Source organism: Lithobates pipiens, unplaced genomic scaffold (assembly GCF_037356315.1).
Source record: "Lithobates pipiens isolate NorthernLeopardFrog02 unplaced genomic scaffold, aLitPip1_a1.2 Scaffold_8, whole genome shotgun sequence".
Taxonomy (NCBI): domain Eukaryota; kingdom Metazoa; phylum Chordata; class Amphibia; order Anura; family Ranidae; genus Lithobates; species Lithobates pipiens.
In genome coordinates, this window is record NW_027507903.1 from 49388378 (window position 1) to 49460466 (window position 72089).

General features: G+C 44.3%; 1 long non-coding RNA gene across 1 annotated transcript; it reads right to left on the bottom strand.

The window, feature by feature from the left end:
- Positions 1–9948: 9948 nt before the first annotated feature.
- On the bottom strand, positions 9949–46856 carry LOC143963697 (uncharacterized). The gene is made up of 2 exons (XR_013271025.1): positions 46716–46856; positions 9949–10285 (listed from the first exon to the last, which is right to left on the bottom strand). It is a non-coding gene; the product is annotated as an uncharacterized LOC143963697 (long non-coding RNA).
- Positions 46857–72089: the final 25233 nt, after the last annotated feature.

The following is a 72089-nucleotide window of genomic DNA, read 5'->3' on the forward strand; positions in this document are numbered from 1 at the left end:
TCGGACGAATGCATTTTTTAACGAAACAAAATAAATTAAAAAACTAAATAAATGTATTTTTCTGACGAAAAGGAAATTCCGAAACAAAATATTTCAGTGTGCACATGTCTAGTGGGCATACCAGGGGTGAGTGTGAGCTAAGGTAAGCTCAGTTGACTGTAATTTAATTGCAACTGCTCCCTGTCCAGCACCATAGCACTAGAGGAAAGGGACTGGAGCAGGCTGGAATTGAGGAAGGGGTAGCATTGCCATGTCCACCAATGCAGGTGGGGGAAGGGGTGGGTTAGTGGCAATGAAAGTTACCCCCCCCCCACATGCATTGGTCTTAATGGCAGTAAATGTTACCCCCCTCATTCCTCATCTTCGCCTTGCATTGGTTCTTATGGTAGTGAAATTTTAACCCACCACACCCCTTCAGTATTTGTGGTAATGTCAGTGAAAGTTAACCCAATTCCCCACATTGGGGGGTCATGGAAGGGGTTACATTTCAATGCCACTGACCACCAATGTGGGGGACAGGGGTTAATAACACTGACACCTGTGCTAGAGATTATTAATGTGTCCACTGACATCAATACTGGGAATTACTAACGCGTCCTCTGACACCAGTGTTGGGGGTTATTAATGCATACACTTATATCAATAAAGGGGGTTATTAATGTATCCTCTGATACTTGTGTTAGGGGTTATTACAGCGTCTGGCATCAATGCTTGGGTTATTAACACATCCACTGAGACCTGTGTGGGAGGTTATTATGGCATCCACTGACACCAATGCTGGGGGTTATATTTACTGTCACTAACATCTATGCTGGGGCTAATTCTAATTAGGGTTTAGGGCATTGTAGGGTTTGGGTGGGGCAACTTGTGGCGAATATCTCTTAAGGCCTGACTAGTAGCTCAGGACTTGAAATTTTGAGTCCTGTATATATATATATATATATATATATATATATATATCTATAGTGTTTTCTCCTATAGCACACCTGGATTTCGCTCTGTAGCTCACCTTCAGCTGTGAAACCAAAAAGCAATTGTGCTGTTTCAACCTTAACATAAATCAACTACAAAAAAATTCAATAGCTAAAATCCAGATTCACCATGCTAATCAGACACCATTAATTAGTGATCTTCTTATGTCTCTAAATGATCGTCCAACAAAACACCAATTACCATCACCAATGTGAGAAGTGCCCACCCACCATAGCTCCAGTGACCTCTAAATTAATAAAGGTTAGTAAGCACTTCGAGATATTGATTGGCCCATCTAAATCGATCACAATCTCCCGATTAGATCTCCAGATAATTTTCCTAGTCTCCCTCTCTCTCTTCAAATGATATCACCACCATAAACCAAAGATATACTATAGTATAATATTTTTATTTCACCAATGTAATTGTGCTCTGACTCGGCTCAAATGTATACATCCCTTAGGCCGCGTACACACGGGCGGATTGTCTGTCCAACTTAGTCCGCTGAACCATGTTTCAGCGGACAATCCGCTCGTGTGTGGGCTTCAGCGGACTTTTTCAGCGGACAGTCTGGCGGACTAAGTCTTTCGGAATTTCCGTAATACAGTCCGTCCAAACTTGGTTTTGTCCGTCCAAACTTGGTTTCAGCGGACAGTCCGCTCGTGTGTAGGCAAGTTGGACGGACTAAGTATGGCGCATGCTCAGAAAGGATTTACACGGCCGAAGGTTGCATTGCAGTGTATTGGACGTCGTTTTTCTAGTCCCGTCGTACGTGCTGTACACGTCATCGCGCACGCTTTCAGCGGACTGTCTGTTCATCGTGTGTGGTCAAGTCCGTTCATTCAAAATTTGGACGGACTGTCTGTCGGATTGTCTGACGAACTTAGTTGGCCAGACAATCCGCCCGTGTGTACGCAGCCTAAGTCTGAATTTGCCACCATTTCTCCCTCCCGTGATCGGTGATAGGTGTATGTTCCACCACCAGGAAGTCCATGCTGGACATGAAGTCAGAAGTAGCTGGAAGTGATGGCACCTGTGAAGCTTCCAACTAGTTTCCTAAATTGTGTGTTCAGGAAAGCCAGTTGGCTTTCCTGAAGAAGCGATTTGCTAAACTAGTCACAAGTGTGAAGTGGGGATACAAAGGACACTGATGTGAAGAGTGGGGGGCTAGGGACTTTGATGGGAAAAAGAGGGGAAACGGAGGACTTTGATGTGAAAGGGGGGAATGAGGACTCTGATGTAAAATAAAAGAAGGGGGTGCCTTGAGATTCTGTATACTTTCACAGGGTTGTGTGGCGAATAAAGGCAGAGAAACACTGGTCTAGTTAGATACAGCTGAGTATATGTGAAACATTGTGACATCAGTTGTTGGGTATCAACAATTAAAATTTGAATAAATTACTCCCAGGTATAAAATAAATGACTTCCAAGTATGAAAAACATTTAAAATCTACTGTATTTATTGATTTCTAATGGGTTCTAATGGATTAATGGATTACTTTTAAAATATGTACCCAATAAATTACAATACATACTATGAGCAGTTTTCAGTTTTGATCGGATTTGCAATACTTGAGGTCTACAGGTTTAAGAATATGGGCAAACGCATATAAGGAACAGGACTGTGAGCAATCCAGTTATATAACAGTTAAATGCAACAATCCAAAGAAGATGCTTTAGTGGATCAGATCAAAAAAGCATAAGCTCCTCTCTTCTTTTAAATTCCAGGCTTGTGAGGTTTCATCAGCAGGGAAAACAAGGTACACAACTGCCTCTGAGATTGTCACTTAAAGGACAAGGGTCTGTGACTTTCCACTCGCCATCTCAAAGGCAGCAGCTGTGTCATGAGGCCTGTATGAAGTCAGCCCCACTGAGCGGTTTGTGGCGCCTTATCTTTCAGCTGCAGCTTCTTTCATCTCCCAAAAGAAAGCCCTTATCACCGCTTAGTAATACCACCCCAATTCTCCATTCCACAGAGATAAGTGCAAGGCAGGCTGCTCACACACTGAGTGCACACACTGATTTGCAGCATAGCTGTGAATAAATAACAAGAAGCTTCATCAAATATGTATTAAAAGCTTCCGCGTTCCTGTGTTCAAAAGAGTTAAAAGCGATGTAATAAACTTCACATGCGATAGATTAAACATTATGTTAACTTATAATTAAAGAAGGAAACATAGTTCATGTTATTCAGCAGTTATGTGTAATATCCTGTGAAACGATCATTAGATGTGTCTTCTGAAAAAGAAAAAAATGAGTTTTCTTTAAGATTTAATTAAATGCAGGATTTTAATAGGAGTTTGAAATTACAACTAAAAAGATCCATTTTCGGCATACACAGAAAGTAACTATTTTTTTGTTGCAAGCACGATCTAATCAAAATATTAATGCTTGCGGATAGCGGGTCACCTGGAGGGGCAATCTTTACTGCTGTATATGCATACTGAAAAACATTAAAAGTAACTACAATGGAGAACACACTCACAGGTATAATCAGGGCAACCTTCTTTTCCACTAATACTGGAGCATATCCTCATATACTGTATGCTAAAAAGGAAAAAAAAAAGTAATATCCAGTGTGGTTGGGATATTAAATGATGCTAAAAAGCGTACTATAATTTTACAAGCTAAAAATAAAGTTAATTGTTCCGAGACAAGACTTAGAGAATTTTTAGAACTTTTAAAACTCCCCTCTCTTTCTGAAAACGATAAACAAGAACTGGGAGCTCCTCTGACATTGGAGGAGTTGATTAAGGCAGTGGAAGAAAGTCCAAATGATAAAGCCCCTGGTATTGACAGGTTACCTTCAGAAGTATATAAACAATATGGTCAGGTTTTGCTTCCAGAATTATTGAATGTCCTTAATCAGGCTTTGGAATCATTCAGGCTTCCAGAATATATGAGGGATGCTTGTATTATTGTATTACCAAAGCCGGGAAAGGACCCTTTGGCTCTGGAATCTTACCGCCCGATATCATTGTTGAACTCAGATGCTAAGATTCTAGCCAGGGTCCTGGCTAAAAGACTAAGTAGACATATGCAGGGATTGATTCATCGTGGCCAATGTGGCTTTATCCCAGCAAGGTCTACAGCTATTAATATAAGGAGGCTTTATTTGAATATGCAAATACCAACTGATAATATTGGGACAAGATCGATTTTGTCACTCGACACTGCGAAAGCTTTCGACAGTGTCGAGTAGACATATCTGTGGGAGGTGTTGGGTTTGTTTGGCCTGGGGGACAAGTTTATAAGGTGGATCAGGATGCTGTATGCCACTCCGAGGGCATGTATGCAAATAAATGGCACGGTTTCAGAATTTTTCCCACTATACAGAGGAACAAGACAGGGGTGTCCCCTGTCTCCTTTACTATTCGCATTGGCCCTTGAACCACTGGCCGAGGCCGTCCGACAGGCGGAATCTATTTGCGGATTTATTAGAGGAGCGAGAATTGAAAAAATCTCCTTGTATGCTGATGATTCATTACTGTTTCTTGGGGATATAGAAGGTTCTTTAAGCTCCTTAATGTCACTAATAAAAAAATTTGGATCTTTTTCTGGATACATTATTAATTGGGATAAATCCGTACTACTTCCTTTAGACAATCCTAGTCTACCCAGGTTAAGAGAGGCCCCCCAAGTTAAAATAGTGTCATCATTTAAATACCGTATATACTCGAGTATAGGTCGATCCGAATATAAGCCGAGGCCCCTAATTTACCACAAAAAAAATGGGAAAACGTATTGACTCGTGTATAAGCCGAGGGTGAGACATGCCTGTCCATCCCTGTGTGTCCGTCCATCCCTGTGTGTCCGTCCATCCCTGTGTGTCCGTCCATCCCTGTGTGTCCAGCCCTGTGTGTCCGTCCATCCCTGTGTGTCCGTCCATCCCTGTGTGTCCGTCCATCCCTGTGTGTGCAGCCTACCTGTGTCCCGAGCCTGTGTCCCGAGCCTGCGTCCCGAGCCTGCGTCCCAAGCCTGTGTGCTTCTGCACATACGGCGGCCATGCCAGGATCGCCGCACCTCTTCTTGTCTGACAGACGGCGGCCATTCCACTGTTCAAAAGCCGCGCCTCCGTCTGTGATAGGCGGAACACTCAATTTCCCAGCAGTCTGTGTTCCGCCTATCACGGACATCCTCTCATCCTCGTCCGTAGTATGAGGATGAGCGGATGTCCGTGATAGGCGGACCACTGACTGCTGGGAAATTGAGTGTTCCGCCTATCACAGACAGGGAGGCGCGGCTTTTGAATAGTTGAATGGCCGCCGTCTGTCTGCTCGACACGCTGATCGGGTAGACAGACGGCGGTGACTCGAGTATAAGCCGAGGGGGGCACTTTCAGCCTCAAAAAAGAGGCTGAAAATCTTGGCTTATACTCGAGTATATACGGTACTTGGGAATAATGATAAACTCTAGAATAGAAAACTATTTAATGGATAACTTGTCACCTATTCTTAACAAATTCCAACTTAAGAGCATGGCGTGGACCAAATTGCCATTATCGGTGGTAGGCCGTGCAAATCTCATAAAAATTATCTGGGCCCCTCAGTTGTTATATATACTCCATAATTCACCGATATGGATAACTTTAAAATGGTTAAAAAAAACAGAATCAATATTTCGTAGACTATTATGGAAAGGAAAAACCCAGAGAATTAAGTTATCGATTCTTCAGAGGGCAAGGGATTGGGGTGGATTAGCGGTACCACAGCCAAGACTCTACTTCATAGCCTCCCAGCTTCAGCATTTTGCAGGCTGGGGAGAAAGGAATTGGGAAGACCCCATACAAATTGTATTGTTAAATTATAGTTTTTGATATAATCTTGTAGCTCAGTTGGAATCCGGAGCCCTGGGTAACACCTGTAGGGGTCTAACAATGACACTTATGAATAGAGTCTGGAAAGAAATGAGGAGTATAATGAAATTTGAAGGAGTTTCGAAATACTCCCCACTTTGGGGGAATAAGCAATACAAAGAATTATATAAATTGGAGGGATTCGAAAGCTGGCACTCTAAGGCCGCGTACACACGGGCGGACTGTTCGCCCAACTTTGTCCGCTGAACAGTGTTTCAGCGGACAGTCCGCTCGTGTGTGGGCTTCAGCGGACAGTTTCAGCGGACAGTCTGACGAACAACGTTTTTCGGAATTTCCGTAAGACTGTCCGCTGAAACTTGGTTTGAGTGGACAGTCCACTCGTGTGTAGGCTTGTTCGTCAAACTAAGTTCCGCGCATGCTCAGAAAGGATTTACACGCCGAAGGTTGCATTGCAGTGTATAGGACGTCGTTTTTTTCGAGTCCCGTCGTACGTGCCGTTCACGTCATCGCGCAAGTTTTCAGCGGACTGTTCGTTCGTCGTGTGTGGTCAAGTCCGTTCATGCTAATTTTGAACGGACTGTTTGTCAAACTGTTTGACGAACCTAGTTGGGCGGACAGTCCGCCCGTGTGTACGCGGCCTAAGGGGCTCCAATATATAGAACAGATGTTTACACATAATGTTCTGCGCTCCTTTCAGGACCTGCAAGAATCTTTTCAACTGCCTTCTAGTCACTTCTATAAATATTTACAATTACGGCATGCGATTCAAACTCAGTTTAGAAGGGAAATGATAGTGATAAAACCTACCCCACTTATAACATCATTAGCAAGGAAAAAAAGGACTTGATCTCGTCTTTATATGGTCAACTGATGAGACTATATCAGGATAACGTTGTCAGCCCAGGTAGAACAGGCTGGGAGAGAGCGGGTTCAACAGGGCCTCTTCAGACAACAGCAGCCCATGGATACTAATGACATTTTAAATTTACTACACTATGGTCGTCTTCATATCTATTCCTTGAGCAACATCTGAATCCACCTATGGAGCAATTTTATGGATGGTGATAACAATAGGAGTATCTGAAGTCCCCCTCCTGATTCCCTGTGTGTCTCTGAAAAGGCTATCGATACGCTGTATACCTTACAGCGGTGAGGTAATTACCTGGTGTGCCTAGCAAACACGGTGAATCACTGAAGTGGAGAAAGAATACATTTTTTCTGCACGTTGCAAGCACTATAGTCACTTTACTTCTGCATTTGAACCTTCACTACAATATTCAATTAGTTGGACTATTGTGTGTGTTTTTTTTGCTGATTTTTTTCTGTTTTGTTCATTATATGCACTTAGCACTTTATGTGTTTGATCACTTTTACATTTTATCACGGACGATATTTTGTTAATTATTTATGCATATATACATTGGTTACGCGTTTTTTTATATACACTTGAGCAATTTTATATATACACTTGAGCACTTTAGTGGGGGTTAGTCCTTATGATAGTGGACTAAGTCACATTTAATATATGTTGTTTGACACTTCAATTTTAAGCTGATATTTTTTGCCTTGGCTTTTAGATACACATATATGAAGATTTTAAATATATGTGGTTTCTTGGCTAGTCTAGAGTATATCTATATGTGCCATAAGGGGACAAAGGTTTTATATCATAGTTTTTTACTACTTTTTTCACTTTGGGAGCACAGCACTATTCTTTTATTATCTAGGAAGTATATATGATAGTGGCAAGTAAGAAAGAAAAGAGAAAAATATAAAAAGATGTTTTGCATGGATCAATCGAAATAAATAGGAAAATGAGGATAGGACGTACTAGCGGTATAAGGAAACAAATTTGTAAAATATATACTGATGCTGTAACTTGGTCTGTTTTAACTTGGTCTGCTATATTGAAATATGTCAAATAAAGAAATAAAGTTAAAAAAATAATAATTTTACAAGCTAAAAGGGCTGTACTGAAAGTAATGGAAAAACTGGGCATAACTTTTTTATTAATGTACATAGGTCGTTTGAATTTCACGTTGAGTAACTCTACCTCTTAAGTGAATCTTCTTTTTCTTTTCCATTGCAGGTAAATAATTGACTCCAAGCAGCAGCAACATGAGTTCTTGATGAAGGAGAGGTGCAGGCTGTCCGATATCCACAGAAGGCTACAGAATGTTTACCGAGCTGACACCATTTTAAAAAATCACAAATGACAAGACACTGCTCTTGTCAATGGTGCCATCTCCGTAAACATTCTGTTGCCTTTGTTGGATGTCAGGCAGCCTGCACCCTTCTTTCATCAAGAACTCATTGATGGCACATTGCTTAGGAATGGAAAAGTGACAGCAGAAAAAAGACAGAGTGATCCATCAAGTCTGTCCATTTTTTTATTTATTTTTTATACATGTTTTTTATTAAATTTTTTTCATTACATTTTTTGTCTAAGTATAGATCTATGTTTGTTCCAAGCATGTTTGAACTTTGAAGCCATTTACTGTTAACTGGCTCGCTACCTCTTCTGGAAGTTTATTCCAAGCATCAATTACACTGCCCTCCTGAACCTTATTTACCCCCTCAATGTATTTAAAGGTTTCAATCATGTCTGCCCTTTCCGTTCTTTCCTCCAAACTGTACATATTAAGTTCCTGAAGTTGCCCTCAATATGTTTTATCCCCCAAACCTTTCACCATTTTTGTTACCCATCTCTGGACTCATTCTATATTATCAATATCTTATTGTAAGTGACTTCACCAGAACTGGACACCGTATTCTAAATGATGTCTCACTAAAGATCTATATCTGGAATCAGGGCCTCCTTCCTCCTGCTGGTTATCCATCTAGTGATAACGAAAGGTCTACAGTATATAGGGGAATTAGGACCTCCTTCCTCCTGCTGGTGATCCATGTATTGATAACTAAAGATCTATATTAGGGGAATCAGGACCTCCTTCCTCCTGCTGGTGATCCCTTTAGTGATAACAAAAGATCTACAGTATATAGGGTAATCAGGACCTCCTTCCTCCTGCTGGTGATCCCTCTATTGATGAATCCTAGAATTTTATTCACTTTTCCCACTACCTGGTCACACTGTTTGCTCATTTTGTCTGAAATATGCAACTCCAAATCTTTTTCCTCTGTAGTTCTGGATAACACTGTACCCCCAATGTTGTGCTCTGTCAAGGGATTCTTTTTCCCTGGGTGCATTATTTTCCACTGCTTTGACCAATCTTCCAGCAATGCCAAATAACGTTCCATGTTAACAAACACCTCCAGGGATGTCAACCCTATTACACACCTTTGTATCATCAGCAAAAAGACATACCTTGCCCAACAAACCTTTAGTTATATCATTTACATATAGATGAAATAGAACAGGACCTAGCACAGAGCCTTGTGGTACCCTACTAGTGACTACTCTCTGTTCTGGGTGAACTCCATTTACAACTACAATCTGGTTCTGCTTGGAATCCATTATCTACCAGCAATGAAAAAGAAGAAGACTTACTATGGAGGAAGAGTTACTGTAGCAAAATATGACATTTTAACAACTTGTGGAAGTTAATAAAAAATATTTTGCCCGCTTTTGTATTTCTTTTGGTACAGCTTTCCTATATGAATAACCACCAACCAACAAAATGAGACAACAGACTTTGTTTTAGTATGTACCACAATTCACACAGCTGAAAGTAAGGCACTAGCATGCTGTAAATATTATCAGAAGTACCGCAACCTACAATTGCTTTAAAACTAAATCTGGATATTACTTTTAGTAATATCCAGTAGATTTTCCTACGGAAATTCATACAAACAATCTTGTCAGTACATTCAATAATGTCATTTGAAGATAATTCAAAATTAAAACATTCAATTGTGGAATAAGTGTAATTTCCCAAACGATAATCATGTATACTATTAGGATTTTGCTCATGAGAAAAAAATTCCATCGAGTTTCTTTGAATTTTATCATCTCTATGGTCAAATATAGCTGATGATTAAGGATTAGAAGATTGAACAAATTTTGAATATGGCTAGATTTACTGAAGAGGGTGTTTCCAATGCTATTTCTATCTCCAGTATTGCTGGTGCATAATAGATTCCAACTGATTGTTGAAGCTAAAAGTAACTGTCAGAAACCATGAAACAGACAGAGACAGAAGTACAATCAAATCACACTTGTTTATTAATAATAAAAATAAAAAGGTAAATAGAAAAAAGCGTAGTCAAGCATAGCCAGAGTCCAGTAGCCAGATTGGGTAGTCAGCCAGTCCAAAGTTCATAAACCAGATCGGGTAATCAGCCAGTCCAGAAGTTAGGGATCCAAAGAGAGCAACTGCAAGCAGGATAGGAAGCCAGGAGGGATGTCAGCAAGCCAGTCTTGAAACAAACAGCAGGAGATGGTTCCTTGTGATGTGACCAACGTGAAGGCAATGGAGAAATGAGATGGAAGGCTTTAAATAGGCAGGTCAGAAGAGCATCATCAGGAACAGCTGGTAACTGTGGAGAGAGAAGAGAGCTGGCAATTAGCCGACAGCTGAGCAGCCAGCCCAGAGGAGGAAGGGCTAAGCCAGCCCTGACAGTAACCAGTTGAAAGTTCCTATAAATGCGCCACATACCAGAAATTTTATTGTGGGTTCTGGTGACCCTTCAGGCTAAAAGATCATTTTTGTATTTTAGAGGACTCTGTTAACTTGAATTATCTAATATTTTTCAGGAACCCTAGCACAAGCCCATTCCCTCCCATGTTGTTAGTTCTAACAGCCTATAGCAGTGATGGCGAACCTTGGCACCCCAGATGTTGTGAAACTACATTTCCCATGATGCTCATGCACTTTGCAGTGTAGTTAAGCATCATGGGAAATGTAGTTCCAAAACATCTGGGGTGCCAAGGTTCGCCATCAATGGCCTATAGCTTAGTGCACACTACTAGTTTTTTTTTCATTCAATCCAACAGGTTGAATGAAAAAACTGAAAGCTCAGATCAGAGCCGCTGTCAGTGGCCGCTGGTGCTCAACTTTCTTTTTGGGAGGGGGGGCAGCAAACCTGCCCCCCCACTACACCCATGTGTATACTAGGCTTATGGATACCTGCTGCAGCAGATTTCACTTCACCTTCTAAATTCTCTTTAATGTTACATAAGGTAAACCAGAAAACTAGGAATTCCTTATAACTGCAGCAGTAGGTGACCAGACTAGAGACCGTGCTGCCAGATTTTAAGTTTGAATAGAGAATATGATTGGTATTTCAGCATGTCAACATCAACTGGAAACAGAAAAAAACTATTTTGGGTGGACTAAACCTTTAAAGTAGAACTATTTTCATTTTAGATAAAGCAAGGGAGGGTTATAACCCCTGTCAGATTTTTTGTTCACCATCTGTGTCCCATTGTGGAGATTTTCCTTCACTTCCTGCCCCATAGCTAAACAGGAAGTGAGAGTAAATCACTGCAACGTAAGGAAATTCCCCCCAGGTCACCAGAACCAGTGTCTCTATTGGAAGTTTTCCCCTTAAAGGGGTTTAAAGTCAGAAGGTTTTTCAATTTTAATGCATTGTATGCATTAAGATAAAAAACCTTCTGTGTGTAGCAACCCACTTGAGCCCCCTAATACTTACCTGAGCCCTATCTCTCTCCAGCCACGTCTACGAGTGCTTCAGCCATCAGAGACTCAATCAAAGTCAGTTAGCCACTCAGGAGAGAGAGGGGGCGGGGCCGAATGGGGGCTTTGTGTCTGAACGGACACAGAGAGCTATGACTCTGCACTGGTGCCCCCATAGCAAGCTGCTTGCTGTGGGGCACTAAACAGGAGGGAGGGGCTAGGAGATCCAAAGAAGGACCCGAGCAGAGGATGATCTGGGCTGCTCTGTGCAAAACCACTACACAGAGCAGGGAAGTATAACATATTTGTTATTTTTAGAGAAAAAAAAACAAGGCTTTAAAATCACTTTAATTACTTACTAATTAATTACTAATTACCACTCTCCGGACAACCCAAAATTCAGGATTTTCTTTTACTTTCACTTTCAATGGTAATGGTAAATAGGGATGGGCTTTATGTTCGGGTCGAACATTGGCTGTTCGCCTGTTCGCTGAATAGTGCACAAATTTGGGGTGTTCGTGGCAAATTCAAAAGCTGTAGAACACCCTTTAAAAGTCTATGAGAGAAATCAAAAGTGCTAATTTTAAAGGTTAATATGCAAGTTATTGTCATAAAAAGTGTTTGGGGACCTGGGCCTTGCCCCAGGAGACATGTATCAATGCAAACATTTTTTTAAAAACTATTGTTTTTTTCGGGAGTAGTGATTTTAATAATGCTTAAAGTGAAACAATAAAAGTGTAATATTCCTTTAATTTTCGTACCTGGGGGGTGTCTATAGTATGCCTGTAAACTGGCACAAGTTTCCCGTGTTTAGAACAGTCTGACAGCAAAATTACATTTCTAAAGGAAAAAAAGTCACTTGTGGCTGTAATGAATTGTCGGTTCCAGCAATACACATAGTTCATTGATAAAAACAGCATGGGATTCCACCACAGGGGAACCCCCGAACCAAAATTTAAAAAACAAAAAGGTATGGAGACCCCCAAATAAGGTCTGGTATGGATATTAAGAGGAACAAAAAAAAATGGTGTGGGGTCCCCCTCAAAAATCCATACCAGACCCTTATCTGAGCACGCAACCTGGCAGGCCGCAGTAAAAAAGGGGAGGACGAGAGAGCGCCCCCCCCCCCCCTCCTGAACCGTACCAGGCCACATGCCCTCAACATTGGGAGGGTGCTTTGGGGTAGCCCCCCAAAGCTCCTTGTCCCCATGTTGATGGGGAGAAGGGCCTCATCCCCACAACCCTTGCCCGGTGGTTGTGGGTGTTTGCGGGCAGAGGGCTTTAGCAAGGGGACACCCAGATCCTGCCCCATGTGTGAATTGCTAATGGGGTACAAATGTACCCCTACCATTTCACAAAAAAAGTGTCAAAAATGTTAAAAAAAGACAATAGACTTTGAGGTTTTTGACAATTCCTTTATTATGTTCTCTTCTTTCTCCGCTTCTTCTTCCATCTTCTTCTGGTCTTCCTTCGGTGTTCTTCTTCTTTCTCCATCTCATTCCTCCTCTATCTTCCTCTGCTTCTCCCTCCATTCTTCTTGTCCAGCATCTTCCTCCGGCTTCTTCTTCTCCGCTTCGTCCTCTGGACTATTCGCCTTAATGGTAGTCACCCGCTTCGTGGAGCTTCTGTTCAGGTGACAGCTCTTATATAACAGAGGGTGAAGCCACCTGGTGACCCCGCCCCCTCTGATGCACAGGGACTTCCCTATGGCTTTCCCTGTGTTGTCAGAGGGGGCGTGGTCACCCTTTTACGTAAATAGGTGACCCCACCCCTCTCTGACACCACGGGGAAAGCCATAGGGAAGTCCCCGTGCGTCAGAGGGGGAGAGGTCACTGAGTGGCCCCGCCCTCCGTTATATAAGAGCTGTCACCTGAACAGAAGCGTCACACAGCAGGGGACTCCCATTGAGGTGGATCGTCCGGAGGACGAAGCGGAGAAGAAGAAGCTGGAGGAAGATGCCAGACGAGAAGACCGGAGGAAGGAGCGGAGGAAGATAGAGGAAGAAGCTGGGAAAGAAGAAGATGGAGGAAGAAGAAGTACACTGAAGAAAGACCAGAAGAAGATGGAAGAAGAAACAGGGAAAGAAGAAGACATTAATAAAGGAATTGTCAAAAACTGTCTATTGTCTTTTTTTTTTAAATGTCCACTTTTTTTGTGAAATGGTAGGGGTACATTTGTACCCCATTACCAATTCACATGTGGGGGTGGGATCTGGGGGTCCCCTTGTTAAAGGGAGCTTCCATATTCTGATAAGCCCCCCACCCGCAGACCCCCACAACCACCGGGCAAGGGTTGTGGGGATGAGGCCCTTCTGCCCATCAACGTGGGGACAAGGTCCTTTGGGGGGCTACCGAACACCTGGTGGCCTGGTATGGTTCAGGAGGGGGGGTGCTCTTTTGACCCCCCTCTTTTCCTAAGGCCTGCCTGGTATGGATTTTTGGGGGGACCCCACGCCATTTAAAAAAAAAATTTGTCCGGGGTTCCCTGAAGGGACTGGCGTGGATTTTGAGGGGGGCTCCCCACTCCATTTTTTTTTTACATTGTGGTGCAGGGTTCCCCTTAATATCCATACCAGAACTGAAGGGCCTGTTATGGAATTGGGGGAACCCCCACGCATTTTTTTTTTTATTTGGGTTCGGGGTTCCCCCCAGGTACAAAATTTAAAGGTTTTATTGTTTTATTTTATTGTTTCACTTTAAGCATTATTAAAATCACTGCTCCCGAAAAAACAACAGTTTTTAAAACTTATTTTTGCATTGATACATGTCCCCTGGGGCAGGATCCGGGTCCCCAAACACTTTTTAAGAAAATACCATGCATATAAGCCTTTAAAATGAGCACTTTTGATTTTTCATGTTCGTGTCCCATAGACTTTAACGGTGTTCGCGTGTTCGAACACATTTTTTGCCCGTTCGCATGTTCTGGTGTAAACTGAATGGGGGGTGTTCGGCTCATCCCTAATGGTAAACAAGACAAATCGAGAGAATGAATCTCCCTAATGAGAGCACAGACAGCAATAAAAGCCCAGTAGGTGTTCTAATCCTTATCCAATCTTTCCAAAAATAAAAACAAGTTTTGCCTTTTTGCCTTTGGTTATAGTTTAACCACTTCAGCCCCGGAAGAATTTACCCCCTTAATGACCGTAGCATTTTTTGCAATACGGCACTACGTTGCTTTAACTGCCAATTGCGTGGCCGTGCGATGTTGCACCAAAACAAAATTTACTTCCTTTTTTTCCCCACAAATAAGGCTTTCTTTTGGTGGTATTTGATCACCTCTGCGCTTTTTTTTGTGCTATAAACAAAAAAGACCGACAATTTTGAAAAGAAAACTATATTTTTTACTTTTTGGTATAATAAATATCCCCAAAAAAATATAAAAAAAACAAATTTCTTCCTCAGTTGAGGCCGATATGTATTCTTCTAGATATTTTTGGGGAAAAAATCACAATAAGCTTATAGTGATTGGTTTGCGCAAAAGTTATAGCGTCTACAAAATAGGGGATAGATTTATGGCATTTTTATCATTTTTTATTATTAGTAATGGCGGCAATCTACGATTTTTATCACAACTTGCGACATTGCGGCAGACAGATCGGACACTTCTGACACTATTTTCATATCAGTGACATGTATACAGCGATTGGTGCTAAAAATAGCCACTGATTACTGTTTAAATGTCACTGGCAGGGAAGGGGTTAAACACTAGGGGGCGATCGAAGGGTTAAGTGTTTTCCCTCAGTGTCTTCTAACTGTATGGGGGGTGGGCTCACTAAAACATGACAGACATCACTGCTCTTGATCACTGGGATCAGTGGATCCCTGTCATGTCACTAGGCAGAACAGGGAAATGCCTTGTTTACATGGGCATCTACCCATTCTGCCTCTCGGTGTCATGATCGCAGGCCACCAGCGGACATCGTGTCCGCAGGGCCCACTAGCCTGTGATGATGGAGGAACGTACGGGTACGCCCATTTGCGCAGCCGTGCCATTCTGCTGATGTACATCGCCGTGCAACGGCCGGCAAGCGGTTAAGTGTACAAGCGAGCCAATCGAAACCCACTTGTAGGACTGTTTGGCTGGCTAAACTTGGTTTAGTTACTGAACTTAATGCTATTAGCTGGACTCTACTTGTTGTTATTATGTGACCAAATATCTCTGCTATTTTACTAGCCAAATGTTGCAGCCATTACTCTTGAATAAAATATAAATAAAGATATCCACACTATTAATTTTCTGGGGAAAACCCCAAATTTTTGATTTTCTTTCATTTTAATGATAATGGTAAACAGGACAAATAGAAAGAATGAATCTCCCTAATGAGGACACTTACAGCAATAAAAACTGACAGGGGTTCTAACTCCTCTCCACTCTATCCAATACTAAAAGAAAAGTTTTGTTACTATTTTCAAATAGCATGCATGTACAGTCCTGAACCATGGAAAGTTTGATCTGATGGTCCTTGTACCTCAGAAGTGCCCTGCCCAGCTTCTTTCTCCCACACACTGCACTACATATGGACAATTTCATCCACATGGTAACAGTGGCTCGGTTCCCTGATTAGTGAAAAGTTGTCCTCAACCACCAAAAAAATCAGTCTGGCCGGGCTGTGTTGAAAGTCCTGCCTGGTCATGTGAACAGTGAGGTCCACATGACAGGCCAGAACCAGGCCTGGTTGGATGTTTGGGTATCAGCCTTCTCAGAACCAATAAGTGGGAGTGCCGGGGCCCACTGGGGATTCTGGGAAGGGGTACTTAAGAGGTGTGGGTCACGTGGTTTAGGAGAGGAGTTTGTGGGGCCCGTGTGGTCTGTTCTGGTTCCAGGACCGGGGTGGCCCCGTGAGCGGTCCCGGTCATGGGGTGTTCGACATCCCACAACATGTTCCTGTTAGATGCCCCCAATAGACCTGCCTGGCCTGGGGTAGGGATCTGTCTGTTTCCGAGTCTCGGAACCTGCTGGTCCGAGGCGCAGTAACTGAGGGAGGATTCAAGGTGTCCGGGTGTGCTCTAGGCTTGGAGAGGCACAACAGCTCGTGGAAGTGACCGGGGGAGGACTCTTCGGAGGAGGGCCAACAAGTGGCATCCTGAGAAGTGCCTGGTTACTGAGTTGGGAAGGACATTGATGAATTCACACTTTTCCACTACCATTAAGGAGACAGAGAACGTTCCAGGTACCGAGGAAAAAGGTTCCCGTTTCACCGTTAGTTACAACTTGTACACGTTCATAAGATTGTTTCAAGTATTTGAGTCAAGGTGCTGACTGCCACAATCTCTCGCTAGAGATCTGTTCAGCTTTGAAGTACCCAGCTGCGAGTGGCAACTCTTGGTGGAATTTCAAAGTTCAAGGTGTCTGAGTTCTTCACCCGTGCCCTCTGTTCCTATGAGAGACTGTTATTGGATGTTACCACTTCAAAAACCTTTCAAAAGGACTTTATTTGTGTCAGCGTTCAAGTTGTTGGGTATCAACTCTGGGAACCCCTAGACGTGGAAGAGCAAGCCAGGAGGAGGTAACCGGTAAGCCCAATAAGTTAAGGCCACTCTACAAAGGGTTATGGCCGCTACATGTAATTAATATGTGTTTGATTTTAAAGGGATGAGGTGGCAACCCTACTATGACATAAAAATGTACATTGGCACAATTGCGGTGATCGCAGAGGTGACGTGGGCACCAGTGCAGTGGCGAGTGAAGTAGGGGCATGTGGGAGGAGTGGTGGGAGCAGAGGGAAGAAAGGGGGTTATGCACAGTGGTGAGAGTGGGGGTTGGTGCAGGTGCAGTGCAGGAGGAAAAGAATTTGGATCAGCTATGGTGGAGAGAGCACAGAGAAGTTGATGTGTGAAGGTGCGATTGGTTTCCAGATGTGTTGAAACAGTGATGTTGGAAGGGTGGTGCTGGTAAAGTGGTGACGAAGGTGTGGGGGTGTCGGGTACTGTGGTGCCTCTGCTGAGGAACTGTCAGCTGTAGCTCCAAATCTGAAATAACAGTGCCTATGTAAGCTCCATTAAAAGTTACAGGGGAGTTTCAGGTGATTGAGCCAAAAATCAGAGCGCCATGTCCCATTGCAATACAAACTCAACTTCTGAAAAGACTGCTCTAGATATGCTTCCTGTTGAGTATGACGGTTGTAAGGCTGGGTATTGCTGTTGTTGATGGAACTGGGCCACATTTAAGACTCCTTCAGGTACTTTAGCATTAAAAAAAAGGTGTCTGTAAAGCGCTTGAAAGAAGCCTCATCTGCAATCCCAATGTGAAAGCCTGAGTGCTTTAAGAGCCCTTTCACACTGCCAGCACCCAAAAAACGCTGGTAAAGTGCCTCTTAAACCAGCGGTGCTTTACCAGCATTTTTCTAGTGCTAGTGGGGTGCTTTTAACCCCCGCTAGTGGCCAAATAAAGGGTTTAATGTGCCCACAAAGCACCGCTGCCAAAAGCGCTTTGCAGGCGCTTTGAAGGGGTTTTTCAGGTGCTTCCCATTGATTTCAATGGGAAGGGGCACTTTAGGAGTGGTGCATTCACTGCTCCAAAAGTGCTGCAAAGATGCTGCTTGCAAGATTATATTTGACGTCCTGCCAGCGCAGCGCCTCAGTGTAAAAAACACTTGGGCTTTCACATTGGGATTGCAGATGAGGCTTCTTTCAGGCGCTTTTTTTAACGCTAAAGCAACTGAAAAACGCCTGAAAAATGCCCCAGTGTAAAAGGGGTCTAAAAGTTGATGCTACTGCATATGTGTTATAGTGTCTTTGGGATAAGCAAAAATAGCGTCCATACCTGGTGCATGTGTGGTAGCAACACAATATTAACCACTTGGGATCCGCGCTATTGCAAAATGACGGCAACAGCGCGGACCCACATTTCCGGGACTACGTCTATTGACGTGGTCCCGGTTACGAGCGGCCTGCGCGCCCCCTGAGGGGCGCGCGCGGCGCGCTCTGTGATCGGCGAGTCCGTGAGACTCGCCTGATCACCGATCCGTGTAAGGGGTCGATCCCGACCCCTTATCACGTGATCAGCTGTCAGCCAATGACAGCTGATCATGTGATAAAACGGAGCCGGTAATCGGCTAGTATTCCTCCTCGCGCTGACAGCGCGAGGAGAAAAAAAAAAAGCCGATCGCCGGCGGCCGTGTTCGGGACATCAGTCCCGATCACGGCCAGCAATTTAAACGGACACCTGCCCCCTGCCAGTGCCCACCTGCCACCCGCAGTGCCATCCTGAAATAAAGTAAGTGCCCCCCTGTCAGTGCCACCCAGCAGTGCCCATAGTGCCCACAGTGCCACCCAGCAGTGCCCACAGTGCCACCCAGCAGTGCCCACAGTGCCACCCACAGTGCCACCCAGCAGTGCCACCCACAGTGCCACCCAAAATCTGCCTCAAAGGTGCTGCACCCCAGTGCCGCCCATCAGTGCCCAGCAGTGCCGCCCATCAGTGCCCAGCAGTGCCGCCCATCAGTGCCCAGCAGTGCCGCCCATCAGAGCCACCTATCAGTGCCACCTATCAGTGCCCATCAGTCCCATCTATCTGTGGTACCTATCAGTGCCCATCCGTGCCACCCATCCGTGTCACTTATCCGTGCCACCCATCCGTGCCATCTTATCTGTGCCCATCTTTGCCCATCAGTGCCGCCTTATCTGTGCCCATCGGTGCCGCCTTATCTGTGCCTATTAGTGCCGCCTTAACTATGCCTATCAGTGCCCACCAGTGCAGCCTATCAGTGCCCACCAATGCAGCCCATCAGTGCCCACCAATGCAGCCCATCAGTGCCCACCAATGCAGCCTATCAGTGCCGCCTAATCAGCGCACTTCAATGAAGGAGAAAAATGACCCGTTTGCAAAATTTTATAACAAACTATTAAAACATGATTTTTTTTTTTTTGCATCTTTTTTTGTTTGTTTAGCAAAAAATAAAACTCCGAGCTGTAACTAAATACCACCAAAAGAAAGCTCTATTTGTGGGAAAAAAATGATAAAAATTTCATTTGGGTACAGTGTTGTATGACCGCGTAATTGTCACTCAAAGTGCATCAGCGCTGAAAGCTGAAAATTGGTCTGGGACTGAGGGGGGTTTAAGTGCCCAGTAAGCAAGTGGTTAAAATATGCTACACTACCCGTAGAGAAGACTAAGCTATTAGTGACAGCGTTGTTGATTTCCTTTAATCTGCAATGATCTCCATAGATACCAGCAATCGACTACCAGTACAGTATGTCTTGCATCAGTAATAATTTATTTGCAGCTCCTACATGTCACATGGTCTACTAAAGGGAGTCTCAAATAAGTTCATAGTGACAGGAGGCTTCTTGTGCCAGGAGCTGATTGCTGGTGTTGGCTGCAGTTTAGAGAAGATCAGCAGCACTGTCACTAAATGCAAGGCCAGGTGCCTTTGCAAGTGTTGTAGGAGGGTGAAGGAGGGTGCGAGTAGGTTAGATCAGCATTGGGGGGGGGGGGGGGAGGGAGTAAATGTTCATAAAATGCTGATTGGAAGTTTCCTTAGCATTTTATACCTATGTTTTTATACATATTGCATGATGATTCTTTTACTGACAAAAACATCCAAATTGCAAAGTTCCCAAATGTCCCTGATTTCAAGAGATTGTCCCTGATTTGGAGAAATGTCCCTCTGTCCCTCATTCCTCCTCATTTGTCCCTCATTTTGGTCTGATCTATATAGTTGTATATAAAAGCATTTATCTATCAAAAAGTGTTTTCCAGCGCTAAACCTTTCATCTGATTTCAAATGTCTGTCTTTGTAAAAAAAAGCCAATATAAAGGAATAGTAGTGGTTAAAAAAGCACTTGTAGGTTTAACCAATCTTGTTTTTTTGTACTATTCTCCTTTAAGGGGGTGTGGCAAGGGGTGTATCCTATGTCTGCATACTTTTGCTGATAGGTGTCCCTCATTACTATCTCAAAAAGTTGGGAGGTATAAAATTATTATACTAAAATTATTATATATACCATGCCACAAGATCCCCCCAGACCTCCCCTCTTTCCATACTGACCTGAGCCCAATCAATCCAGCACAATGCCTGAGAGCAGCAGCTCTTTCCACCCTCTCACCCATCAAAGAGCCACTGGCTCCTGCTTCTGTCAATCAAATCCTGTTATGTGGGAGCAGGGGGCAGGAACGCGCCATGCTGTCTGTGTCTATAGGCACAGACAGCACAGCTTGGGATCAAACCCGCACGTTTGTAATCATTGGAAGCAGCTTCCTTTGGTGGCACAGGGAGAAAAGGAGGAGCCAGGAACGCTTGCAAGGGATACCAGAAGAGCAGGATTGGGGCTGCTCTATGCAAAACCATTGCACAGAGCAGGGAAGTATAACATGTTCATCATTTAAAAAATAAATAATGAAGGCTTAAATCAAATATTTTAAATTAATTAAAATTAATAAATAATAAATAAAAATAAAATAAAATAGTAGAAGCCCCCTTATAGTGCTGGCAACACACAAATCAATTGTGTTAAAAAAATGGAAACAAATTCTGCCTTCCACCCTATACAGCCCGGATGGATGAATCTCTATTGTAGCCTTTGTATTTTGACAGTCAGCCCCACCCACTGTCAAAATCAAACAGCGGCTGCATCTTATTTTGTCGCCCTGTTGGCTCAACCCATGACTCCACCCCCTTTGCCTTGCCCATGTGACAGGAGGCACTGCTGTACTGGAAACATCAGCTCCCTCTAGTGTTGGCTCCAGTGCTGCGCTGCACCTCTAATTACACTACCGGTTGGACTGAGTTGGTTACATACTGCAGCCTGCAGAGCATGCAGATGCAGATAAAAACCAGCGGCTGGGCGCCCCTAGGCAGCGTTGCACCCTAGGCGGCTGCCTAGTTTGCCTAGTGGTAGCACCGGCCCTGCCCATGCATTGTGGTGCACTGCAGTGTAGATCCATTGCCACCTACTCTACTTGTGCATTTGGAAGCCATTCTATATAAATAACACCGCAATGCTCTTCACAGAGTGCCATGTGTTATTGTGTATTGAGTAAATGCATGATAAAACATGTTTTTGCAATGCATAGGTCTGAAGGGGCCCTATGGCTAACTGTAATGTCAAATAACTTCATTCTGAAGACCCTACCTCCTTGATAACTACCCCCCCCCCCCCCATGCCCTTTTACCTTAGGTTAGTAGGTGGTCCAGTAGCCTACACCATATTAAATGGCTCTCAGTCAAAACCTCTCTGCAGGCCTCTAAGTTGACAGCTTTTGGGCCTACTACAAACCCAGTGGCACTATGCACACTGACATTGCATCCTCCTGTTGTCCAGCACACCTACTGTACTACTGCACCACATTCAACCTGACTCTGAACCTCCCAAAACCCTTGACACTGCACCTTTCACCCAGCATCTTTGCAACTACATAGTCCACTAGCGCTCCCTCTATTCCTGCTGTTCTTGTCTCTTCTCCCTTTTGCAGAGACACGCAGAAAGGAGGTGAAGCTGAGTCTGGAATTTCTTGATGCTCTGCCCACTCCACATTTGGCTTCATCTGGCCCACATTACATCCTCCCCATTGCAGCCCATAGGTACAGATCATCTCCCTGAGACTCAAAAGATTAGCTTGAACCACTGTGAGACCTAGGAGAAGATGTTCAAAATGGTCTGTCATCTAAAGCCTTGTACACACAATTGGATTGTTGGCCAACAAAACCATGGAATTTTGTCCATGCATACACACGGCCACACAATTGTTGGCCAACATTTACGAATGTAGTGACTTACTACGTTGTTTTTTCAGCTCTTTAGCGCCACCCTTTGGGCTCCTTCTGCTAATTTCATGATAGAAGTTTAGCGAGTGTTGATTCGCGCTTTTCATTTCGCACTTTTCATTTTGCACTTTTCAGTTTGTTTATGCATGGGCGTTGATCAACCAGACATGTTGCGGAATCGGAGGAGATAACATGTTATCTATTATTGATCTTGGAGTTATTGTTTTGGCATTATTTATTTGGTTGGATAATGATTTGATTTGTTATATTTTCTATAGTTTTGGATGCATAGAATGCACTTTTTGATTAAGTTATATTGGCAGATAGCATGTCTAATTTTATTTGTTTTCTTTTTTTAATGTACAATAAAAAAAAAGTGGAGAATAATACTTGGCTATGTGTTTTTTCTTCAAATGACAGTTTGGGAGTAGGCAGTTACATTTTAAAAAATACAATGTAAAATTAACAAGGGACACCAACATAGTTGTATCTCTGATCTTAAAAACTATGGGATAATGGTGTTGGGGTAACTTGGCCAAAAAAAAAGTATAATAATATTATTCTTGATATCACTAGAAAAAAAAAAGCCTTTGAAAATTTGTTTGCAATAACTCTATCAGTATCACCAGCAAAGCAGCTTCATTATTATCCCATTAAAGAAGAAGAGAATTGTGCGCTGCATTTGGAGATTTCGTAATTTGCCACATCACGATTGTTAATTCTCCATTACGAGTGCTAGATCACAAGACCGACCGCTTCTGGCTCGTCCTTGCTTCCGAGCATGCGTGTTTGTACTTTGGACTTTTTGTCCGATGGAAAATTTGAAAACCTGCTATCCAAAATTTGTCTGCAGAAAATCCGACAACAATTGTCCGATGGAGCATACACACGGTCCAATTTTCCGCCAACAGCCTGACATCCAACATTTCCCATCGGAAAGTCCGATTGTGTGTATGATTTAGAATTCTTGATTGATGGCTATGCACCTGGCAACTGTGCTCTACAGTCAGGTAGTCAGGCGTTAGATCGCAGGGGGTTCTGTGTTCTGTGCATTGTGCCGTGGAAAGGAAAGAACGTGTCCACAAAGAGATGTTAATAAAACCTGCCCAAGGCATCATCACTACCCTTCCATTGCGGCAGCCATCATGTCCAACATCCAAATGTATCCTTCATTTTTTTTTACTTTGAAGGAAAACCTTTTATTTGAAATACAACAACGCTATTATCCCTCCTAAACTATCAAACCTTCTAAATTATTATTTTGAATATGCAATCTCTACAATTGTATTGTTTCAAAGGTGGATATATTTAAGTAGTAATAATCAATACAGCAGCCTATGCATTACTGTATACTTGGTTTAGTTATGAAACTACATCATTTATTCGTATATTAAAAAAAAAAAAAAAAACAATGACTCTGTAAGCCTTTAGGGGGTCCCAGATAAATTCATAAGGCCTTATTCACCGATTTATAATGCAGTCTGTTTGAGAATTTACTGCCTTGTAAGATGCATTGGAAGACAAAGACCCCAAAGGCATATATAAAGCCAATTATGTTTCAAAGGGGAAAACAATTCCATCCTAAATCAAAAGGTGGTGATTATTTTATGTATTAGATTCCACATCCAGTGTTCAACTACATACTGCTATACAATACAGTGAAATAGAAACAATCCACTTCTATTTCTTTTTCTTCCCCTTCTTAAAGTAACCTTAAAGTTAAAGCGGAATTTCAGTCTGGATCTGTACATCCCCCTCCGATCCCGCCATTATAGCATGTGCACAGATGGGCCAAAGGCACATGTCCCACCTTTCTGACATAAGAAAGAGGGATAGCTTTTAGCATAAAGTGTGTAGGTAAGAGATGCACCACCTACCATGACCCCAGTTACATGGCCAATGAGCAATTAATAGGCAAATAAAATGATTGGCTAAACCCAAGAGTGCTTTCTTCATCTCTATGTATTCCTTTGTTTCTCTATGTACAGTATACTTTTTACTGATTTTTTAAAACAATAATGTGATAGCAAAAAGATTTGTGTGAAAGGTTTAGTGTAGTGTAACATTTTTGGTAGCTAAAGTATTGTATTTGCACATCCATACCGCCCAACATTTTGAGATGGGAATGAGGGAAACCTACTAACAATCATAAGTGGGCATAGGACACGCCTCCTGTCACACCCCCTGAAAGGGGAATTAACCCAAAAAAAGTTAATTAAAGCCACAAGGGCTTTTTTTACCAATACTAAGTGATATTGGAAAGAACACACTGCTGACAAGAGCGGGGAGGGTGCTGCTCACCCCTATAAATCGAAAAAATAGAACCAATTCCCCCACCAACGGGGTTTTTAGGCAGCAGTAAACAATGAACGTAGCATGTCGGAAATAATATAAAAAAATATTTTATTGTATGGTAAAAATATGAGCTTCACCTAGGTATTTAAAACAAAAGATAGAGCCAGGCTCTTATATACAGAAAATACAATGATATCAATGGGCATACACTAAGCAGACTTAACTATAAATATACTGTATAAAATTAGTAACAGCAAAAAAATAGTTCTAACGCGTTTCAACCACTAGGGTCTTCTTCAGAGATAGTCTGTTGGTAGAAAGACAAAATAAAACTTAATACATCTATCAAGTAATATTTGTATTAAAAATATTCTAAGTTTATTAATATGGTTTACCCAATGGTGTATTTCCGAAAGATTCACGTAAATTGTAATGCTTAATGGTGGAGTTTACCCAGGTTCATGCTTCAGTGTCCCTCACATATTACAAGAGGTACGTGGTCCATACGTCTTGCCACAGAGTCAAGCGGAGGGGCTGGGGTCAGAGGCCCAAAAACGCGGCTCACGAGCGGTCACACAAAAGCCCTACGCCCCACAGAAATTATAGGAAGTAGGTGCAAATGTAGGCAGCCGGCCCGTATGGTAAGCCACGCCTGTGATAAAAATCCCAACATAAACAAAATTAGACACATATGTTTTATATATAAACACACATGTGTAGTATGAGAATATCATACACATAATTTATATGTATATAGAGGAAATATCCCCAGATATCTTCATCTACATCAGGGAAGAAAAAAAAAAAAAAGGGAGGGGACAAAACTCAAAACCACCACACACCAAACAATAAAGGAAACAAACGAAAAAAGAAAAGAAGAAAAAAAGGAAAAAAGAAAAAAGCCAAAACAAACAAACCACAACTCAAGTAAAAAAAGAAGAAAAAATCGTGAAATGAGCTATAATTAGAATAGTGTATATTGTTAACATCCAAATGTAAGTGACTGGGAGTGAATGAGTGAGTGAATGGCGTGCATAAAAAATCAAGATGTGAGGGTAAGAAGTGTAAGTGTATGTGTGGACAAAGGAATTTGAAAGGTGACTGCTAAGATATGGTGGTAATGGTAAGATAAGTGCATTAATATGCTAATAACAAATAAAAATAGAAGTACATGGGGTGCTAATGAGGGACTCGTGAGTAGTGACAGAGGGGATGAGAAAAGGGGGAAAGGGAAGGGATAAAAAAGAAAGTTGAAATAAAACCAAGAAAAAACAATTAAGCTGTCCAGATGTAGTGAACCATGTTTATACTAGGAGTAATGACTATTACCTGGATTGCTAGGCTAGGCAGGAGATTCCCAAAATGGAGAAAGGAGGGACTGTAGCTGGAAAGCTATCCCGGGAAAAGTACCAGACACGGTCGTTAACTCCTAATCCATAGAATCACCCCATCTAAGAGTAGGTAGAGCAGTAAAACGAGCTTATTGTAAAAAAGCTAGTTTAAGGAAATTATTTAAATACAATAGGGACATGCTTGCCAAGCCAGGAAATAATCAAACTTACCAACCAGGGATTCAAAGATAACAGAGTCCTCGTTTGTGAATTGGGGCTAACACTTACTGCCAGGTGTGCTGTGTTATATAGTGCCCCGGGATTGCGTCACAGGCGATGGCCGCCCATCCATTGGCCGGTACTGCCCATTATTGCCTGGTCGCCTAAACAGGTCGACCACGTGTGGCCGCCCCGGCGTCCCGGAAGGTCGTAAAACGGCCCCGAAACGACGTCACTTCCGACGCAAACGCGCGACGCAAATGCGTCACGTTCGTCCGCACGAAGGGTCAGGCGAACGTGAGGCACGTCCGGAAGTGTCCAGGGATGCCGCCGACTAGGAAATACGTGTCCCCCGTAGCTGGGCGGGACCAGCCCGCGCCAGTCATACAGGGGGACATCTACGGAGAGAGCCCTGCGTGTGCACAAACAGGGGTCTCTCCTACCCTTGTTGGGGGGTCGCGCCAAGGCCAGCCAACCCCTCCACCTCCTCCACGTAAAAACGGGGGGGGGCAACCCTCCACCTCCTCCCCGTAAAAACGGGGGGGTATTGGAGGCAATATGTAGAGGGACCATAATAGTGAGGGATGAACATAAACCCAGGTTAATTCAATACGGAGATATGCCACTACTGTCCGATACATCCCCAAACCCCCAGGGAAAAAATAGGATAGGGGTGTATGAGTGAAAAACAGGGGGGGCACGGGAAAGAAAAAAAAAAAAGGGGGGGGGGAGGGGCAGAGGACAGGCGACAGATCCCAGCACACCATTAGCTAAGAAAGCTATTTGTTTAACCAAAGAAAAAAAGAATAAAACATTTTTTTTCATATTAATACATATACAAATATGACATGCAAGTCCCGACATGCAAACGCATGTCTTTATTCAAGGACAGACAAAGTAAGTATATAGCTACGATGAATATGTAGAGACAAACAAATATAAAATAGTAACATGAATATACAGTCGATCACACAGAAATATGATATTCTATTGCGGGTACTGTACCATGGTGCCCTGTTTAGTTGTAATCACAATAATTAAGGACTATCAACAATTTATAAGGGAGGCATGGTCAGGAAATGTTCCTAGACAATTACTTAGAAGTTAGAGAAAGGAGCATAAAGAGGAATGAGCTCACAGAATAATGAGGCAGGTACATCCGGGGGTCGGAAAGGGGAAGGGGGGGGAGAGGGGGGGGGGAAAGGGGGAGGGGGGAAAAAGAGGGGAAAAGGAGGGGAAGGGAAAAGGGAAAGGGAAGGAGGGGAGGGAAAGGGAAGGAGAGACGGTCTCTACTGTGTCCTTCCAAGGGAGAACCCCTTTAGGAAGGGAGCAAATGAGACCGATTCGTTAAGACCTGGGAAAGAGGTGGCATCCAATTTATGTATCCACCTCTGTTCACGTTGTAATAAGGTCTTATTCCAATCACCCCCCCGGGCTGGTATGTGTATACGGTCTAGGGCAGTAAATGTAAATTTGGGCATTCTATAGTTGTGTACTTGTACGACATGGCGTCCAATCGGCAAGTAATAGTTACCTATTTCCTTACTATACACATGTTTAGACATGCGACGATGGAATTCTTGTTTTGTTTTGCCCAGGATTTGCCTAGGAGGATACCGGAAGCGACGTCCGGGGTACGAACGAGGAGGCCGTTCGTTGGTTTAGCTGTAAACGTTTGAATTTTATTACTTAAATGTGAGTACCCAGGACTTGGTCCTTCTTATAATAAAGAATTTGTGTGATTTACTTCACTATTGGAGCCCCTTTTCTCTTTTTCGGGTTTGACCTGTGATCCTTTGCGGAGTACCTGGAGGAAAATATCTGGGGTGCTTGCACTACACTTAGGATATACACCGCAAACCATTGGAGTATACTGCCGTACCTATACCAACTGAGGATATACACCCTAATCGAGGACATACACCTTAAATATTGGAGCATATTGCTGTCTAACTGACAGCAGTGAGGTAAGGTACCCACTGCACTCAGTGTGTGAGCACCCACTTTGAGGAACTGTAAGATCACCGGTGGAACTACCCCCTGTTTATTCACAGGATTAACCCTTCACACAGCACAGCGCGGATTCACTTTATCTTGCATGAATTGATATGGATTGCTAGTCCTTTATGTCAATTAGAGACACTTTAAGAAACCTTTTTTGAATTGCTGTTTTTTTAGGTTTATTTATTTATTCTTTGATATATTTTTATACACATTTTTATTTATTTATTTGTTGGACTTTACCCTCACACAATTTTCTGTATACACGCTGGCACTTGGATGCACTTTTATGGACTGAGATACACCTTTTTGATTTCACAACTTTCTGGATTGATATTATCAGGATCTGCGTTTTTCGTTTGTATTACTTCACTTGCACTGTATTACGATTGGATAGATTATTTATATCTTTTTATTTGATCTTAGTATGAATAACACTAGGAATATGTGTATATTCTGAACACCCCATTAATCACTTTGAATGATTTTATGCACATAGGTTGTAGATATAATTTAAATTAATTTTAATCGCATAGGTGCGTCTTTTAGATTTTATATGCGATTATTTATTTATTGTTACTAGATTTAACTAATTTTGTGTGGAGCGCAACACCATTCTTTTTTACTATTTATCACTTGAGGGGAGGGTTTGCACCTCTGTTGGTGGTTTGCTGCAACCATACCAGTTCTATTTAATTCACCATTGTAGCGCGAGGATAACCTACTATTACCATACAGGCTTGCTTGCCCTTTGTGGGCATAGAGATTCGGTGAGTGGGGAGCTGAGGGGGTGAGCACGGAAGTCACCTGAATTATATGTGTCTGAGCACCAGTCACTTTAAACTGCACTTGCTTGAAGATTTAGAGCATATACACCTACCTTGCCTTGGACTGCACTTATTATTATATGTTTCCATAAGGACGTTTAATTGATTGATTTATGAATTTGTTTATGGACTTAATGCACTAAGTTATTATATTTCTAGTTTATCAGCTTTTTCACATTTTTTCATTTTTTTATATATATATATTACATTTTTTATATATAATTTTATTTATTTTCTTCTATGTGATTAATTTGATGTTTTTGCAATTTTTGCACACCTTTGCGGTTTTGCATTTTTGCACACCTTTGTGTGTTTTTGCACTTTTGTACATTTGCACATTTTTTTCAACAATACCTATCATAGGTTTATTTATTTTTTGCTTGTGACTAGTTTGCTTACACTGGGTATACGTTTACATCAGTTATGCCCCGTACACACGAGAGGGATTAAGTCTGACAGACCTCCAAAGGAGTTCCGCCGGAGTTCCGACGGAGTTCCGACGGAGTTCTGGCGGACTTTTCGACCGAACGGACTTGACCACACACCATCACACCAAACTCCGACGGAGTCGAACGTGATGACGTACGACTGGATTCGACGTAGGAAGTTCATAGACAGTAGCCAATAGCTGCCCTAGCGTCGGTTTTAGTCCGTCGGAGTAGCACACACACGAGCGAATTTTTCGAAGGGGACCGGGTCCGGCGGAGTTCCGTCGGGAAAATTTAAAGCATGCTTCATTTCTAAAGTCCGTCAGACTTTAGCGAAGCTAAAGTCCGTTGCAGCCCACACACGAGCGGATAGTCCGCCGGACTCAGTCCGTCGGAGTTTGGATGTCGAAAAGTCCGCTCGTGTGTACGGGGCTTTAGATTTAGTGTTATACACATATGCACCTATGAGGGTTTTATGGTATTTTGAAGGTTGCATTTGAACTTCTCCTAGTATATTGTAGCTAGTACTGTAGTTTTTCCTCTTGTAATATTATCCAGGGAATATAATAATCAGTATTGGATCTATATCTTTCCGATAATCACTTACCCATAGGGTAAAATTATATGGTTTGCCCGGAGCCTGTCCTGCCTACTTCCCTCTCCTGGTTTTTTTTCACTAGTGGCTGTTGGGGGTTTTAATTGATACTCATTGGGATTAATTAATACTCATTGGGATTCTTTCAGTTTTTGGTGTTGTATGTGTATGTACAGTATATACACATGTAAACATATATATATAGATCTCTATTTAGTTATTAGAGGTGGCGCCTGGGCCCTTTCAACATATAATTTTTTGATAACTGATACAGCTCACGAACCTCTACGTAGGATTGTGAGGCATAGGGGCGGCGACACCTGTTCTAGTGCTTTGCTGGTTTTTGCCTTGTTGTGGCAGTTCCACGTATACCACTATAGCGCGGTTTTGGTCCTCTGTGACCTGTTTTAAACTTTTATATCTTGGTCTCATCAGACCACAGGACATGGTTCCAGTAATCTATGTCTTTAGTCTGCTTGTCTTCAGCAAACTGCGGGCTTTTTTGTGCATCATCTTTAGAAGAGGCTTCCTTCTGGGACGACAGCCTTGCAGACCAATTTGATGCAGTGTGTGGCATATGGTCTGAGCCCTGACAAGCTCCCCCCCCCCCCCCTTAACCTCTGCAGCAATGCTGGCAGCACTCATACGTCTATTTCCCAAAGGCAACCTCTGGATATGAGGCAGTATGACCAGTATGAGAGAGTGAGAGCGATAACACCAAATTTAACACACCTGCTCCCTATTCACACCTGGGACCTTGTATCATTAACGAGTCATATAACACCGGGGAGGGAAATGGCTAATTGGGCCCAATAAGGACATTTTCACTTAGGGGTGTAATCACTTTAGTTGCCAGTAGTTTAGACATTAATGACTGTGTGTTGAGTTATTTTGAAGGGACAGCAAATTAACACTGTTATACAATCTGTACCCTCACTACTTTACATTGCAGAAAAGTGTGATTTCTTAGTATTGCCACATGAAAAGATAGAATAAAATATTTACCAAAAATGTGAGATGTGTACTCACTTTTGTGAGATACTGTATATATCACTGGGACGTTTTTAGGGCAGTGGGTCATTTGGGTCAATGAAGGTACTTTTTGTAGGGAGAGAAGGAGGTAAGTATGGAGAGTCCTCTAATTATTTCACAGTTGTACATGTTTGGGCAGGTTGGTCGATTGAACTATTTTATTTACTTATAGTAGAACTCCAGCCAAAAACAACAAGATAAAATGAATAAACCATTAAAAAAATAGAATGAAAAACAGCATTGTTGCAATATTCACTTTCAATCCAGAGCTCTCCCTCACAGTACTTATTTTCCTTCACAATATCCAATATGCCCTCAGTCTGATGGCCAACATCAGTCAATTAATTTCCCCTAAAACCAGACTGTCCTGGACCTTCCCCCAGTGACTGGACAGTGGCAGGAGAAGCAGCACAGTGATGAACTCATCCTTCAATCACTCTGCCCCCCCCCCCCCCCCCCATCAGCAAATAAACAGATTGGCTCTCCTTCTGCTATCCCTTCCTCTCTGTCCATCATGGACACATCCCCTTTCAGGAACAAAGACTTCTGAAATGTGAAAGTTTATTTAACATGTGTGAGAACAGTTAGAGTAAAAAAGCAATTGTTCTAATGAATTCTTCTGCATTAGCTTTTAAGCACTAGAATATTAGTATAAACAGAAAATACGTCCCAAAGGAGTGGGAGGATATTACGCAAAATGTAACGTAACAAAATGTACATATTCTATATGGACAGTGGACAGTTAATATTTTTTTTTTTATTTCATTTTTTTAAGTTCAACGTCCTTGTTACCCTCTAGCTAAAAGAAAGATAAAATGAACAGTTCTGATGTCCTGCAGATATGAACTGTCACAAGATCAGTTAGTGGTGTTACATAGGCAGTAAGTAGAGGTTATCTCAACAGGAAAAAACAGATGTATTTATCCATTATGACAGATGATGAGATGTACGTGTCTGTGTGTATGCTAGAGAATGGAGGCTTAACAAATTGTCAGAAAAGTCTCTCATATAAGGACAAAGTCTTGGAAATGTCCATTACGATTTTCGGCTTATACAACATCTACATCATCTCACACCCCTGGCCTGCTGTACAGGCACTGCAAAAGAGTCAAATTCAGGTACAACTGCTTTCAGTAAAGTAGTTGTAAAGGCTGAAGGTTTTTTACCTTCATGCTAAAAATGCATGAAGGTAAAAAACCTTCTGTGTGCAGCTCCCGTCCTCAGCCGCCCCTAATACTTATCTGAGCCCAATTTCGATTCAACTATGTGCATGAGAGCAGCAGCTCTCCCAGGCATCTCGCTCCTCATTGGCTGAGATGCAGCAGCAGGGGCCATTGGTATGCTGTCAATCACAGCTAGTAACAAGGGAGCTGGGGATGGGGCTGAGCTGCGCTCTTTGTGTCTTATGGACACAGACAGCATGGCTTGGGAGTGAGCTCTCAGAATAAGCAGCTTGTTGAGGGGGCAATCGGCAGGTGGGAATGAACCAGAGTGCCAGCGGGGATCCTGTGAATAGGAGGATTGGAGCTGCTCTGTGCAAAACCACTGCACAGAGCAAGCAAGTATAACATGTTTGTTATTTAAAAAACAAATTGCCTTTACAAACCATTTAAAAAATACTTTTAATGATGTATTGATTACAGAGCTGCATTAATTTGTGTCTATTATGTCTTGATTGGTCTTGTTTTGGTTTACGCAAAAGTTATAGCGTCTACAAAATAGGGGATAGTTTTATGGCATTTTTATTTTTTTAATTTTTTTTACTAGTAATGGCGGCTATCAGCGATTTTTATCGGGACTGTGACATTATAGCGGACACATCTGACATTTTTGCCACAATTTTGGGACCATTCACATTTATACAGCGATCAGTGCAATTAAAATGCATTGATTATTGTGTAAATGTGACTGGCAGTGAAGGGGTTAACCATTAGGTGGCGCTGTAGGGGTTAAGTGATTCTAACTGTGGGGGGGAGGGGCTGTGTGTGACACGACACTGATTACTGCTCCCCATTACAGGGAGCTGTGATCAGTGTCAGTGTCATTAGGCAGAATGGGGAGATGCTTGTTTACATTAGCATTTCCCCGTTCTTCCTCCCCGTGAGACGATCGCGGGTATCCATGTGGACATCGAGTCCGCGGGACCCGCGATCATGCTCACGGAGCTCCCGGCGGGCATGTCCGCAGGCCGCCTATTAAAGGGCAACGTACAGGTACGTTAATCTGCCTGTACGTGCCCTTCTGCCGCAGTATATCTGAGTGAGGTGGTCGGGAAGCGGTTACCACAAATGCATCCATGGATGACAAAAAAGTTTCTGTGCTGAGAGCACACTCCTAGAACAGTGTTATACACAGCTCTTGGTCTCTAGTCATGATCAAGAGCCAGCGGGATTGGCTCTTGGTCATGTGACCACTGTGACAGCCAATCACAGCAGTCAAGTGATCGGGCATCCAACCTGCCCCTTGGGCGTAGAGATCCATTTAAAGGGATGCTGAGGCTGGATAGGAAGGGGTTAAAGCTGAACTCCAGGAAACGCACAAAATGAACCTTTGCAGTGGGGCCCCTCACACTGCAAGGATTAATGCTTGTTCAATCTAAGGGTACATGAATAAGGAGCACTATTTACTTTATTTGTCACTCCAGCAAAGATCCTTCAGCTGTGCAACTGGTCTAGTGCTGCCAACTCTCTAAGACTTTGGGCCACAGTCTCATGCTTGGCTCCTCACATACAATGCCCTGCACTGTATGTGATGATGCCAAGGGATTGCCCACTGCTTGGAGCTTTGTGTAGAAGAGAAAAGTGTAGAGTGGGGGGGGGGGACTAATACACCTTATCCCTGCACCCCAAGACTAAATGGGTCTTTTAGATTTTTTGGGGTTTTTAATAAATCATTTTTATTGAACATTTCCCAAAACATACAATACTTTTCACGCCATTCTCTAGTAAAAAAAAAATCAAGAGAATTATCACATTGGTGGGTTACAAAAACATCTAGAGAATCTATGAACAATTTCCCTGTTCCATGATGAACCCTTTCTCTAATCTATACAAAGTATAAAATTTCTAGGTACAGGACACGTGATTCCTGTACATCAAGCTGAACCACAAATTGTATTTCGCCAAAAATGTGTCACAAAAGAAACAAAACATAACTAAAAGAGTAAAAGAAAAGAAAAGGGATGATGAGAAATATAAGTAGAAGAGAGAAGGAAGAAGAAAGAGTAGGTCTCTCCACTCTCCAGACCACCCCATAACCGCTAAAAAAAATAAGGAGAAGAGAGAAGGAAGAAGAAAGAGTAGGTCTCTCCACTCTCCAGACCACCCCATAGCCGCTAAAAGAAAATAAGGAGATGTGGATAGATGGAAAGGCTCACTACGCTGGTCTTCCCTGAGATGCCAAAGCTCCCAGATCTTATTGTGCCTGTCTAAGATTTTTAGGTTTTACCTCATTCTGAAGCTCAGCTTTAATCAACATGCCATTAAGAAAAATGTAGCCACTTGGCTGGCTGATTGCTATTAGAGGCTAGAGCTGGTACAGCCCATAAAGGACCATGGATATGTAGGTCCAACAGCCATTAACAGGCATTATAGGTTAGAGACAGAATACCATTTGTGGGGGAGTTTAGGAGAGCTCCCAGGTAAAGTTGACAGTCCACTGAAGTAAAGCGTACCCGGACGGTACAGTGTGTCCCAGTGGTGACCGTGTGAAATAAGTGTCAACACAGTTTGTTGAGCACTTAAAGTTTTGAAAAGTTAAGAGCTCTCATAGACACAGCATACTCAAGTATCTATGGTGTAGCAGAAGAAGGTCAAGTGCCTCTGTGCCTGGTGTGCTCATAAAAGTAAATGCATACTGTCATTCCAAAGGACATAATGGAATGTTGCAGGTGCTGGTTTGATGCTACTCTGTTATTGAATTAACATGTTCTGTAGACCGTGAACTGACCTATAATTTTGAAGGAGATTCTTTTCTCTTTGTAGCAGGTCCTTAATATGTGCATAATAAAACTTTCAATACAGAAGGGTTTGATGTCACAATGATGTTCAGAGGTGTCAAATGATGGTTGAGCCTTTCACTGTAAAGTCTTCCACAGACTCGTCTGCTAACATTGCCATTGCTGCTTCATAATATTAGGAGATTGGTCACTTCATGTGACCGTTTTAATGTTACTATGCGGACATGTATAATCTTTTCCATAAACATGACCTTTGAGTTGGTATCCCAATTGAGGTTCTCCAATCAATAGCACATCAAAACAATTGTCTGTTATTATAATTTACCATTTTTTAAGTCCCTGTACATTGGAACTCAGTATGATGACAACACAGATCACTTCAAATAGTACATTATCATTGTGCACCACTATAAAAGTGATAGGGCACCCCTGGAACTATTAAAGAGAGTGGGAAAATGGCACTGGACATGTAATGTTTTCTATTTGGTTTTGCTATCCTATTGATGTTGATGTAAATGATCTGGTTTCTGGGGCAGGCGGCTTCCACACTCCAGAGAATCTCTATGGTCTCCTTGACATGTAGTGTAATGTAGCAAAAAGAAAAATTGAAGCATTGCCACCACAGCTAATGCCGCGTACACATGAGCGGAACTTTGGCCAGCAAAAGACCGATGAGAGCTTTTGGTCGGAAAATGCGACCGCGTGTATGCTCCATCAGACTTTTGCTGGCCGAATTCCCACCAGCAAAAGACTGAGAGCAGGTTCTCAATTTTTCAGTTGGAAAAAGTTTTGATTGGAAATTCTGATCGCCTGTAGCAATTTCCGACAAGTAAAATTCCTACGTATGCTCGGAAACAATTCAACGCATGCTCAGAAGCATTGAACTTAATTTTCTCAGCTCATTATAGTGTTGTACATTACCTTGGTCTTGACTGCGAGCTTTTGTGTGACCATGTGTATGCAAGCCAAGTTTGAGCGGAATTCCGTCAGAAAAACCATCCAAGATTTTTCAGACGGAAAATCCGCTCGTGTGCATGTGGCATAAGAAGTCCATATCCAAATAAAAGTCAGTGGGGCCATCTAAAGAGCATCCAATGGATTTTGGTGGTCCAAAGATGCACCTTTATTGGGGCAAGAAATAACATAAGTACATCTTCATATCAGTACAGTATCCCCTCATTATATCGATAATATGAGGAGGGGATAATGTGTTGAAATTTTGATGTCCTTATGATTTTTTAACCCTGATGAAGGGGGCATCTTTAGACTTTTTGGATTATCCCCTGACTTTTATGGACTTTTAATGGAATAGAGTTGTATGCGGACCTCTTAGCAGTGATGTGGTGCTTCAGTTTCCATTTTTGTTGCCGAAGCTATTGAAGACATTATACCAGCTGAGGTCTAGAAAAGCTGCTGGTCTTTTTAACCTGTACACATTGCATTATAGAACATTAGTTGCCGTGACAACATAGCATTAGTGTCATTATATTATCTTCTAACATTTGACATATGCTCTAAGTCTAGACACACGTAAAAAGTCTAAGTTCATTTTAATATGACAACTAGGATTCTTGAAAGATGGCATGTTGAAATTTGCATCTCAACATAATAATGACTGAGCAAACCGAAGCTGATTGTTGTGGTCATTTCATTAGAAAATAAACGATTTATCTTGCCCTTGGACAAGTAAATTATTTTCTTTGAAAATACACAGAGGACATGATGCACTTAGACTTAGCACTCAGAATAACACTGGGCATAGAGGACATTATGAAGAACTGAAGACCAAACACGGCCTGTAGCTGGAGCAGCTGCTGGCCTTTATTAACTGTAAGCATTCAGTCACAAAACCTTAGATTCCCTGACAACAAAGATCAGCTTTGAACTGTGATGGGCTTTATGAATAATGTTGCAGATTTTTTTTTTTTTTTCAAATGATATTTTATTGAGTAAAGAAAGCTGGGTACAAAAAAGACGAATACAGTACAAGATACTAAGTACAAGTGATTACATGGGTAGCATTGGGGCTTAGTGATTAGCACTTACGACTTGCAACATTCGTTTTCTTGGTTTAAAAACCAATCAGGACACTACCTGCATGGAGTTTACTTGATGCAATCACTGATGCAATTTTGGATGCGTTCCTAAATACATTGAATCTCATGTCAAGTAAAATAACATGTGGAGGACATTCACACATACTGTATGCAGTCTGAAAGTGAGGTGATTTGAGAAAGGGTCCTGTGTGTGTTTTGTGCGACGCAGTGTGATTTTGTAAGTGTAGTGCCGGCTCCTGAAGAGCATGCGCTATGTGTTTTTGAAATGTAATGTTTAATCTAAACCGCAGTTTGGTTTTGGTTTGATTACTCCAAATTTTGAGCATCAGTCTGACTAGACTACAAGGTGTTCTGCTTGGCCATGGGGGACACTGTCACTTCTGGCAGGCATGGTAACACAGTCTGGTTGGGTGCTTTAAAGTTACTTTCTCTCGGAATCAGCCCAGTGAGAGTGTCACTCTTGCTGTGCCTTCCGGGAGAGGGTACTTAAGATGCAGACGTCACGTGTTTCGGGGTTCCGGTCCAGAAGTATGTTCTGACTCCTTGGTCCTCCTGACCAGCCCCCAGGACGCCTATGGCCTGGGGTGCGGATCCACCCAATTTTACGTCTCAGGGCTGGCCAGCCCCGAGGCAAGGAAACTAAAGGAAGGATTCGAAGGTGGTCCGGTGCCGTATCAGGTTGTGGAGAGGCCCAGCAACTTCGAAGTTATCCAGGGGAGGACTCTTCGGGAGAAGGCCATGCAAGGGTTGGCTTCTCGACAAGAGACTGGTAAAGCTGAAGGACCTAAGCGAATCCAATCTCCTGCGGTATCGCCGGACCGGCTGCAAGATACTGGTACCACACGAGCGTTCTACAAGTTTCAAGTTTCCTTACACTTGTTCTATCATAAAGTCTGTGGCAGAGACTTGTTCCTGATTCTAGCACCCTGTTGGCTGCTAGGCCTGGGGAGAGAAGGACTATCCAATTAGGGTGAAGATCCAGCTGTGAATGGCTATTCTCTGGATTTATTTAAAGTAAGAGAGTTCTCCTATACTGTCTTTGACATTAAGAGTACCTGCACTTTTCACCTAAACCCTCTGATCCTATACTGTTAACTACATTTTTGCAAATAAAAATCCCTTTAAGCGGATCTGTTGTCAGTCTTTATAGTTCTTGGGCCATCTACCCCGGGAAACCCCTAGACCCAAATCGAGGTGAAGAAGGTAACGGTAATCCCATGAAACCAGCCGCTCCTTCGGGAGTCAGTGCTACATAAGTAAAATGAAAACAGAATGCAAAATGCATGTGTTCAAATGCAATGCAATTCCAGTCCATTTTCCAGGACTGCTGTATTTCTGAAGATATTTCCAGGGAGAGAATGAGAGAGAAAGAGAGATAACAAATTGCATTGCAAACTCATTGGAATCACAGAGGGACAAGTATGACATCGCCCTGCCGGTGATCTTTCAAAAAGCACTAAAAAACTCATTGAAATCGCATATCATTAGTGTGAACTTAGCCTTGTTCTCCCTTTGGTTTCCACCTGTATTCCAAAAACATGCTGGTAGGTTAATTGGCTTCTGTCTAAATTAGCCCAAGTAAGCACAGGTATGCATGTGATATATGGACTTTAGATTTTAAGCTCCCTGAGGGCAGGGACTGGTACGAATGCACTAAAATATGTATATCACTGTGTTAAGCTGGTCCTACACAAATCTTCCTGCTGAAGCGGCCAAGATTCAAATCATTATTGGGCAGGCTGAATGTACCAAGTTGATCAATCAACTTGGGTATAACCAGCCTGTCGGGTTCACTTACGATTATTGCTAGCAGCTGCTATAGCCGCTAGTAAGGATGGCTTCCCCCACCTTCCTGCCAGGGCAGGAGAGATTTCCCTGTCAGCACTATCCTTGTTGATGTGTAAATTTAGCAAATTGCTTGCATCAAGTATGGCCAGCCTAAATGTTCAGCTCTACATAAATACCTTCAGGGCTCGAGTCCTGCGGGAACGCATGGGAACGGCGTCCCTGCACTTTTTTCACAGCAGGAACGCCGTTCCCTTTGCAGGGCTAGAGCTGCCCAAGCCGATCCTTTAATAATGCCCAGCATTGCCACATAGAGAAGGACAGAAGGACACAGTGCAGGAACGAAGTCGGCAGCCGCATCTGCCAATGCCCAGTCTGTATTTCCGGCCACTGCTGCCCACAGCTACTGAGGTGTCTGAGCAGTGCCGGAGTGATCTCCAGCCTTGTGTGCTGCACCGGAGTCTGGGAGGGGGGACGTGTCTGACAAGGGGAAATCCCGCCCACTGCCCCACCATGCAGTGTGACATGCCGCCCAGACTCTGGAGAGGGGCGGCCGCCGGCCAGGAGCCGGACACTATAGTAAGGGGAGAGTGGGGAGGAATGTATGGGGGTGAAAGGCTGTGCGGTCTCCTCATGCTGTGTTTAGAGGACTGGTGACAGCCCGCTCTGCTGGGACTTGTAGTGCCCTCCTTTGGGGGCTGAGATATGGCAGCCTCCTATGTTAGGACTTGTAGTGCCCTAGACTGTGGGGGGACTGAGGAATCCTCAGTCCCCCACAGAGGGCACTAAAAGTCCCAGCAGAGTAGGCTGCCATTCTATAGTCCCCTATAATCTAGGGCAATACAAGTCCCAGCATATCAGGCTGCTCTTACAGAACAGGAGAAGGAGCTGGGAGGGGGATTTGTACTGGAACGGGTTTGGGGGAGGATTTGTGATGAGAGGAGGGATTTTTGCTGGGAGGGGGAGATGGGGGAGGTTTTTTTTATAAGAAGGGGAATATATGCTGGGAGGGGGAGATGAGGAGGATTTGTGCTGGGAGGGAAGAGAAGGAGGCACAGGTTTGAGATGGGGGGGTTTTGCTGAGAGGGGGACTTTTTTTGCTGAGAGGGGGAGAGGGGGGATGATTTTTGCTAAGAGGGGGAATTTATGCCGAGATGGGGAGATGAGAGGATTTGTGATGAAAGGGAGAATTTATGCTGGGGTGAGGAGATGGCGGAGGATTTGTGCTGGGAGGGAGAGATAGGGAAGGATGTGTGCTAGGAAAGAAGGTGAAGGCAAGGGTGTGTGCTGAGAAGGGGGGTTAGATGAGGGTGAGGATTTGTGCTGAAAGGTGGGATTTTTGCTGTTAGGGGGAGATGGAGGGGATGGGGGTCTGTGCTGAGAGGGGGGATTGGCGGTTTGTGGATTTATGTTGTAGGGGGATGTGAGGAGTGAGGATTTGTGCTGGGGGGGTATTTGTGCTAGAAGGGGGCATATGATGAGCTTGTCCTAGCACTGGCGCACTCTACAAATTGCAAGGGCAGAGTTGTGAAGAGAGAGCCAGGTGCCGACGTGAGGACTGGATTGGAAGTTGTTCCAGCTTGTACTGATGCGGTGGCGACTATGGCGGCCAGGAACAGCAGACTCGTGAGTACCTGATGGCCCTGCTGAGTGGAGGGACACACACGTGTTTCTTTGGTAAGCCCCCACAGCTAGCTCAAGTGTATAGAGTGGCAGTGGGAGGAATAGTGTCCCATCGTTTTTTTGGTGGGCTAGTGGATCTTGGGTGGGAGTTCCCACACTTTTTTCCCCAGGAATTGACCCCTGAATACCTTTAATAAAATAAGTCCATCTTAAACAGGATAACAAGCAGTCTACTAGAAGGCAGCACCGTAATCACTATAGTATCACAAGTGAATGTACAATACTTCTGTATGGAATTGTATCATAGCAAAACTCAATAAACAGTTACCCCGCATCCAATTCGCATGACAGGAGAGTGTGACCAACTCTCTATGGAGCTGGTTCACATATCTCCGGGGTGGCCACGGAGCGTACAGCAGAAGGGTCCTGTGCATCTTTGGCTCTGTTGCGGGTCCGAATTGAGGCAAATTTTTTTTCCCAATTTGGACCTGAAACGGTGAATGGGGACACACCGGACCCCATGCTGTGCCCGGCGCCGCAAATAGTGTGAACCCAGCCTTAAGGTAAAGGCATCATGTAGGTCAGGGGTCTCAAACTGGCGGTCCTCCATCTGTTGCAAAACTACAAGTCCCATCATACCTCTGCCTGTGGAAGTCGTGCTTGCAATATCTCATGGGACTTGTAGTTTTGCAACAGCTGGAGGACCACCAGTTTGAGACTCCTGATTTAGGTGATTCATTCTATGGGATGGGCTAGGACACGTAGAGCAGAGGTCATCAACCCTGTCCTCAGGGCCCACTAACAGGCCAAGTTCGCAAGATAACTGAAATACATCACAGGTGATATCATTTGCTGCTCAGTGATTGTAGTATTCTAGTCTGCATCTCCTCAATAGTGATGGACGAACTTCCAACGAGACGTTTCGTGAAGGCGAAACGCGAACGTGGTCGAAAGTTTGCGAACCGTAACATTCGCGGCGGGCCCCATTGACTTCAATGGGAGGCAAACTTTACAAACCTACAGGTCATATTTGCAGCCACAAAATAATTACTAGCTGTGCACACATAGTCCCACCACATGGCCAATGACATAACACATGTATGAGGTGAATCTGGGATCGACAACTACAAGCATTCTTTTTTTATATGTGAAATTGTTGTGACAATTCAGGACTCAGGAGCGCATGAAGGTAATGGAGGAGACCAAGTCGCCTGACAAGTCGCGGTAGTGTGAACGGGCACTAAGGCGATGCGCTGGCAGGATCTTAAAAAAAGTCCTGCAAGCAGCACGTTTGGAGTGGTGTATACCGCTCCTCCACCACTCCTGCCCATTGATATCAATGGGCACCACTTCCGAAGCGCATGCAATGTGATTTGGCAGCGGTGCTTCACGGGCGCATTTAACCTCTTCATTGGCCGCTATCTGGGTTTTATGTGCCCCACTAGCAGCCAAATAGCACCACTAAAATGATGGTAAAGAGCCGCTAAAACTTGCAGCGTTTTACCATCAACGCCCGCCCGCTCCAGTGTGAAAACAGCCTTCATAAGTGATACAGAAAATTTCTTACATTTAAACATTTATTAAACAAAACAAACCTCCAATCAGTTTACTTGTATGTATGATTTAGATAAAAAAAAAAAAAACCTATATAATAAAAACAGGTAGTCAAAACTTTTGGACAAAAGAAAAATGGGCTAACTTTACTGTTTTTAAAAAAATGTTTTTTTTTTTTTAAATAGTGTATTTTTTTCCCAAAAAAATGCATTTGAAAGACCTCTGTGCAAATGCCGTGTGACATAAAATATTGCAAAACAACCGCTATTTTATTCCCTAGGATCTCTGCTAAAAAAATATATATATAATTTTTGGGGGGTCTAAGTGATTTTCTGGCAGAAAATACAGGATTTTTATTTGTAAGCAACAAGTGTCAGAAAAGATTTAGTCTTTAAATGGTTAAACTGAGAACTTCTACACACTGAGATGATTTCATTCATTCAAGTGTAAACATTGTATCTTTTTGTTCTTTTCTTGGCAGACTGCCCAGAGAGGAGACAAGTCGTTTCTATGACGACTCAGGCAACTTACACTGACTTCTATTACAGAAGTCTTTCCAAGTCCCGCTGTTCTAAATCGGCCTTTTTATCAGCACAATCTGCCGATGCCGATTAATTAAAAAACGGCAAATATCGGCCGATATATCGGCCGGTCGATATATTGGCCGGTCGATATATCGGTCGACCTCTAATCAGCACCGTGATATACAGCACTGACACCTGCACCGTGATAGAGTGATCTGACACCAGCACCGTGATAGAGAGCACTGACATCAGCACCGTGATATAGAGCACTGACACCTGCACCGTGATAGAGTGATCTGACACCAGCACTGTGATAGAGAGCAGTGACATCAGCAGCGTGACATAAAGCACTGACACCAGCACCGTGATATACAGCACTAACACCTGCACCGTGATAGAGTGATCTGACACCAGCACCGTGATAGAGAGCACTGACATCCGCAGCGTGACATAAAGCACTGACACCAGCACCGTGATATACAGCACAGACACCTACACCGTAAGCAGCCCCAGGAGGAAGTCAGCATAGCACAGGGATGGTGGGAGACCCTCATAATGAGCATAGCACAGGGATGGTGGGAGCCCCTCATAATATGCACATCAGAGGTACAGCCCCAGGAGGAAGTCAGCATAGCACAGGGATGGTGGGAGCCCCTCATAATAAGCAGCCCCAGGAGGAAGTCAGCATAGCACAGGGATGGTGGGAGCCCCTCATAATGAGCATAGCACAGGGATGGTGGGAGCCCCTCATAATATGCACAGCAGAGGTACAGCCCCAGGAGGAAGTCAGCACAGCACAGGGATGGTGGGAGCCCCTCATAATAAGCAGCCCCAGGAGGATGTCAGCATAGCACAGGGATGGTGGGAGCCCCTCATAATAAGCAGCACCAGGAGGAAGTCAGCATAGCACAGGGATGGTGGGGGCCCCTCATAATAAGCAGCCCCAGGAGGAAGTCAGCACAGCATAGGGATGGTGGGAGCCCCTCATAATAAGCAGCCCCAGGAGGAAGTCAGCATAGCACAGGGGTGGTGGGAACCCCTCATAATAAGCAGCCCCAGGAGGAAGTCAGCATAGCACAGGGATGGTGGGAGCCCCTCATAATGAGCATAGCACAGGGATGGTGGTAGCCCCTCATAATATGCACAGCAGAGGTACAGCCCCAGGAGGAAGTCAGCACAGCACAGGGATGGTGGGAGCCCCTCATAATATGCACAGCAGAGGTACAGCCCCAGGAGGAAGTCAGCACAGCACAGGGATAGTGGGAGCCCCTCATAATAAGCAGCCCCAGGAGGAAGTCAGCACAGCACAGGGATGGTGGGAGCCCCACATAATAAGCAGCCCCAGGAGGAAGTCAGCATAGCACAGGGATGGTGGGAGCCCCTCATAATAAGCAGCCCCAGGAGGAAGTCAGCACAGCACAGGGATGGTGGGAGCCCCTCATAATAAGCAGCCCCAGGAGGAAGTCAGCACAGCACAGGGATGGTGGGAGCCCCTCATAATAAGCAGCCCCAGGAGGAAGTCAGCATAGCACAGGGATGGTGGGAGCCCCTCATAATAAGCAGCCCCAGGAGGAAGTCAGCACAGCACAGGGATGGTGGGAGCCTCTCATAATAAGCAGCCCCAGGAGGAAGTCCAGTATGTGCAAGTATTTTATACGTGTATTACACAACTATATATTGCACACCAAATAGTACACCTATACCAGTCCTTAAGGACCTTTGTGGAACTAGTAGCTAGGGATTAGCAGACTGTACCTCACTCAACCCTATATACTGTACTACACTATACCATACCAGTCCTTAGAAGGACCTTTGTGGGACTAGTAGCTAGTGATTAGCAGACTGTACCTCAGTCCCTATACTGATAAAGGACTGCTGCAGAATAGGGCAGCAGTCAGCAGTAGTGCACCTCAACCCTATATATTGTGGACCTATACCAGTCCTTAAGGATTAGCAGACTGTACCTCACTCAACCCTATAGACTGTACTACGCTATACCTTACCAGTCCTTATAAGGACCATTGTGGAACTAGTAGGTTGTGATTAGCAGACTGTACCTCACTCAACCCTATATACTGTACTACTCTATACCATACCAGTCCTTAGAAGGACCTTTGTGGAACTAGTAGGTTGTGATTAGCAGAGTGTACCTCAGTCCCTATACTGATAAAGGACTGCTGCAGAATAGGGCAGCAGTCAGCAGTAGTGCACCTCAACCCTATATATTGTGGACCTATACCAGTCCTTAAGGATTAGCAGACTGTACCTCACTCAACCCTATAGACTGTACTACGCTATACCTTACCAGTCCTTATAAGGACCTTTGTGGAACTAGTAGGTTGTGATTAGCAGACTGTACTTCACTCAACCCTATATACTGTACTACGCTATACCATACCAGTCCTTAGAAGGACCTTTGTGGGACTAGTAGCTAGTGATTAGCAGACTGTAACCCAGTCCCTATACTGATAAAGGACTGCTGCAGAATAGGGCAGCAGTCAGCAGTAGTGCACCTCAACCCTATATATTGTGGACCTATACCAGTTCTTAAGGATTAGCAGACTGTACCTCACTCAACCCTATAGACTGTACTACGCTATACCTTACCAGTCCTTATAAGGACCTTTGTGGAACTAGTAGGTTGTGATTAGCAGACTGTACCTCACTCAACCCTATATACTGTACTACGCTATACCTTACCAGTCCTTATAAGGACCTTTGTGGAACTAGTAGGTTGTGATTAGCAGACTGTACCTCAGTCCCTATACTGATAAAGGACTGCTGCAGCATAAGGGCAGCAGTCAAGTATAATATTCTTTCTATATTTGGAAGAAAGAATATTATACATGTACAACCCTATTACCATACCAGTCCTGAAAAGGACCTTTGTGGACCTAATAGTAACAGCTAATGATTAAACTGACTGTCCCTCACTGCTACACACAGCGTCCTGTCTGTCCCTCTGTACACTGACAAAACACAGGCTGCTGCAACAATAACTTGAATAGCAGTGCACTCAAAGCTATATCCTGTACTACACCATACCAGTCCTGAAAAGGACTTTTGTGGACCTAATAGTAACAGCTAATGATTAAACTGACTGTCCCTCTCTGCTACACAAAGCGTCCTGTCTGTCCCTCTCTGCACTGACAAAAGACAATCTGCTGCAACAATGACTTGAATAGCAGTGCCTCAAACCTATATCCTGAACTACACCTACACCATACCAGTCCTTAAAAGGACTTTTGTGGACCTAATAGCTAGCAATTTGGGTCACTGCAGTCTCTCCCTGCTCCACACAGCAACCTCTCCCTATAGTGACAGTAGAAAGAATGTAAAATGGCCGCCGGATCGGGTCTATTTATAAGTTAGGGGGAATGTCCAATTGTCCATGTGCTGTAATGTCTCAATTGGCTGTCCTGTACCCCATGATGGATGTGTCATCATAGGTCAAAGTTCTTTTACACAGCGAACAGCGGCAATAGTCCGCCGATTGGGCGAATCGCGAACAGCCGAAATTCGCCGCAAACCGACCACCGGGCCAACAGTTCGGCCATCCCTACTCCTCAAGGCAATCGATAAAACCTGGCCTGTTAGTGGGCCCTGAGGACAGGGTTGATGACCACTGATGTAGAGGACATCCAGTAAAGGATTGCCGCTTTACGGAAGGAAAAGCTAATGGAGGAGTACAAGCTTTGCAGGTGGTAACACTAGATCTTGCAAAATGTCCAGAACACACAACTCGCGGGGTAAGTGAGATCTCTTCTCATCACATCATGGATAAATTTAAGAGTCTGCACTAAAAATGTATATACAGCAGGGAAAGCCCAAATATAATGGAAAAATTATTCACGTGACAGGTGGCATGCCAAATGTGTTTGACTGTCACTTCTGAATATTATGTACTGCAGGGCTTTTTTTCTCACAGAAAAGGTGAAGGAACTCTCCCTCCCCAGCCAACTTCCCACCCCCAACCACACCCAAACTCCACCCCAACCACACCTCCCCCTTTCCCAGTTCTCCTCTCTGCACAAATCTCCCCCTTTCCCAGCTCTCCTCTCTGCACATATATCCCCCATCCTGCTCTCCTCTCTGCTAAATCTTAAATTTGCCCCCAGCTCCCCTATCTGCATAAATCCCCCCTCACCACACACTTTGCCAGTTCTCCCCTCTGCAAAATCCCGCCCCCCCCCCCCCAGTTCTACCTACTAACCCCCCAGCTCTCCCCTCTGCTAAAAATTTCCCTCCAGCTCTCTTCATCTTCATTGCACAGATCAACTCCCCCCTCCCCTTCACAGTTCTCTGTAAAAATTCCCAAAAACCTCACTTTCACCATTCTCTCTGTCGATGTTCACTCTCCCAAAAGCCCCCCCCCCCCTTTCACAGCCCCCTTACCTCCTCTTCTGCAAAGCAGCCACTGGTGCATGGTATGCGCGGGCTCTTTTCTTTCAAACTTGTCACAGTAAAGTGACGATTAGAGAGCTCTGCTCATCGGAACTGTCAGAGTAGCTCTGGAGGCGGCAGGCAGGGATGTAAGCTGCCTCTTGGATGGCCACAAGGAGCTGCAGTACTGTGACCAACCTGATTGAGGGCTGGACTCACATAGGCTATCACAGAGAAGCCAGTAGAGGAAGTAAGTTGTGCAGAAAACTTCCTCTACCCGCTATTTTGTTATATGACATGTCGGAGCAGAGAGGGCTCCCATAGGTGCCGGAACTGTGTTATGCCCCATTTCGGCAGAAAAAAAGTGTAAGTCTATCATCCCTTGCTTTAAAAAGAATAACATTAAATTTCTTTGTGTACAGTATATGGGTCCTATAGTTAAAGTATAACTAAAGGCACAACTTTTTCTTTTTTTTAGTTTTGGATAGAATGGAGAGGGACTAGAACACCTGTCAGTTTTTGTTGATGTCTGTGTCCCTGTTAAGGAGTTCCAGCTTCTCTATTTGACCTGTTTACAATTATCCTTAAAAGTGAAAGTAAAAGAAAATCCCAAATTTTGGGTTGTCCCCAGAAAAGTAATAGAGGGGAAATCTTCCAATGGGGACACTAGTTCTAGTGACCTCGGGGTCCCCAAGGTATTCCCTTAATTTGCAGTGATTTCCTCTTACTTCCTGTTTGGCTATGGGACAGGAAGTGAGGAGAAATCTCTGAAAAGGGACACACAGATGGCAAAAAAATCTGCCAACGGTTAAACCCCCCCCCCCCCCCCACACACACACATACACACTCACACACACACTCCAATCTAAAATGAAATCACAGTGCTAGCACAAGATGTGAATGTGAAAGACTTACCTGTGAGCTGTACAGTTCTTTTTTGAACTCTTGTTAAATAGACAGACCTCTTCATCTACTGTCCATTTAGTATTTGCATCTTGTTAAAAAGGAGGCTATATTCAAAGTATCTAGGGGTGACTCTAATGCTCAACTGCCCATGGAAACTGTAATATAGGTGTACAGATTTATGCAGTGTTACCATATTATTCAATGTTACCTGCCTATTGTGACCAAGGCCCAATATTTACAGATCAATGTGTTTTCTGTAACCATAAGTAAGGATGTCCTTGATGATGCCCTGGAGGAGGGGCGAAACGCGTCAACGTAATTTCCGGTAGAGTGAACCAGTGACGCTACTTCCGGTTCCCGTGGAAAGCATGCTGTTGTGGACCCGGAAACACGCTGATGCCTGTTTTCTTCCATTGTCTCGTGAGTAGGGATGAGCTTCGTGTTCGAGTCGAACATACGTTCGACTCGAACATCGGCTGTTCGTCCGTTCGGCGAAGTCCGAACATTTTGGTCCGTTCGTGCCAAATTCGTGTGGCGCTCACGGCCCACAAAGCACTGCGATGGCGCAGTGCATTGCTGGCTCATGATTGGCCAAGCATGCACTGTGACCCCGCATGCTTGGCCAATCGCAGCGCCAGCAGCGAGGAGAGCCATGATTGGCCACAGGCAGGATGCCTGTGGCCAATCATAGCTCAGGCTGTGTAGTGCACGCCCCACACTATATAAGGCCGCCAGCGCGGCGGCCTTGTGTAGTGTGTTGGCGTCTGAAGCAGTGGGTGTTCTGTGTAGCTTCAACACAGTACACACCGATCGTTTTCGGCCGACTTTCGATCTTGCTGTTGTGTAGTGGTTGTTGTCTGCGTGCCCTGACCGCAGTATACACCGCTATATTCACCTCACCTATATAGCTAGTGATCTATCTTTTATAATAGAGCTTGCAGTCAGTAGTGTTAGGAGCTTGTGCGTGCTGTCTGCGTGCTCTGTACCCAGTACATACCGCTATATCCACCTACATAGCTGTTCTCTATTTGAGCCCACTTGCCATCTGCAGGAGTTATTGGAAGTTGTGTGTGCCTCCAGCACAGCACAGTATACATCTGTATATACCCCTTTATCTCTGCTGTTCTATAATAAAGGCATCTGCAGGAGTTAGTGGGTGTTCTGTGTACCTTCAACACAGTACACACCGATTGTTTTCGGACGATTTTCGATCTTGCTGTTGTGTAGTGGTTGTTGTCTGCGTGCCCTGACCGCAGTATACACCGCTATATTCACCTCACCTATATAGCTAGTGATCTATCTTTTATAATAGAGCTTGCAGTCAGTAGTGTTAGGAGCTTGTGCGTGCTGTCTGTGTGCTCTGTACCCAGTACATACCGCTATATCCACCTACATAGCTCTTCTCTATTTGAGACCACTTGCCATCTGCAGGAGTTATTGGAAGTTGTGTGTGCCTCCAGCACAGCACAGTATACATCTGTATATACCCCTTTATCTCTGGTGTTCTATAATAAAGGCATCTGCAGGAGTTAGTGGGTGTTGTGTGCCTCTAGCACAATATACACTACCCAACTGCTTTTTTACCCAACTCCCTTCAGGCCATTACCATATCTGGAAGGCCAGCAAGGAGAGGCAGACAGGCGCGGACCGATAAAAGAGGGCAAGCAGGCTCTGTGTCTAGAGACAACAGTGCTGGTCGTGGACGCGGTGCATTGTCATCAGCACGTGGCCATGGGACACGCTTGTCCTTCTTTTCGGCAGCTGGACATGTTGAGCCGCAACATGCCAACGACTTGGTAGAGTGGATGACCAAGCCCTCTTCATCCTCCTCATCCTCTCTCACCCAGTCTCAGGGTACTAGCAAAGCAGCTGCCAACGCATCGCCTTCCCTCCTCTCAATGTCATCATCAGTGACTCCTTCCCTAGATCCACCATGTCCTCCTGAGGAGTCTCCTGAACTCTGTGAGCACAGTGTTGGGTACATGCTCCAGGAGGATGCCCAGTGTTTTGTGGGCTCTGATGATGACACTCAGCTAGAGGAAGGCAGTAGCGTGAGCGCAGAGAGAGGGGATGCTCAAGAAGGACAGCAATCTGGCAGTCATGTTCCACAAGCTGCAGCATACTGCCAGGTTTGCTACAGCGATGAAGAGGGAGGGGATGATGAGGGCACTGACTCCACGTGGGTGCCTGGAAGGAGAGAGGAGGAGGAGGAGGAGGCACATGTCCAACGAGGCAGGATGCCCTCCGGGGGCCAGCTTAGGGGCAGCACACCGACTGAATCACACCGCAGAGCTCCGCCTGTGCAGGGCGCTGCCTCTGCGCGTTATTCTAAAAGTTCTTTGGTGTGGGCCTTTTTTGAGACGAGTGCATCAGATCGCACCGCTGCTATTTGCAACATATGTCTCAAGCGTATCTCGCGTGGCCAAAACATCAGCCGCTTGGGCACCACATGCTTGACCAGACATATGTTGACCTGCCATGCAGCTCGTTGGCAAGCGTACCTCAAAGACCCACACCAAAGAACAAAGCGGACCTCTCCTTGCTCCTCATCAGCTGGCATCTCCAACCCCACTAGACCTTCAGTCCTCTCTGAAACCTGCTCTGAGAGGAATGAAGGTGTAGAATTAGGTGTGTCACAGCCAAGTGCTTCCGGGAACTCTGCTAGCGGTACACCCATGTCCGATTATAGCAGGCAAATGTCCCTGCCCCAGCTGCTGGACCGGCGAAAGAAGTTCACTCCCAGCCATCCACATGCCCAGCGGTTGAATGCTAGCTTGGCTAAATTGCTAGCACTTCAACTGCTGCCTTTTCAGTTGGTAGACTCGGCCCCCTTCCGTGAGTTTGTACAATGTGCGGTTCCTCAGTGGCAGGTCCCCATACGCCACTTTTTCTCACGGAAGGCGATTCCGGCTCTCTACCGGCATGTGGAAAGCAATGTCCTTGCCTCGCTGGACAGGGCGGTCAGCGGTAAGGTGCATATTACCGCTGACTCATGGTCCAGCAGGCATGGACAGGGACGTTACCTGTCTTTCACGGCCCATTGGGTCACTCTTCTGGCAGCTGGGAAGGATGCAGGACAAGGTGCAGTAGTGTTGGAGGTTGTTCCGCCACCACGCCTCCAAAATGCTACTATTGGTTGTGACACACCTCTCTCCTCCACCCCCTCCTCTTCTTCTTCCTCAAAGGCCTCTTCCAATGCTCTGTCCTCAGAACCAGCGGTGCTTCGTAGGCGTTCCAGGGGCTACGCAAGTACGCAGGCAAAACGATGCCATGCCGTGCTTGCGCTGGTTTGTTTGGGGGACAGGAGCCACACTGGGGCGGATGTTTTGTCAGCTCTGCAGGGGCAGGCCGAGAGGTGGTTGACGCCACGCCAGCTTAAGCCAGGAATGGTGGTTTGCGACAATGGCACCAACCTCCTCTCCGCCCTCCGACAGGGACAACTGACCCATGTGCCCTGTGTAGCTCACGTCCTTAACCTGGTGGTGCAGCGGTTCTTGGGCAGGTACCCCGGCTTACAGGATGTCCTGAAGCAGGCCAGGAAAGTCTGTGTGCATTTCCGACAATCATTTAATGCCTGTGCTCGGCTGGCTGAGCTCCAAAAGGAGTTGAACCTGCCCAAGAACCGCCTTATATGTGACATGCCCACCAGATGGAACTCAACGTTGGCCATGCTGCAGCGGCTGCACACGCAGCAGAGGGCCATCAATGAGTACCCGTGCGACTACGACACCAGGACAGGGTCAGGGGAGCTCGGTTTTTTCTCACCACGCCAGTGGGGCATGATCAGGGATGCATGCACTGTCCTGTCACCGTTTGAGGAGGCCACAAGGATGGTGAGCAGTGACAGTGCATGCATCAGTGACACTGTACCTCTTGTCCACCTCTTGGAGCATACGCTGCGTGGAATAATGGACAGGGCACTTGAGGCAGAACAGAGGCAGGAAGAGGAGGACTTCCTTGCCTCTCAAGGCCCCCTTTATCCAGACAGTGTTCCTGCTGTGCCACCCATCACACAGGAAGAGGATGAGGAGGAGGATTGTGTCAGCATGGAGGTGGAGGCTGGCACTCAGCAGCAGCAGCAGCAGCAGCAGCAGCAGCAGTCTTGTAGGGATGATTTACAGTCCCAAGAAACACGTGGACTTGTACGTGGCTGGGAGGAGGTAGCTGTGGATCATGTTGTCCTTAGTGACCCAGGGGACTCCGGACCGAATGCCTCAGCTAACCTACGCTGCATGGCCTCCCTGATCCTGCAAAGCCTGCGGAAGGATCCTCGTATTCTTCGGATCAAGGAGAGGGACCATTACTGTATATGGGAGAGGTTGCAGTGTGGTGGCACCAGCACCAGTGCCTAAGGCCCAATTTTTCTGCCCCTGTTTAACAGGGACATGTAATTACAATTCTTGATATAATATTTCACAGGAGGGCCCCTTCCTGTGCCCACCCAGAGTAACGGTGAGGACTTATAGTGTTGTGGCACCAGCACCACAACCACCAAAGGTCAATTTTTCTACCACTGTTCAACAATGGCATGTAATTACAATTCTTGATATAATCGTTCACAGCAGGGTGCTCCAGCGCCCACCAAGAGTCACTTTGAGGGCTTACAATGTTGTGGCAAAACCAACACCTTGTTCCGCCATTTCTGCAGAGCATATAGGGCAGGCCCCTACTTTCAAACATCCAATTTACAAACATCTCCTACTTGCAAACGGAAGGAGACAACAGCAAGTGAGATGAAAAAAGATGGACGACAAAACAAATTATACAGGGGTGATAACCCTTCCCTATGTTTTCCAAAAAGCTTAAAAATAGTTTTTTTGACTGGAGCTACACTTTAAAAATGTACCAGTTGAAAATTACAAACAGATTCAACTTAACACAACAAACCTACACAGTCCCTGTCTTGTTTGCACCGCCTGTATACTGCTGTTCTGAGTATATAGGGCCTGGGGGCCACACGCATTTCCTTTTTTTAATATGGGTACAGAGTTCCCCTTAATATGCGTACAAGACCCAAATAGGCTGGTAATGGGCAGGGAGGGCTACCCATGCCATTTTTCTCAATGATTTTCAACCATATTGCAGGAACCAGATATAACATTAAAACCGCAAGCAATTTTAAATGGTGTTATTTCCGTTTAATGTCATTTTGTGCAGGGACTGTTCTAAACACGGGAAACACGTGGCACTTCACAGGCATACTACAGACACCCCCCAGGCACCATATTTAAAGGAATATTTCACTTTTTTTTCACTTTAATCGTCATTAAAATCAGTGCTCCCGCCAAAATGGCCATTTTTAAAAACATTTTAGGCATTGACCCATGTCCCCTGGGGCAGGAGCCTGGTCCCCAAACCCTTTTTAGGACAGTATCTTGCATATTAGCCGTTAAAATTAGCACTTTTAATTTCGAACGTTCGAGTCCCATAGACTTCAATGGGGTTCTAAAGTTCGTTCGAATTTGGGGTCTGTTCGAAAGTTCTGGTGCGAACCGAACCGGGGGGTGTTCAGCTCATCCCTACTCGTGAGTGACATATGTTAGCAGTGCAGTGTCTATCTTACTGCCAGTACTTCACATGTATATCTTCTCTCTTTTTTTACATTGTTCTATTTCAAATTACCACGGTTTCTTCTGAGATCTACCATCTTTGAAATTTTGGATTTCTAATTCATATCTCCCCATATTTCAAGCCTTCCTGACCCCTGGACTATAAGGCTGAGGGTCCATTAACTCAAGATCTTCTTGTTTGAAGCACATACTTATGAACATTTAATGACTATTACAAGCACTTTGCACTTTTTTGTATATTCACATTTGCATATTTATATTGTGTTTCACATTGACAAGTGTGTGATATTTTGTTATATATTGGAGCCTTAGTCCGCCAGCGCTGTTATTTCACCATTCAGCTTACTCATTAAAGAGAAAGTAAACTCTCCCACTCTGATGCTTCTTTTCATTTAGTCCATTATAATAAGTAATTATCAAACTATAGCCACTGTAATCCAGCCCAAATCGCATATTACTTACTGTTTAACCACTTGCCGACCGCCGCACGACGATGTACATCGACAGAATGGCACGGGCAGGCATATGGGCGTATCTGTACGTCCCTGCCTTCCCGCGGGTGGGGGGCCCGATCGGGCCACCCCCCCCGGTGCCTGCGGCGGTCGGTATTCGTTCGGGAGCGATCCGGGATGAGGGGGCGGCCATTCATTCATGGCCACCCCCTCGCGATCGCTCCCGACGAATGGAAATCCTTCGTGACATCACTTCCTCTCCTGTAATGTAAACACAGGAGAGGAAGTGATGTAATCTCTCCTCCGTGTCGGTATTTTTCGTTCCGACACCGAGGAGAGAGGATCGGTGAGTTGCACCAACACGACACTTCACAGTAGAACATGCCAGGCACACTCACACCCCCCCTTTACCCCCCGATCACCCCCCCAATTACCCCTGCCCCCCCAGTCACAGTGGCACCAATGCATTTTTTTTTTTTTGCATTGGTGTCATTTGTGACTGTAATAACTGTTAGGGCAGTTAGGGTTAGCCCCCTTTAGTTCTAATGTACCCCCCTAACCCCCCCCCAATAAAGGTTTAACCCCGTGATCACCCCCCGTCGCCAGTGTCACTAAGGCTGGGTTCACATTGCAGCGGTTTATGAGAACGGATGTGATTCGCACCGCACTGCAGTGCAAATCACATCCGATCTCTGTGCGATTCGAGTTCAACCATTCGCCGCACCCGCCGCAAATTCGCACGGGACCCTTTTTTTGGTCCGCAGCAGAATCGGATCGCATGGGTGTTCACACCATGCGATCCGAGTTTGCAGATCGCACTGCGATATGCGAACTGATCTGGGGGGGTCATTAACATTTCACTGACACTCCCAGCAGTTCGCATAGGGCAGTGTGAACTGCCGCCGGGAGGCATGCGATGCGGGAACCCGCCGCGGATTCGTGGCGTTCCCGCATCGCTCCAGTGTGAACCCAGCCTAATAAGCGATTGTTTTTCTGATCGCTGTATTAGTGTCACAGGTGACGCTAGTTAGGCAGGTAGGTATTTAGGTTCGCCGCAGCTTTTTATAGCGCCAGGGACCCCCATATACTACCGCATAAAGCCCCCTGATTGCCCCCTAGTTAACCCTTTCACCAGTGATCACCATATAACTGTTACAGGTGACGCTGGTTGGTTAGTTATTTTTTTATAGTTTCAGGGCACCCGCCATTTATTACCTAGTCTCACTAGTGTACCCCTAAATTTAGGGGTGTCTACTTTCCAAAATGGGGTCATTTGGGGGGGGGTTTGTGCCATCTTGGCATTTTATGGCCTTCAAAACTGTAACGCCCTTAGAAAGCCTGAAGGCGGTGCTTGGTTTTCGGGCCCCGTACGCGGCTAGGCTCCCAAAAAGTCCCACATATGTGGTATCCCCGTACTCAGGAGAAGCAGCAGAATTTATTTTGGGGTGTCATTTCACATATGCCCATGGCATGCGTGAGCAATATATCATTTAGTGACAACTTTGTGAAAAAAAAAAAAGTTTGTAATTTTCCCGCAACTTGTGGCAAAATATAAAATATTCCATGGACTCAACATGCCTCTCAGCAAATAGCTTGGGGTGTCTACTTTCTAAAATGGGGTCATTTGTGGGGGTTTTGTGCCATCTTGGCATTTTATGGCCTTCAAAACTGTAATAGGTAGTGAGGAGTGAAGTCAAATATTTACGCCCTTAGAAAACCTGAAGGCGGTTCTTGGCTTTCGGGGCCCCGTACGCGGCTAGGCTCCCAAAAAATCCCACACATGTGGTATCCCCATACTCAGGAGAAGCAGCAGAATTTATTTTGGGGTGTCATTTCACATATGCCCATGGCATGCGTGAGCAATATATCATTTAGTGACAACTTTGTGTAAAAAAAAAAAAAAAAAAAAAAAATTTTTTTTGTCATTATTCAATCGCTTGAGGCAAAAAAATAAAATATTCAATGGGCTCAACATGCCACTTATCAATTTCCTTAGGGGGTCTACTTTCCAAAATGGGGTCATTTGGGGGGGTTTTGTACTGCCCTGCCATTTTAGCACCTCAAGAATTGAGATAGGCAGTCGTAAACTAAAAGCTGCGTAAATTCCAGAAAACGTACCTTAGTTTGTAGATGTGGCAACTTTTGCGCAAACCAATAAATATACAGTTATTGACTTTTTTTTTACCAAAGACATGTGGCTGAATACATTTTGGCCTAAATGTATGACTAAAATTGAGTTTATTGGATTTTTCTAATAACAAAAATTAAAAATATCATTTTTTTTCAAAATTTGCAGTCTTTTTACGTTTATATCGCAAAAAATAAAAATCGCAGAGTCAGTCAAATACCTTTAAAAGAAAGCTCTATTTATGGGAAGAAAAGGACGCAAATTTCGTTTGGGTACAACATTGCATGACCGCGCAATTACCAGTTAAAGCAGCGCAGTGCCAAAGTGTAAAAAGACCTCTGGTCGTTTACCAGCAAAATGGTCCGGTCTGAAAGTGGTTAAAGAAACTTTAGAAAAAGTGTTTACAGGGGTTAGGCAGCGCCAGCTTAAGTATTGTTTTCTGAGTCCACAGGGAAGTGTATTTCTGCCCTTACATTGAGCACTTCCTGTACTGTTAACCAAGCCTCCTTCTCAATCTAACATTTCTATGGCAACCCTGCTTCCCTGTTCATAGCTGACTTGTTTTATTTCATAGTATTTCCTTGTGCCGATTGTCTAATGTTTGCCTGTGTCAGTCTTATCAGCTTCAGCTGATAAGACTGCAGTAATGGCCAGGTTTACACTGCATGTGATGTCACATGGTCACATTGGGTGTAGTAGGAAGCTCTGAGTGATTATGCAGCCTCCTGGCATTTCAGTGGTGTGCCATAGGAAGTCCTGATAACAAACAGACAAGCACATAGAGAGTGTGCGGTAAATCAGGGGAGATCTGGACATGCTCAATAATGTCATTCTAAAGAACAAAAAGGATTACAACAATACTAAGCAAGTAAGGAGATATCTACAAGCAGAGTTCATTAAGGTTTTTTTATGCTGATTTACATGGGACAAAGTTGTGGGGGAGAGTTTACAACCACTTTAAGGTTTTAGGACCTTTGCAACAGCTGCTGCGGTCCTTTATTGTATATTTTAGTTCACTTTATTTCACTTAGCGCAAGTTCTAGTTTATGTTTGATAAGTAAGGATGAGCTCTGTCGTGTTCGCATGCTGCACGTGCAGAGCCCGCCAGGAAATCGGCACTAATCACAAGCAGTGAGACATTGGCCCAATGCGCAGCTGCAGAGATCGGGACAATGTCTCGCTGCTTGTGATTAGCACTGTGCAGTGCTGACTTCCTGGCAGACTCTGCACGTGCGGGACACAAATACGCCTGAGCTCATCCTTAACCATGACTTCACACATTTATTTTACGCATTAAGCCCTGGTTCACATTGGTACGATTTGACATGCGATCTGACATGTCAAATCGGCGGCAACTGCCGGCAATGGCACCGTCCTAATCGGTGCGACGCTTAGGGTTGCCGCCTTTTCTTCAAGTCAAACCCGAACCCTTTTGAGGCGCACAGCAATTTTTTTTTTTATAGTATAAACTATACATATATTTTGCAACTAAATAACATTTCTAATCATATGAAGTTAATAACAAGAGTTCCCCCTTTACATAAGAGTCCACAGAGTTCCCCTTTTACATCTGAACTCAGAGTTCCCTTTCACTGTAAGGGGGGACTCTGCAGACTCTGATGTAAGGGAGAACTCTGGGGACCCTAACATAAGGGATACTCTGGGAATACTGATTTAAGGCTGTACACTGAGAACTCTGATTTACGGAGAGGACTCTGATGTAAGGGGAAACACTGTGGCCTCTGGTGTAAAGGGGAACTCTGATGTAAGGGGTGCTCTGAGAACCCTGATTTGCCTTAGTGTACTTACTCAGAGGCAAGAGAGAGAAGGGGAAGACTTCAGTCACAGACGGATGGATGAATGGTGAGCTCACTCACCCCTTGGCAGTCAAAACCTCTCATCGAGATGGATCTGAGGCTACTGGACTTCAAATTTCCTTTTCTGAGGCACAGTGCCGGGGATTGGAGTGTGGGCAGACAAAGAGAGGTGGGGGGAAGAGGTGCAGTTCAAGCCCTCTCCTGTGCCCTCTGCATGTGTTTTGGTGGGGGGGGGGTTGTTAGTGCTGGCTTTGGGCAGTGTGAAAGACTGTAACAGACTCTCTCAGGTGAGACTACTGCAGTCATTAACCCTAGCCATAGTTCAGTCTAAATAATGTGTCCGGGTTTCAAACAGTCCAAAACCCGGACACATGATTCCAAACCAGAACTGTCCGGGTGAATCCTGGACAGGTGGCAACCCTAGCAACGCTGCATTTGCGGCGCCGCACCGATTTCAAAAAGTAGTTTCTGTACTACTTTTTGTGATTTCGGGGCTACTATTTACAGAAACCTGCACAGATGTCTCTGAAATCGCAGTCGAAATCAGGACTGACATGCGGGAGTGAAATCACGCTTCATTCCCGCAGCTCAACCTGGGCTTAGCTGCATTTATATGCATTTCACAGGTTGCTTTCCTTTAACAATGAATCAGCTTTGAAAAACTGAAAGATGCAAGATGAAGGATTTACAATGTACAAAATACAGGCCATTAACCTTTTCAAGAGGTAAAGAAAAAAACAGTAGCGACAGACAAAATGTTGAAGGAACATGAAAAGTTTATTTCATCACAAAATGTCAAGAGGAGAAATCAGTGCATTTCAGGAGTTTGAAATTGCTAGATGGTCCCAGGCTTGAATGAACTGAAAATTATAAACATTAAAATCTCAGTATTAGGAGAAGGCTCCAACAGCTGATTGCCAAGGTTTTGCAATCAGTGGCTGCAGCCTGCTTTTAATACCGAGCGGAAGCTCTGCTAGAGTTGGTCATTATGGTGATGAGTGAATGTCAGCTGATTGGTTCATGGTATTATTATTCACGCTTTGCCCATCACTTGGTGAACTAATAATGGGGTTCAAAAGGACTCTTTCCGCCTTCAGTAGAGTGCTTCCAATCCAAGTCGATAGTACTTGCCTACTTTGAGAAGAAGAGCAGTTACTTTTAAGGTAGTACTAAAAACTCAAAAAACATAATTTTAATATATTGCAGCTTATCAATCCTTAACCACTTCAGCCCCGGAAGATTTGGCTGCTCAATGACCAGGACATTTTTTGCGATTCGGCACTGAGTCGTTTTAACTGACAATTGTGCGGTCGTGTGACGCTGTACCCAAACAAAATTGATGTCCTTTTTTTCCCACAATGAGAGCTTTCTGTTGGTGGTATTTGACCACCTCTGTGGCTTTTATTTTTTGCGCTTTAAACAAAAGAAGAGTTACAATTTTGAAAAATCACAATATCTTTTACTTTTTCCTATAATAAATATCTCACGTTTTGTTGTCCAAAAAACTTTTTTTTCCCTTAGTTTAGGCCGATCTGTATTCTTCTACATATTTTTGGTAAAAAAAATAAAAAATCGCAATAAGCGTGTATTGACTGGTTTGCACAAAAGTTATAGTCTACAAAATAGGGGATAGTTTTATGGCATTTTTCTTTTTAATTTTTATTTTTTACGAGTAAGGGCGGCAATCTGCGATTTTTATCAGGACTGTAATATTGCAGCGAACACATTGGACACATTTTTGGGACCACTGACAATTATACAGCGATCAGTGGTATAAAAACGCACTGATTACTGTATAAATGTCCAAAGTCCTGGAGCAAGGGGAAGAGAGATGCCGCTCTAGGAAGGGTGTCTGGAAATGTAGCTCTCCTCAGAACAGGAACAGCAGGTGCTGGTTAAGCATAGGTAATTGGATAAAGGGAAGATTCTGGACAGCCGCACTCAAAATCAAAGGCTTTTATTTAAAAAAAGGAGGTAGTAATCCAAAAAGTACAAGCCACAGCAAACAACGCATCACAGGACTGAAGCGTTTCACACTTTCAAAGGTGCTTATTCATAGCTAAAGAACCAAAAACTGCAATATATACACACTGATATCTATTAAACATGTGACCCAAACTTGTGAACAAATTACTCTAATTAGAGTTAGTTGATAGATGATGTGGGTTGATTAGTGTTCAGCTAACATGTGTGGTTAAATGTGAGAGCACCACTAAGTATTGGCAAAGCAAAAAGGATACCAAAAGGTACCAACAGGTTAGACTTTTAAGGCATGGAAACAAAGGAGAAAGTAACAAAAAAATAGTTTATTGAAAAATACATAGTATCATAACAGTGTTCAAAAATAGATAAAAATCATATAAAATTATTATTATTATTGATTTATATAGCGCCAACAGTTTACACAGCGCTTTACAATGTATAGGGGAGACAACATAATTACAGTACAATACAAAAGGTATAGGAGGGCCCGGCTCATAGAGCTTACATTCTAAAGGGAGGGGGTGGTGGTACAAAAGATAATAGCTGCAGAGAATGATTTGATGGGGGTGGCACAAGATGGGGGTTATACAAGTGTATAAAATGATACACTTTGTACATTGAGCCCTTGTGCGTTGCGTCTACGCGTTTCACCATACAGGCTTCCTCAGGACATGGAAAAAGGTTCAAAGACATAACAAAAAGAGCAGAATAAATCTCACTATCTTCAAGTGGGCTTACGCCACAAGTACAAATATCACAGCAACTGGGACAAGTCCAAATATATGGGAAAAGTCTGGCAAGCTGTGGTAGGATAAACAGCACGTGGCACGTTCAAGAAATTAGTTAATAGTTGCTTATAGCAGGGGCAGTTAGAGTCTCATTCCACATTGTAACATCAACGGGAGCAGCCCATAAAGCCACAATTTCCATCCAAGTGAAGCTTAGCAGATACTGATAACAGGTAATATACCCCAGTCAGCATAGTCAACAGCTATAAGGAGATGTATGTGTAATAAGACAAATAGACATGCCCCTGGGAGACAGCCCGACGCTGTGCACCAAAGTGTGCAAAAATTTTATAGTCTGCACATCCAGCTTTTGACAGCCGAAAAACCAGAATAGGCTATTGAAAGCACCGTACTAATGATCTGTCCGGACAAAATTTTACTTCCAATTTTCGTATTGTATGTACGGGCCTTTAGTCTGGTCAGTTTTTAATAGGAAAGCCGAGGGAACAGAGAAAGATACTTTTCATAGAAGTATTTAGTACAGCAGGGACATATCAGGAATATGAAATGTTGAGTTTACATATACTTTAATCCCTTCTGAGCAGCTTGAGAAACTAGCTAACTCCCCACAAACACTTGTAAGCATGTGTTTCATATAGCAATAGAATGGTAAAGAATATGAAGATACACAGACAAGATTGAGATATGTGTATGTAGGAAGGTCCCAGGCCTCCTTTAGTCTAATGAGAACCTCCAGAGCCAAGGACAGCTGACATCCTTCTGTATAGAGTGGGTTGCAAGGCATAGTGGTGTAATGTAAGATAGATTCATGGGTGCCAGACACTTTTTGAATGCAGACGAGATTTGTTTTCTCTTGAATAGAGCAGTGGGAGAGAGGGTTTAGGGTCAGGACACCCTTAGGAAGTGGCAATGTCAATTAGCATACTCCCAGACTTCTACGGGTAGACAGCCATACAGGGAAAGGCATCCAGCAAGACACCACATTTGCATGTGTAGGAGCACTGTCTCTTATGGTAACAGCCTTAGAACAGTTCCTAACACAGATTGTAACAAACTCCTTTACTGTTTTACAGTCACTTCTTGTAGATTCTCAGCCCACTGAGCTCCCAGTCTCTTTCACTAGACTTGCTGATTCACTGCCACTGAATCCTGTGAGCTCTTCTAATCTTCTTACTTTAGTATCTTCCTCAAGTGTCACTCCCCGCTTCCCTGCTGGGTCCCTGGCTTGGCACTCCAGATACTCCTCAAGTGTCACCCCACTGGCTTGGCACCTGCTGAAGTTTCCCAATTCTTCACCGTCCCCGGTTGGTGAGAATACTGCTCCGGTACTTGCTTCAGCTACTCACTGTGGTCCCTGATAATAAGGTGGTTGGTCCCTTAGTGGCGACAGCTTCCCCTCTACCTCCAACCACGACAGGTTCTCCGGCCAGCAGAAACGTCACTTCTGGTTGGACTGCAAGCTGCAATCCCAACCCTATGCCGCTCTCTTGCTTCTGGATAGGAAAACTCCGCCCTAACAGCCCGGGCAGCACAACACGCGTCCACCCAGACAGCCATCCAGGTGGCACAGAACACCGATCACATGACCTCACCCAAATAAAGAGGCTCTCCCAGCAGGCCAAGAGACCCAAGAAAATCCCTGCCCATTGGCCAAGACACCCTATCTATTCCTAATCTGTCCTTGTAATGCCCTTGTCTTATCAAATGTCCCCAGATACCAGGCCGTCTAGTGACAGAAGAGAGAAGTGCAGCAATTCCAGACTTAGAGGGAAATCAATTGATTCCTCACAATTGGCCAAGGCAAAGATACCTGACAGGTATATTTAGGAGCAACACTGCCTAGACATCAGGGTGCTACATGTACACATGGTTTTAGAACGGGTTAAAGAAGACAAGGGGCAGTTACAGTGGTGTGAAAAAGTGTTTGCCCCCTTCCTCATTTCCTGTTCCTTTGCATGTTTGTCACACTTAAGTGTTTCGGAACATCAAACCAATTTAAACAACAGTCAAGGACAACACAAGTAAACACAAAATGCAATTTGTAAATGAAGGTGTTTATTATTAAAGGTGAAAAAAAATCCAAACCATCATGGCCCTGTGTGAAAAAGTGATTGCCCCCTAAACCTAATAACTGGTTGGGCCACCCTTAGCAGCAACAACTGCAACCAAGCGTTTGCGATAACGTGCAATGAGGCTTTTACAGCGTCCTGGAGGAATTTTGGCCCACTCATCTTTGCAGAATTGTCCTAATTCAGTTACATTAGAGGGTTTTCGAGCATGAACGGCCTTTTTAAGGTCATACCACAACATCTCAATAGGATTCAGGTCAGGACTTTGGCTAGGCCACTCCAAAGTCTTCATTTTGTTTTTCTTCAGCCATTCGGTGGTGGACTTGCTGGTGTGTTTAGGATCATTGTCCTGCTGCAGAACCCAAGTTCGTTTCAGCTTGAGTACACGAACAGATGGTCGGACATTCTCCTTCAGGATCTCTTGGTAGACAGCAGAATTCATAGTTCCTTTTATCACGGCAAGTCTTCCAGGTCCTGAAGCAGCAAAACAGCCCCAGACCATCACCCTACCACCACCATATTTTACTGTTGGTATAATGTTCTTTTTATGAAATGCAGTGTTCCTTCTACGCCAGATATACTTGGACACACACCTTCCAAAGAGTTCCACTTTTGTCTCATCGGTCCACAGAATGTTGTCCCAAAAGTCTTGGGGATCATCAAGATGTGTTGTGGAGAAATTGAGACGAGCTTTGATGTTCTTTTTGCTCAGCAGTGGTTTTCTCCTTGGAACTCTGCCATGCAGGCCATTTTTGCCCAGTCTTTTCCTGATGGTGGAGGCATGAACGCTGACCTTAACTGAGGCAAGTGAGGCCTGCAGTTCCTTGGACGTTGTTGTGGGGTCTTTTGTGACCTCTTGGATGAGTCGTCGCTGCGCTCTTGGGGTAATTTTGGGCGGCCGGCCACTCCTGGGAAGGTTCACCACTGTTCCATGTCTTCGCCATTTGTGGATAATGGCTCTCACTGTGGTTCGCTGGATTCCCAAAGCTTTGGAAATGGCTTTATAACCCTTTCCAGACTGATAGATCTCAATTACTTTCTTTCTCAATTGTTCCTGAATTTCTTTGGGTCTCGGCATGATGTGTAGCTTTTAAGGATCTTCTGGTGGACCTTACTGTGTCAAGCAGCTCCTATTTAAGTGATGCCTTGATTGTGAACAGGTGTGGCAATAATCAGGCCTGGGTGTGGCTAGAGAAATTGAACTCAGGTGTGGACAACCACAGTTATAGTATGTTTTAACAAGGGGGGCAATCACTTTTTCACACAGGGCCATGATGGTTTGGATTTTTTTTTCACCTTTAATAATAAACACCTTCATTTACAAATTGCATTTTGTGTTTACTTGTGTTGTCCTTGACTATTGTTTAAATTGGTTTGATGTTCCGAAACACTTAAGTGTGACAAACATGAAAAGGAACAGGAAATGAGGAAGGGGGCAAACACTTTTTCACACCACTGTATACACAGAACTCCTTCAATATGGGATAAACTTTACAATGGTGTAGCACAATAATTGGTATTGGGCCCAGTTCTTTTCACTCCTTTTATTAATGGCATGGTGGAAGGAATAGAAAGTAATGGCGGCATTTTTGCTGATGACACAAAATTCTATATTTGTTAAAACTCAGCAGAATAGAGAGTGACATATTGCTGAAGGATCTCAACAGTGGCGTTATGGACAGGTAGAATGGCTGAGGAAATGTAAAGATGATGAATGGAAGGTTATGCACCTAGGTTATAATAATAGTGTGCTTCCTATATATTAAACGGAATTCAGAATACAGCTGGATAAAGAACAAAACTGGAATAAATCTGAAAATACTGGTTACTAGTAAACTAATGAGCAAAGTGATACTAAACTCTGGTTTATTTTTATTTATTTTTTCATATTCAAGTATGTTTTCTTAACAGGATCTGTTTGGCTACGGGAAGGAAGAAAAAAATGACTTTTTTTTATCACTACCTTACTCTACCCAAAATGAAAAAAAAGGGCCTTAAGTTATACTTAAGTAATGGATGTACAGTATCTCACAAAAGTGAATACATCCCTCACATTTTTTGTAAATATTTTATTATATCTGCATGAGTTCTGCCGGCACTGGGGAGCTACAGTTCATTGAGGGAATCATGAATGCCGACATGTACTGTGACATACTGAAGCAGAGCATGATCCCGTCCCTTCAGAGACTGGGCCACAAAGCAGTATTCAAACATGATAACGACCCCAAACACACCTCCAAGACGTCCACTGCCTTGCTAAAGAAGCTGAGGTTAAAAGTGATGGACTGGCGAAGCATGTCTCCAGACCTAAACCCTATTGAGCATCTGTGGGGCATCCTCAAACGGAAGGTGGAGGAACACAAGGTCTCTAACATCCACCTCCTTCATGATGTCATCATGGAGGAGTGGAAGAGGACTCCAGTGGCAATTTTTTCCCAGTGCCTTAGACATTAATGGCTGTGTGTTGAGTTATTTTGAGGGGACAGCAAATTTACACTGTTATACAAGCTGTACACTCACTACATTACATTATAGCAAAGTGTCATTTCTTCAGTGTTGTCACATGAAAAGATATAATAAAATATTTACAAACATATGAGGGGTAAGATACTGTATATGGATACTTTTTGGAGTACAAGGACATCTTTTAAAGTATAACTTTAAAAGCAAGCCAGACTGCAATACCCACCCTCAACCTGGTGCTGTATCTTGCAGTAATTTAATTTTTTTTTGCCACAAGATGTCCTTAGTTTCTTGTGTTGAATGACACCACAGAAGTTAGAGAGGACCTCACTGTGGTACCCTGTGCAATGCTACAGAGAGCTCTGCTCACGTCATTACTTCAGTGCTGCTATCTCTATCACTGACAACCACCCAGCCCAAGATGTGACTAAAGCCGAGGACACACGGGCGGATTGTCTGGCCAACTTAGTCCGTCGAAAAACACATTTCAGCGGACAGTCCGCCCGTGTGTGGGCTTCAGCGGACTTTTTCAGAGTGCAGTCTGGCGGACTAAGTCTTTCGGAATTTCCGTAATATTGTCCGTCCAACTTTGGTTTCAGCAGACAGTCCGCTCGTGAGTAGGCTAGTTCGACGGACTAAGTATGGCGCATGCTCAGAAAGGATTTACACGGCGAAAGGTTGCATTGCTGTGTATTGGACTTCCTATTACTAGTCCCGTAGTACGTGCTGTACACGTCATCGCGCAAGCTTTAGACGGACTGTTGTTCATCCGTGTGTGGTCAAGTCCGTTCATTCGAAAGTAGGGCGGACTGTCCGTCGGATTGTCTGACGGACTAAGTTGGCCATACAGTCCGCCCGTGTGTACGTGGCTAAAGAGGAAAAGATCTTTGCAGCATCACATAACTTGAAGACCTAAGGCAAAGGTGGTTATAACAAAATAGCTTGAAATATTGCCTAGGGGCCTGGGAAGGGACGGGGGGATGTTGACTTTAATGCCAAAGCATCAGCTGCGATCAGACATAAAATTGGCCATATCTTGATTTATTGTCCTGTACGGTCACTGTACTGTAAGGGTTTAAAGTAAGGTTTCTCAACCAGGGTTCCAGGGAGTCCTAGGGTTCTTCCAGAGGTTGCCAGGGGTTCCTTTAGTAATTTATACCTCTCAGATAAGTTCTCACTGTTACCATTGATCTTTTTATCTGTAAGGAGGTAGTTCTTCCTATTGACCACAATTGTAAGGAGCATTCTTCCCACGGACCATCAAACTAATGTAAAAGGAAACACACGGGGGCCGCCAGCTATGTGCAGCATCAATCCATTTATTAAGATTAAAAACCCAAATGCAAACTTGTCGAAATATAAAATCAAAGAGCTTATCTGCAGCTATGCCAGATTGGATGGAAGCCCATCCACCGGAAGCATCACTTGCCAGTGAGGAAACCAAGTACAATGTTGCAGGAAGTGAGGAGAGTCACTATGGGAAACAAGGTAGGTCACACCTGGGGTGGGCCGGTTGTTATACCATAGCAATCAGCATGCCCCAGGTGCGACGCCTCCTTGTGTTCTTTTTTTGTAATTTCAAAGATTCATTCCTGTCTCAGGTGGAGATGCCTACTGAAGTACAACACCTTTCCTATGTGGATTTTTTATAAATTCTTTATGATTAATTACTGAACTACCTATGCTACACAAGCACATCTTCACATTTATCTAGGGGGGGTAGAGGCTAACGTCTGTGGCTGGTGCATTAGCATTTACTTGCACCACCATTTTAATTGTTGTTTGTATCATGAGCTGTAGATATAGTAATTTAGCAATTTTAAATTTTTCCCCGATACTAAAAAGTTACTTCAAGGGTTCCTCAAAAGTTTGAGGAAGGGCTGATTTTGAAGGTTTTATGTGCAACAGAAGGTCAAAAAAACACACTTGGAGGTCTTGGGTAGGGATGGCCGAACTGTTCGCCCGGCGGTCGGTTCGCGGCGAATTTTGCATGTTCGTTATTTGCCCGATCAGCGGACTATTGCCGCTGTTCGCCCCGCGGACATATGTGTTTACAGTGTGAAAGAACTTTGACCCATGATGACACATCCATCATGGGGTACAGGACAGCCAATTCAGACATTTCAGCACATGGACAATTGGACATTCCCCCTACCTTATAAATAGACCTGATCTGGCGGCCATTTTACATTCTGTCTTATGTCAGTGTAGGGACAGGACGCTGTGTGCAGCAGGGAGAGACTGAAGTGACACAAATCGCTAGCTATTAGGTCCACAAAAGTACTTTTAAGGACTGGTATAGGTGTAGTACAGTATATAGGGTCCAGTGCACTGCTGTGCTGGTGATTGCAGCAGCCTGTCTTTTGTTAGTGTAGGGAGGGACAGGACGCTGTGTGCAGCAGGGCCAGTCAGTTTAATCACTAGCTATTACTATTAGGTCTACAAAGGTCCCTTTAAGTACTGGTATAGGTGTACAGTATATAGGGTTCTGGTGCAACGCTGTGCTGGTGATTGCTGAGTGCACTGCTGACTGATTCTGCAGCTGTCTTTTGTCAGTGTAGGGACAGGACGCTGTGTGGAGCAGAGACAGTCAGTTTAATCACTAGCTATTACTATTAGGTCCACAAAGGTCCTTTTAAGGACTGGTATAGGTGTATAGTACATAGGGTTGTACACGTATAATATACTTCCTTCCAAATATAGAAAGAATATTATACTTGACTGCTGCCCGATTCTGCAGCTGTCTTTTATCAGTGTAGGGACTGAGGGACAGTCTGCAAATCACTAGCTACTAGGTCCACAAAGGTCCTTGTAAGGACTGGTATAGGTGTACAATATATAGGGTGTTGGCGCAGGGCTGTGCTGCAGAATACTGCCCTATTCTGCAGCAGTCCTTTATCAGTGTAGGGACTGAGGGACAGTCTGCAAATCACTAGCTACTAGGTCCACAAAAGTCCTTGTACGGACTGGTATAGGTGTACAATATATAGGGTTGTGGTGCACTGCTGCCCTATTCTACAGCAGTCCTTTATCAGTGTAGGGACTGAGGGACAGTCTGCAAATCACTAGCTGCTAGGTCCACAAAGGTCCTTGTAAGGACTGGTATAGGTGTACAATATATAGGGTGTTGGTGCAGGGCTGTGCTGCAGAATACTGCCCTATTCTGCAGCAGTATTTTATCAGTGTAGGGACTGAGGGACAGTCTGCAAATTACTAGCTACTAGGTCCACAAAGGTCCTTGTATGGACTGGTATAGGTGTACAATATATAGGGTTGTGGTGCACTGCTGCCCTATTCTACAGCAGTCCTTTATCAGTGTAGGGACTGAGGGACAGTCAAAGGTCCTTGTAAGGACTGGTATAGGTGTACAATATATAGGGTTGTGGTGCACTGCTATTGACTGCTGCCCTATTCTGCAGCAGTCCTTTATCAGTGTAGGGACTGAGGGACAGTCTTCAAATCACTAGCTACTAGGTCCACAAAGGTCCTTCTAAGGACTGGTATAGGTGTACAATATATAGGGTACTGGTGCAGGGCTACTGACTGCTGCCCTATTCTGCAGCAGTCCTTTATAAGTGTAGGGACTGAGGGACAGTCTGCAAATCACTAGCTACTAGGTCCACAAAGGTCCTTGTATGGACTGGTATAGGTGTACAATATTTAGGGTTGTGGTGCACTGCTGCTGACTGCTGCCCTATTCTGCAGCAGTCCTTTATCAGTGTAGGGACTGAGGGACAGTCTGCAAATCACTAGCTACTAGGTCCACAAAGGTCCTTGTAAGGACTGGTATAGGTGTACAATATATAGGGTGCTGGTGCAGGGTTGTGCTTCAGATTACTGCCCTATTCTGCAGCAGTCCTTTATCAGTGTAGGGACTGAGGGACAGTCTGCAAATCACTAGCTACTAGGTCTACAAAGGTCATTTTAAGGACTTGCAGTGCAGTATATAGGTGTGTAATACACGTATAAAATACTTGAACATATAGAAAGCATAGTATAGTGCATTTCCACTGTGCAGCATTGTGACTGCTGAGCGTTTCTGCAGCGATACTACAAAGAGTGACAAACGCAATAAAAAAAAGTATTATAACTGGTGTGATAGACCAGTGGCCCCCAAAAACAACAGATTGAAGCAGGGTGTTATATACCTTCTTCCACATACATACTGCACTTCTCTAGAGACTTTTGTCACAGGGTCATTTAAAAAATGACAGGCAGAGGAGGAGGCAGGCCCTTTTGCAGGGGTGGTAGGGGTAGGGCAGGAGCAACAGGCTTGAGCCAAAGTGGGAAGTTGCAGAAGGTGCGTGTGATTACGTCAAAGGACGCACCAGACTTGGTTGAGTGGCTCACTCAGCCTTACTCTTCTGCACCCTCCTCATCCTCTCAATCTGCACCCTCTTCTTCACTCTCTGCTATGTGCATCCTCAAAGACACTACCCCCAACACCACCACCACCACCATATACCTTCCGCTTGAGTCACAGGAATTATTTTCCGATCCATATCAAGGCATTTCCGATGCGCAGCCACTCTTGGCATTGGATCAGGAAGAGGAGGTAGCAACAACCGCCACTCAGCAGTCTGACGACAGTACCCAGATCAGCCCAAGAAGGAGGTTGGTCACCGTGGTTGCTGCCTACTCTAAGATCTCTAATTATAGTGGTGGGGAAGGTGACATCGATGATGATGTGTCTAGTGATGTCACGTGGGTGCCCACAAGAGAGGAAGAGGAGGGGAGTTCAGAGGGAGATATGGACCAGCAGATAGGGAGGAGAAGCAAGAAGAACTTATGCCGCGTACACACGAGCGGACTTTTCAACATCCAAAGTCCGACGGACTGAGTCCGTCAGACTATTCGATCGTGTGTGGGCTGCAACGGACTTTTGACTCGCCAAAGTCCGAAGGACTTTAGAATATGGAACATGCTTCAAATTTTCCCGACGGAACTCCGCAGGACCCGGGTCCCTTCGAAAACTCCGCTCGTGTGTATGCTATTCCGACGGACTAAAACCGACGCTAGGGCAGCTATTGGCTACTGGCTATGAACTTCCGTATTCGAATCCAGTCGTACGTCATCACGTTCGAATCCGTCGGAGTTTAGTGTGATTGTGTGTGGCCAAGTCCGCTCCGCCGAAAAGTCCGTCAGAACTCCGTCGGAACTCCGGCAGAACTCCGACGGAACTCCTTCGGAAGTCTGTCGGACATAAGTCCTCTCGTGTGTACGGGGCTTTAGATTGCACAGGAGGGACAAAGCAGACTGCTAATGTATCAGGAGCAAGGCATCAACCATGTACGGTCACATCTGGCGCTCCCAGGACGCAGGCACATGGCTCCGCAGTGGGGGCTTTTTTAACGTGTCCGCTGCTGACAATAGTGTTGCCATCTGCAATCTTTGCTGTCAATGCCTAAGTCGCGGTAAGCCCAACACTCACCTAGGGATGACCGCCTTAAGAAAGCACATGAGCTGCCATCACCGAGCCCAGTGGGAGCAACGGAACACACAAAGCCACACTCCAGGCTTTCACCGTCCAGCCTTGTCTTCTACTTCTCCTTCTCCTCTCTCCTCACAATTGTCCTCCACTTCACCTTCCATCATGCCATTCTCACGTTTTTCTGGAAAAAGGCAGGCTTCCGTGGGCCAAATGTTTGAGCGTAAAAAAATGATGACGCCGGATAATCCTCTTGCCTAACGGTTGACGGCTGGCTTGTCAGAACTGATAGCCTGCCAATTACTGCCATATAAACTGGTGGACTCTGAGGCCTTTTGAAAATTTGTAGCCATTGGAACACCACAATGGAAGGTCCCAGGAAGAAAGTACACTCGTCACCAGCATATCAATGCACTTATCTTACCGTTACCCCCATATTTTAGCCGTCACCTTTCAAATTCCTTTGACCACACATACACTTACACCTTTTACCTTCACATCTTACCTCCTATGTACACCATTCACTCACCCATTCACTCCAGTCACTCATTATTTGGATGCTATTATATACACTATTTCAACTACATGTCATTTCACACCTTTTCCTTTTTACTTGAGTTGTGGTTTTGTTTGTTTGTTTTTTTTTTTTTTTATGGCTTTTTTATGTTTTCGGTGTGTGGTGGCTTTTGAGTTTTGTCCCCTCCCTTTTTTTTTTTTTTTTCCTGATGTAGATGAAGATATCTGGGGATATTCCCTTTATATACATATAAACCATGTGTATGATATTTTCATACCACATATGTGGGCTTATATATGAAACATATATGTCTAATTTTGTTTATGTTGGGATTTTTGTCACAGGCGTGGCTTACCATACGGGTAGGCTGCCTACATTTGCACCTACTTCCTACAATTTCTGTGGGGCATAGGGCTTTCGTGTGACCGCTCGTGAGCCGCGCTTTGGGCCTCCGACCCCAGCCCCTCTGCTGGTCTCTATGGCGAGACGTATGGACCACGTACCTTCTTTAATATGTGAGGGACACTGAAGCATGAACCTGGGTAAACTCCACCATTAAGCATTATAATTTACGCGAACCTTTCGGCAATACTATATTGGGTAAACCATATTAATAAACTTAGAATATTTTTAACATAAATATTACTCGATAGATTTATTAAGTTTTATCTTGTCTCTCTATCAACAGACTATCTCTGAAGAAGACCCTAGTGGTTGAAACGCGTTAGGACTATTTTTTGCTGTTACTAATTTTATACAGTATATTTATAGTTAGGTCTGCTTAGTGTATGCCCATTGATATCATTGTATTTTTTGTATATAAGAGCCTGGCTCTATTTTTTGTTTTAAATGCCTAGGTGAAGCTCATATTTTTACCATACAATAAAATAATCTTTTTATATTATGCTACGCTCATTGTTTATTGCTGCCTAAAAAACCCAGTTGGTGGGGGAATTTGTTTTATTATTATTTCCAGGAAGAAAGTATTTCTCACAAAAGGGCATCCCAGAGCTATATGGCCATGTTCAGCGGCAAGTGAATGTATCTCTGGCACACAGTGTTGGTGCCAAGATACATCTGACCACAGACACGTGGTCTAGCAAACATGGGCAGGGAAGGTATATCACTTTTACTGCCCACTGGGTGAACCTTCTGACGGCCGTCAAGCATGTAACCCGTGGCACCCGTGTAGATTTGGTTTTACCACCACGGATTGCATGCAGGCCTGGTTCTTCTCCTCCTCCTACTCCATCCTCCTCCCTCTCCTCCTCGGCTGACTCCTCCTTTTCCGCTGCTAGTGTCTC